Source organism: Leucoraja erinacea, chromosome 30, assembly GCF_028641065.1.
Source record: "Leucoraja erinacea ecotype New England chromosome 30, Leri_hhj_1, whole genome shotgun sequence".
Taxonomy (NCBI): domain Eukaryota; kingdom Metazoa; phylum Chordata; class Chondrichthyes; order Rajiformes; family Rajidae; genus Leucoraja; species Leucoraja erinaceus.
Genome location: NC_073406.1, coordinates 15,022,380 through 15,083,327, shown reverse-complemented (window position 1 = coordinate 15,083,327; position 60,948 = coordinate 15,022,380). Strand labels below are relative to the sequence as shown.

At 40.6% G+C, this 60,948-nt stretch overlaps 1 long non-coding RNA gene across 2 annotated transcripts; it reads right to left on the bottom strand.

The window, feature by feature from the left end:
* Nucleotides 1-3,849: 3,849 nt before the first annotated feature.
* On the bottom strand, nucleotides 3,850-32,686 carry LOC129711678 (uncharacterized). 2 transcript variants are annotated; one of them, XR_008725898.1, is made up of 3 exons: nucleotides 29,319-32,686; nucleotides 8,652-8,762; nucleotides 3,850-7,111 (listed from the first exon to the last, which is right to left on the bottom strand). It is a non-coding gene; the product is annotated as an uncharacterized LOC129711678 (long non-coding RNA). The 2 variants fall into 2 exon arrangements; XR_008725897.1 differs by having other exon boundaries at nucleotides 3,851-7,111; nucleotides 8,612-8,762.
* Between the last annotated feature and the right edge of the window lie 28,262 nt (nucleotides 32,687-60,948).

Genomic DNA, 60,948 nt, shown 5'->3' with positions numbered 1-60,948 from the left:
ACTATTTGCTACACCCATGATTCATACATAAGAACAATTCAGCCCCTCTATCTGTCAGGTTTTCACTAGTTTTCACCCACTCACTCATGATATCTACATACCAGTTGCAGTCCTAAAGTCCTCATCGCAACATGCTCATCCACCTATTTTTGTATCATGCCAAACATGGATACCTTACACACTGTCCCCTTCTCCATATCATTAATTTAAATAGATCATTGGAGGACTCCACCAGTCCCTTCCAGCCAGAAAAAGACCAATTTCTTCCCATTCTCATGTTTTGTGTGATAACCAACCTTTAATCCATGCTAACACACTGAACTCAATACCACCAATTTTGATTTTGTGTACAAACCTTTTAAGCAGCACCTTGTCAAATGTATTTTTTTTAAACATCCAATGCACCATATCTACAGGTTCTCACCTGCCAATGTGCTCAGAGAACTCACGCAAATTCATCAAACATGATTTATTTTCCATTAAACCTTTTGACTTTGTTTGAATATGTATTCAGCTTTTCAAAATGATTTACAATTTTCCTTTTCTGATTATTGATTCTGGCATCTTGCCAACAATCGATGTGGAACTACCTGGTGTACAGTTTGTTACTCTGATCTTCCTTCCTTCTTGAACAAGAGAGTCGTACTTGCTGTATTACTTCAAACGTTAGTCTGAGGGTACTTTCCCAGAACTGACTAAGCTTTTAGTCCAAGGATTCACTATTTCTGCATCAACTTCCTGTAGATCCTTTGGGTGTAGGCCGACCTAACTGGGCTGCCTTTAATACCATTACTTTTCCCAAAGAGTCATAGAGTCATGGAAACAGGCCCCTTGGCCCAATTTGTCCGTGCTGACCAAGATGCCCCATCTGTACTAATCCCCCCTGCCTAGGTTTGGCCCATGTCCCTCTAAACCTTTCCTGTCCTGTCCAAATGTCCTCTTTTGTAAGGATTCCCATGACTAGGTCCTCTGTTACCTTTGGGAAGTGTTGCAGAGTCCACCAGCATGAACTCCGATGTCAGATATTGGTTAACCTATCTACTAGTTTCTTGTTTCCTGTTGTTAATCCTCCAGTCTCATCTTCTGTAGGTCCCCCAATGATCTTAGCTACCAGTTTAGAGAATACAGTGCGGAAACAGGTCCTTCGGCCTACCGAGTCAGCACCGACCAGCGATCTCCGCACATTAACACTATTATATCCAGCCAATGAACTGGCCTCAACTACCATCTGTGGCAGAGAATTCCACAGATTCACCACTCGCTGTGTAAAAAATGATTTTCTCATCTCGGTCCTAAAATACTTCCCTCTTATCCTTAAACTGTGACCCCTTGTTCTGGACTTCCACATCCCAGAGGCGTGTGAGTTTGTAGGTTAATTTTCCACTGTAAATTGCCCGCTAGCATGTCAGGAGTGGAGGTGAGAGCGGGGTAAGATAGAACCAGTGCAAACAGGAGATCAATGGTTGGAATGGACTCATTGGGCCTGTTTCCATGCTGCATCTTTCATTCAGAAAGTTGAGGAGAGGTTTAATTGGGATAAAATATAAAAGGCTCGAAATCCGATCAAGCAGTAACTATGGAGAGTCGATGTTCTAGACTGATAATCCTTTACCAGAATCGGATATTTATAGACCTACAAATTCAAATAGGGTGGGTAAAGTGGAGAGATGCCACACTAGAGTTTGGAGGGGTACAATTGTGAAGAATACTGAGCTCTATAAATGAACAGAAGCATGTTAACCGTATGTGTTCATTAGTTTATTTCAGTTTAGTTTAGAGAAACAGTATGGAAACAGGCCCTTCGGCCCACTGAGTCCGTGCCGACCAGCCATCTCCGCACACGGACACTAACCTACACATACTAGGGTCAATTTACAATGTTACCAAGCGAATTAGTTTACAAACCTGGATTTCTTTGGAGTGTGGGAGGAAAACAGGGAGAACGTACAAACTCCGTACAGACAACACCCTTAGCCTGGATTGAACCCAGGTCTCTGGCGCTGTAAGGCAGCAACTCAACCGCTGCTTCACCATGCCACCTGCCACCGTGGCCAGTGTCATCATTCCTGTTAAACGTTTAGATCAGAACTCTGGGTTGAATCAGAATAATAATAGAAACCCTGTTATGCAGATGATCCATAGCAGATTGTTCTTTTCTGAACCCTTTTCAGTTGATGAATTCACCGAGGCAGTGAACTGGACTCTGGAATCCCAGTGGTGGGATTCCCGACTGCCTTTGATACAGTAACTTGTGAAGTAGGTCTGGCATTAAGCACTACTTAGTCGTGCTTTGATAGTTCCACAATATTATTACAATCAGCAGGTAACAAATATGACGAAGAATTTATATGTTGAAGATAGACACAAAATGCTGGAGTCTGAGGAAGGGTCTCACCCATTCCTTCTATCCAGAGATGCTGCCTGTTACTCCAGCATTTTGTGTCTATCATCGGTGTAAACCAGCATCTGCAGTTCCATCCTATACATTTATATGTTGTCCCTCAAACTCACCACTTTCGGGATTTTTAAATGCTTTTGTTTTTTGTGCTCTGCATTCTGAGCATGTGAATGTTTCTGTGAAACTGGTTTGTTCTGTTTAGGCTGGTGCCGATGCAGTCCTGCTGTTTAAAAGTCCTCAGTCACCCCTGTCTCAACATCATAAATCACACAACTGATGTGGTGTCACCATTCAGGAACTAGTTCCGCCTGTATGTTTAAACATGAGCCGGCACTGCAACTAGGGCTCAGAACATTGCACTTCACATCAGAACTCTGGGTTAAATGAATATAGTGAGAAATTCCCTATTACTTGTACTTGTTTTGAAATAACTTTAAAAAATTGCGTCAACACAAAAGGTATACAGGGGCTGATTGTACAACCGAGGAGATTGTAGTGCTCTTCTGGTCTGGAACTACAAATGACTAATTAAAAATCTCCATTATCTTCAAAGGTACGGTTACCGATCTAAACTTAAACTTCCTGGGTCAGTGGTGGGAAAGGCAGCGAACTGTGTCACTTGCCAGGTGCCGATGGAGGAAGCTGGCACAGAGAGTGGACCATTCAGTCCTCAAACCTGTTCCTCAAGTCAGTGATATCCTGACTGGAAGGAGAGGAAGGGACGTGGCGAAGCTGGATCCAGTTGCATCTGTTCTCGACCTTTCCTTACTCACAGTTCTTGTGCCAGCCTCCTCTCTCACACAGCAGCACCTGCCAGGAATCTTGCTATTTTATCTTTCTTACAATCTATCTTGCGGTGCATGCTTTGGAAAGCTCAAAGTGGGTTCTACAATTACCCCACGACACCACTTACCTTCAACCCGAGACAAATGCTCTCCAGTTTTTGACATCTCTTTTGTAAGGAAACATCTCCCATTATCCACAATTTCTATTTGTATCGTTTCAGGACGGAACCCTTCTTCAGAATGACCTGAAGCATCATCAATGTTTTTCACCGGAGATGCTGCCTGATCCGTCGAAATACTCCAGCACTTTGTGTCCAACTTCGGTAAAAACCAGCACCTGCAGTTCCTTCCTACAAATTTGGACTTGGAGAGAGTCATAGAGTCTTACAGCATGGAAACCGGCCCATTGGCCGAACTTGCCTGCACCGGCCAACGTCCCATCCACACTAGTCCTACCTGCCTATGTTTGGCCCACATCCCTCTAAACCCGTCCCATCCATGTACCTGTCTAAATGTTTCTTAAATATTGCCATAGTACCTGCCTCAACTACCTCCCCTGGCAGCCCGTTCCAAACACCCACCACCCTTTGTGTGAAAAAGTGACCACTCGGATTCCTATTAAATCTTTCCCCCCTCCTCGGGTTGTTTTAGGGCAAAGGAACATCAGTCAAGTGGGATGTTTTTATAAATGTGCTGACAAAAGCTCAGGACATGCACGTCCCTATTAGAGTGAAGGGCAAGGCAGGCTAAAGTAACAAAGCTTGGCTGGCGAGAGAAATTGAGGCATTGGTCAAGATTAAAAAGGATGGGACGGGTATACGCAGATTATACAAAAGTGGGTGGTTTTGCAGATAGTTGTAGATGGTTGTGAAAAATTGCAGCAGGATCTTGATCGATCGGCCAGGTGGGCTGAGGAACGGTTGATGGAATTTAATACAGAGAATGGGGAGGTGTTGCATTTGGGGAACATGGGCAGAACCTACACAGTGAATGGTAGGGCTCTGGGGAGTGTTATAGATCAGAGGGATCTAGACGTTAAGATGTATGGTTGTTTGAAGGTGGAGTCATAGGTAGGTCGGGTGGTCAAACAGGCTTTTGGCACATTGGCTTCATCAGTCAGAGTAGTAAGTATAGAAGTTGGGAGGTCATGTTGCAGTTGTATAAGATGTTGGTGAAGCCGCATTTAGAGTATTGTGTTCAGTTCTGGGCATAGAAAATATGTTGTCAAGCTGGAAAAGTTACAGAGAAGATTTACGTGGATGTTGCCAGGACCAGAGGGTCTGAGCTATAGGGAGAGGTTGAGTAGGCTGGGACTCTGGAGGATGAGGGGTGATCTTATTGAGGTATATAAAATAATGAGAGGAATAGATCGGGTAGATGCACAGAGTCTCTTGCCCAGAGTAGGCAAATCAAGGACCAGAAAACATAGGTTTAAGGAGAAGGGGAAAAGATTTAATAGGAATCTGAGGGGTAACTTTTACACACAAAGGATGGTGGGTGTATGGAACAAGCTGCCAGAGGAAGTAGTTGAGGCGGGGACTATCCCAAAATTTAAGAAACAGTTGGACAGGTACATGGATAGGACAGGTTTGGATGGATATGGACCAAACGCAGGCAGGTCGGACTAGTGTAGCGGGGACATGTTGGCTGATGTGGGCAAGTTGGGCCGAAGGGCCTGTTTCCACACTGTATCACTCTATGACTTACGTTAAACATACGTCCTCTGGTTCTATATTCCCCTACACTGGGCCAGAGACTCTGTGTGTCTACCAATCTATTCCTCTCACTTTTATTTTGGGTTTTATCAATTCTGTATCTTCACGAATAACGTTACTCATCCTGAGCTCAGAGGGATGGGCATCTGAGGCGGAACAAGAGACAAAGGCTGGGGAGGAAGTGGTACAGTTTTGGGTGGAAGTAGGCGACGTGAGATGAGGAGAATGACAATGAAACGCGTGTGATGCTTGTCTGTAAATGCAAAGAGTTTACTGCTGTAGAAAGATGATGCAGTGTCGGGGAGAGACATCCTTGAGCAGTCAAAGGTAGAATCGAGTTGGAACAGGAAGAGGCCCTTCAGCTCACAATGTCGGAGCCAAACACGAAGTCAGGTTAAAATAATTTCTGCTTGCACGTGATGCAGATCCCTCTATTCCCTGCATATCCATGTGCCCAATTATCAAACCCTTCATCAAACTCCAGGACCTGAGCCTCTATATGTCCTTTTGCAACTGCATGCTACACTTCCTGATCAGCAGACCTCAATTAATGTGAAAAGGTAACAACATCTCCTTCTCACGGACCATCTATACAGGTGCAACTCAAGCCTTCCATCGACTTGTTTTCCAATTGCATTTTGCACTAATATATTGTTCTTGCAGTCACCTACATGTCACCGAGTCCTATAATTTATGTGCACAGGCAATTCAGTTCTCAAGCAACAGCTGTGTTCCTGAGAAACCTCGTGTTATAGAAAGTTATGTTGTAATAGCAATTTATAATAGAGAAAGGGGTTGGGAACGAATTGACCTGGGAGTTAAGGAGGGAACGGTCTCTGCGGAAAGCAGACAGGGGTGGGGATGAGAAGATGTGGCCAGTGGTGGAATCCCGTTGGAGGTGGCAAAAATGTCTTATAAAGGGAATACATAAGTTGTATGCGACGGCTGATAGGGTGGAAGGTGAGGACAAGGTGGGACTCTGTACCTGTTACGAGTAGGGGGATGGGGAGTAAGAGCGGAGCTGTGGGATATAGAGGAGACCCTGGTGAGCCTCATCTATAATAGAAGAGGGAAACCCCCGTTCCCTAAAGAATGAGGACATCTCCGATGCCCTGGTCTGGAACATCTCATCCAGGGCGCAGATGCGGTGTAGACGGAGGAATTGGGAGCAGGGGATAGATTCCTTACATGAAGCAGGGTGGGAATAAGTGTAGTCCAGATCGACTCGACATGCGAGTCAGTGGGTTTGTAGTTGATGTCAGTCAGCAGTCTGTTCCCTGCGATGGAGAGATCTAGAAACGGTAGGGAGATGTCGGGAATGGTCCAGGTGAATTTGAGTGCCGGATGGAAGTGGTGAAATGGATGAAGTCAGTGAGTTCTGCATGGGTGCAGGAGGTAGCACCAATGCTGTTGTTGGTGTAGCAGAGGTAGAGTTCGGGTATAGGGTTCAGGGATTTGTTCCAATTTCTAAAGACAGCCATCAATAACCGTCACACCACCACGAGTCAACATTTTGTTTTGCAGGTCACGACAAAAATGAACAAATAGAAATGGTTTTGTACCAAAGATAAGAAGTGCAGGCATTTTGTTTTGAGAAACAGAATACTTTGTTTCAACGCACTCTTTTCACATGTAGTGACTGGTTCGTGGCACAGTTTACAGTGTTCTGGGCCCCGCTGACTAACTCATTTGCCTTTAAGTCGGTTTCCCTTTGTAAGTTGCTGTCAACAGATGAAGGACAAAAGCACATGTAATTTTTCCACAAAAGAAATATACCAATTATTCCCATTTCAAATGCAAGAATATATTTAATTGATTTTAAATGACTTACAAAAAATTGTTTTCATTGGTTACAAAAATCTATCAATAAAATGAAAGATTTTGACGTCTGAAGGGTTCATGTTAATGCTTCTTCTGATATCTTGACATTCAGATGAGGAAGGTGTCAGGTTCAGTTTCCACCTTTAGCATCATTGTCACTCAGTCCCCACCAATCAATGTCCTGAAGGTCACCCTTGACTGGAAACTCAGTAGGAACAGACATACCAATACAAGAGCAAATCAGTAGCTGGATATCCTGTAGCGGGTGGTTAACCTGAATGACCAAAGTCCTTCCATCCTCTACAAGGTAAGTTCGGAGAGTCTTGGGTCACTCTGCACTTGCTTGAATAAGTACAGCTCCATCCAGACTCAAGTAGCTCAACAACAACAACCTAGAAAAAGCATCGCACTTGGTTATCCAACCCCACCATTACAAAGAAGATAGACACAACATGCTGGAGTAACTCAGCGGATCAGGCAGCATCTCTGGAGAAAAAGGATGGGTGGCATTTCGGTTCAGAACCCTTTCTCAGACAATGTTTTTCAGAGCTGAAACGTCACCCATCCTTTTTCTCCAGAGATGTTGCCTGACCCACTGAGTTACTCCAGCACTTTGTCTATCTTCGGTATAAAGCAGCATCTGCAGTTTCTATCTACCCACCATTATCAATATTCACTCTATCCACCACCAGTGTACTAGGGCTCCAATATACATCATTTACGAAATGAACTCCAGTTAATTGCCGTGGCTTTTCCTGACAGTACCTTCCAAACTGTGACCTCAAGAAGATCAAGGGTAGCAGGTACATGGGAACAATAAATGTCCTCTCCCAAGTCAAACACCCTAATGACTTGGAAGCATTTTGTACGTTCTTCACTAGTCCCAAATCCTTCAACTCACTTCCTGATTCGCATTATGGGAATATCTTCACCGGATGGAAGCGAGTATGATTGCAACATTTAAACAACATGGCAGGAAAGCTTCAGAGGGATTTGGGCCAAATGCAGGCAAATGGATCTAGCACAGGTAGGCACCTTGATTGGCATGGAAGAGTTGGGCTGAAGGGCCTATTTCTGTGTCGAGTGATTCTATAACTCTGGACTGCAATTATTAAGGTGCCTTCTCTGTGCCTTGAATATTGGTTTTGCCAATGGCACTCACAGTATATACTGTACATGATTACTTTAATGCATGCATCAGGCAAAGGGAAGTCAACAGGCAGGTGAAAGAGCAGCAAAAGAATAGTGGAGGAATGTCATGACCTAATTCCATACAATGAAGTGAACTTGCTTCTTAAGGTAGGAAGAGAAAATTAATGGAGAAGCAATAAAAAAAAAATTAAGGTCACTGAATAACTTTAATCTTTCACCCCACCTAAAACTAAAAAATGATTAATACAACCATTAATGCCTAATTGCTGCACCCACGTTTATTTTTCGTGTTGTTAAAGTATATTAACATCATCGCATGTGAAATGTGGCTGAATTAACAGAGGGATTAGACATTCCCAGCTATTGTTGCAGGTCAGCCTCAACACATTAATCCAATATTTGCTGGAACATGATCAATACTCAAAACCAGGGAAGCCAAAACAAAGTTTCTCTCTTTAAAGTGGCTGAAAGTTGGAGCCTTACTAATGGTAATTTAAGTTTATCGGTGAGTTTCTGGAATCTTACAATAAAAGATTTTAAAACAACATCTGATTTTAAAATTAAGATCGACCTGGTTGAGCAGCTTAGAATTGGAAGAAAAATGAAACCAGCTCACATTTGCCAAAACAACATTATCCCGGCTCATTTTACACACACATTAATACTTAGATTCTCCTTCAAATTAACAATCCAATGCAGAGTTTATAACCAAATGCTAAAGCCCGTCCCACTTTCATGACCTAATTGGCGACCTCTGCCAAGTTTGCTCTCGACTCATACTCGCAGCATGGTCGCCACAAGGTCGTAGGAGGTCTTTGTAACTCTTCCTCAAGCTCGTGAGTGGTCTCTGCGTACTCATGGTCTCAAGTAGGTCGCAGCGTTTTTTCCAGCCTGATAAAAAGTGACCAAAGATAAAGTTAAGTTAAAAATAGGTCGCATGGAAAAAATTGATACTTTTTACTCGTAGGTAGGTCGTGATGGTAGTCGTAGGTCGGTAACTGGCCTGTGAAATAAAAGCAACATGATATCATTTTATCATTTTCCACGTAGCTAGTCGTAGTTGGTCTTAGGTGTGGAAGACCGAGGTCGAGGGGGGTCGTAGGAGGTCTTTTACTTTGGTGAGTCAACACGACCTTTACATTTTTTTCCAACTCGTCTAGGGTCTTCTAAAATCATGGATTAGGTCGTCCAAGTGGGACAGGCCCTTAAGTGTGTTCTTGTGTGGATTACAAGAATACAGGAGGCAAATGGTAGGAATGGGTGATGTTTTGGGTTGAGACCCTTCTTTAAGGGTTTGAAGAATCTGATTTTTGCTGCCCGACTCATTGAGTTACTCCAGCATTTTGGTAGAAACCAGAACCCGTTTTGTTTTTTTATTGCAAATGGTAGGAACTTCATTTCTGCCAAAGAAAATAAACTCTGGTCAGAATAGTCCAATTTCACTTCCAACCAAGCCCAAACCAGAGGGTGTTGTGCTAACCACCAAGGCACCACCAATTTACATGATATGAGATCATCTTTAAACTAATCTACCTTAATCTTATTCGGAGGAAGGAACTGCAGTTTACCTCAATCTTATATTTATTTTCACGAGTTATTATTTAGTGTGTAGGAAGGAACTGTAGATGCCGATTTAAACAAGATAGACACAAAAATAGACACAAAAATAGACACAAGAATAGGACCTTTTCTCCAGAGATGCTGCCCAAGTTACTCCAGCTTTTTGTGTCCATCTTAATTATTTAGTGGCCATTTTAAAACTCCCAAATGGCCTCCATTGACTGATGTGATGGATAGGAAGTATGAGTACATCAGGGTGAAGAAGGCTCTCAACCTATTCCTTTCCTCCAGAGATGCTGCCTGACCCGCTAGGTTACTCCAATGTTTTGTGTCTATCTTTAGGGTAAAATCGCAGAACCATGTCCAACAATAAATGGGTATTCAAAGTTCCTGGCACCAATCTACAACTCCCTCTACATCAGCGTTTACCTCAAGATAAACTAATTGTTTTCAGGAAGATGCTGCTAATGTGTAACACTTGAAGTGACCACTATAGGCTTCAAGGTCAAATACATTTTCTGAATGTTCTTCGCATTATTGATTAAGATTATACAGATTGCAGACAGAAGGTATTGTAGATGCTGCTTTATATATTTTTTTTAAACGCGAAGTGCTGGAGTAACTCAGCGGGTCAGGCAGCATCACTGGAAAACATGGATAGGTGGCGTTTTGGGTCGAGGCCCTTTCTTCAGACTCAGGGACCGGAGTTGGGCCTGGAATATAGGCGAGTTGGCATTCCCGACCTGCTGGCGGTCAGGGGAAGAGGTGAGAATGGGCGAAGTCGATGATCGTGGCTCGGGTGGAGGCGAGGGGCGGTGGTGGCAGTGCCAGCTAGGGAGGTGGTGCAATCCAGGGGTGGCACGAGGAGCCGGCGCAGCAAGCGGGGTTGGGGAAGCGGTGAGAGTCGGGGGGGTGGCACAAGCAGCTGGCACTACCACCCATATATTCTGCATATACTTTATTTCTAATGTTAACAGCATTTAAATAATTGTTTCTGTAATAGAACTAAAATGGGCTAAAACATTTTAACATTAACATAGTAATTCTAAAGAATTATTTATAGTCTGGCTGTGTAATGTTGTGCAATAAATGGGATTTGACAGATTGCATGCCTCAAAATACTCGTCTGAATTCAGAACTTTCATAAAGGTCATAAGGAATAGGAGTAGAATTAGGCCATTCGGCCCATCGTCTGCTCTGCCATTCAATCATTGCTGATCTATCTCTTTCTCCTAACCCCATTGTCCTGCTGTCTCCCCATAACCTCCGACACTCGTACTAATCAAGAATCTACGTATCCATCTCTGTCTTAAACATATCCACCAACGGCCTTCACAGCCTTCCGTGGCAAATAATTCACCACCCCCTGACTAAAGAAAGTCCTCCTCATCTCCTTCCTAAAAGAACATCCTTTAATTCTGAGGCTATAGCCTCTAGTTCTAGACTCTCCCACTAGTGAAAACATCCTCTCCACATCCACTCTATCCAAGCCTTTCACTATTCTGAATGTTTCAATGAGGTCCCCCTCATTTTGTTAAACTCCAGCGAGTACAGGCCTAGTGCCGACAAACGCTCATCATAGGTTAACATACTCATTCCTGGGATATTTCTTGTAAACCTCCTCTGGACCTTCTCCAGAGCTAGCACATCCTTCCTCAGATATGATGCCCAAAATTGCTCACAATATTCCAAATGCAGCTTTAACAGCGCCTTAGAGCCTCAATATTACATCCCTGTTTTTGCATACAAGCCGTCTTGAAATAAATGCTAGCATTGAGTTTGCTTTCTTTACTACCGATTTGACTTAACCTTTTGGGATTCCTGCACCAGCATTCCCAAATCCCTTTGCACCTCCGATTTCTGGATTCTCACCCTATTTAGAAAATAGTCTACGCCTTTATTCCTACAACCAAAATGCACGACTCCACAATTTGCAACACTATATTCCACCTGCCACTTCTCTGCCCATTTTCCCAACCTGTCCAAGTCATTCAGTGGAGTCCCTGCTTTCTCTGCACTACCTGCCCCGCCATCTATTTTCGCAACATCTGCAAAATTTGCCACAAAGCCTTCAATCCACTCGTCAGTTTATTAAGCAAAATATATTCTTAAACACACCATTAGGAAAGACAAATGCAAAGTATGTTTTTAAATTCATTCTTTATTTTTGTATATTAGATGGAATAATTTTACATAATTTTGCATTTCTTACATTCATTGCTGATAGAATATGAAAGCACAAAATGATACAAAGTTATCCAAAACAGGCATTAAATTGTTCCAAAATAATTGCTTACAGATATTGTACTGTAATCCGTTAAGAAATTAAAACAATTAATTAAACCTCAAAATGTAAAGATCTTTATTGTTTAGGCCTTTTATAAATTGTTAAATTCATGCACGTCAAAGTTAACTCTCCACGAAATTGGTTTCAAACAACCATCTTGTATATTTCTGAAATAAATACTTAAAAAGCAGAGCATTGTGTATGCAGCCCATCCCTCATCAAACCAGCTTTCCCCTCTAGCTACAGTTCACATTGTCTCATGAAAGCAGCCAACATTACCAAGAACTGCTCTCCAGTTGGGCAGAAGATCCAACAACTTGAAAGTATATACCACTAGATTCAAGAAGAAATTCTTCCCCATTGGTTTCAGACACTTGAACAGACCTCTCATATGTTAAAGATGAATTCTCAATCTCACAACCTACCTCAATGTGGCCTTTGCACTTTTTTTCATCTGCACTTCTCTGTGGCCTTGAGATTATTCTGCCCATTTGGTTTATTTTCTCTGTTATATTACCTGCTGTACTTGGGTATGGTTCAAATATGTACATTTATGATCTGCCTGGGTAACATGTAAAACAATGTTCCACTGCATCTTAGTACACATGACAGTAAGAAACCGAAAGCAATAACTGTTTTAGAGCAAACTGCTCTAACAAAGATGCAGGCCATTAGAATAATATAATTGGATAAGTCCCATGTTCATTAAATTGTCCACCTATTGCTTTAGAAAGGAACCCTTCATTGAAAACTGACACCATGTAGTGACTTCTAAAATTCCAAATCATCTCTACCCCAAACCATCCCACATCCCCACACTGCCATGGCCTCTGCCCTCCTCCATTCTCCAAAGCATTTTAATGTTACAATTTAGAGTATTATGTGCAGCTCCAGTGGCCCCATTACAGGAAGGATGCAGAGGCTATAGAGACGGTGCAGAAGAGGTTTATTAGAACACTGCCTGAATTACAGGATATTACTTACAGTAGACAGAAAAATTGGATAAACTTGGATTATTTTCTCTGGTAGATCAGAGATTGAGGGGAGACCCGCTACATGTATATACAATTGTGGGTGGCAGAGATAGAGTAGGCAGTCAAAACATTTTTCCCTAGGGTGGAAAAGTTGAAAGATATAAAAGAATGAAAACTTCCATCAGACTTATAACATTTTGTTCTCTCAACATAGAAGTAGTTTAACCTAGTGAGCATTTCCAGTCATTTCTGCTTTTGTTTCAGATTTCCAGCATTGAAAGCCATATCAGATTCAGATTCACCACCCTCTGACTAAATGTCGGACGGTGAATCTGTGGAATTCATTTCCACAGATAGCTGTGGAGGCCCTCAATGGTTGATGTTTAAGGCGGAGATTGACAGATATTTAGCAAGATTATTAAAGGTGTCAGGGGTTATGGGGAGAAGGCAGGAGATTGGGGTGGAGAGGGAAAGATAGATCAGCCATGGTTGAATGGCATAATCTTGATGGGCAGAATGGCCTAATTCTACTCCAAGTATATATGAACTTAGAAAATAACTTGTGAAGAAGATATAAAGAAATTGGAGATATAAAGAGCTGGAGAGGTGGATAAACAGGTTAAGTGAACAGCAAGAATGGAATGTAATATCGAAAAAGATAAAAGTATATGTTTTATCAGAAAAACAGAAAAGCTGATTCTATTTAAAACATGGGAAATGTTGATACTCAGAGGAACTAAATATCCTTTTACATAAACACTATGTTTACAAGCATGCACAACATGCAATTATGAAAGCAAATGGCAATTAATTTTATTTCTAAAGGGGATTAGTGATGAACTGAAGATTTTTTTATACTGATTATGGAGGGCCTGAGTACTACATATATTTCACAAGGCCCCAAATGCTACATGGTTGTTTGGGCTTCCTGAACAATATACTTCAATAATGGAGGCTTTGATTGTATTGAATTTGCTGCCTTGAAGTACAACACATGCCCAATTGCTAGGCACTTTGATGATAGAGTTTGATAGATTTTTGATTACTTGGGGGAAGGGAATTGGAGATTGGTAAAAGAATGTAGAATAGAGATCAAATATAGCCATAATCTTACCTAGGCAGGAGAATGGGGTTAGAAGGGAGAGATAGATCATCCATGATTGAATGGCAGTGTAGACTTAATGGGTCGAATGTTCTAATTCTGTTCCTATCATATATGACCAAAAGATCAAACATAGCTTTAAAAGGCCCATGGAATCATCCAGCACCTTATGCACATGCTCCAAGGAAAGTGTGAGCTTGCAAATCAAAATAAAGCTTGAAACTACTTGCAAATCTCCAATCGAGGAAATTCTCAGTTTCCACAATTCTGTTTTAGGATTGTGGAATCTCTAGATTAGAAAGTCGGAATGAAGCTCACCTGAAAAATAATTCAGTGTCAATCTTTGACACTGGCAGATGCCTTCTTGAAGGGCCACCGAGACGCAGAGGCTGGAGCCTCAGTGGGCCGGCAATGGAACTTTGTGGGTGAATGAAGCCATCAGTGCCTGGATCTGCGGAGCCTGCGGCTTTGACGTGGGTCGGCACCATGGAGGCGTCCGGAGAGGAACGGCAGCGTTTGTGGAGAGATCGGTGCAACGTGGTGGAAGGATGGACAGGTGGAAGTGAGGCAGCCACTGCCGGAGGAATGAACAAAGGAGGAGACAGCGCGGGGGAGGGGGTGGCGGAAATTTGTAACTTATGTGTGACTATTTGCATAACTTGGGTCGGCAAGCAAAGAATTTCACTGTGACTCATCACATGTGACAATAAAGTATTCAATTCAATACAATAAATGGGACCCTCCAGTCATCTCAAAGCCAATCCAACCAATCCCACATGCTAACCAGAATTGAATGCAAAAAAAATTAATATATTACGCAGTCAATTATTTGTATTTGTAAAGGTGTAGGAATGCAACTAAACGATTTGAATTTTAAGGTGCACCAACCAATAATTTATAAAACATTATTAAAATGAAATGCATAAAACCAGACCAACAAAATAAATCCACACATAACTGAATGTTCCATTTCTGAATGTATCCAATCGTCATGTGGTAAAGGAATGTCTGAGTCATGCACCAACTAACTTTATTTTAATTCCACTCTGCCCAACGACAATAAACGAGATTATATAAACTGTATCGATAAGGAAATAACCACACTTAAAATCATTAAAATTATTACACCCCAGCAGTATGAACATTAACTTGTCCAATTTCAGGTAGTCCTTGCATTTTTCTTCTTTCCCCTCCCCGTCCCAGCTCTCCCACAGCACACTGTCTCCACCTCTACCTTTCTTCTTCCCGCCCCCTTCACCCCCACATCAGTCTGAAGAAGGGTCTCGACCCGAAACGTCACCTACTCCTTCACTCCATAAATGCTGCCTCACCCGCTGAGTTCCTCCAGCATTTTTATCTACCTTACACTTAAAATCTATGCTGGCTTGAAACTCATGAAAATATCAAGAAATTCACATTGATATCAGATAACATCGTTTTAGCTTGCACAAACATCTCAGATTTGTTCATGTTTAAATATCCTTTTTCAAATCTGCTTGAAAAGAAAAATGAGTGGAGCAAAAAAAAAATAAGCAAAGAAGATACAGATAAAGTGGAGTAGATTAAACTCTGATCAGTAAACATGACATACCTGTGGCATGGTCTGAAATTGCAGAAATTAATTTCAATAACGAGAGCAGAATTTCTGCCTTTAATGTACATTCTAGTTTGCTGCAGATGAGCACATATTAATTAATTGTGTTCATTCATTTACAAGGAAGATTGGCATGAATTCTGAGATGGGAGACTGGGTCTTTCTCTGCTGAATATTGCTGTAAGACATTAACAGGCCAGACGTATTAAAGTTGCACTTTGAACTGATACACTTGAATGGACTTTAGAGACACGCCCAAGCAGCAGTGCACAGCTCCCAGCTTAACCTTGGACTGGCCTCATCTACAAAAACGGCATTGATAGCTAGGTCTCCTGCAACTCATTTCATAGAACGAAGAACTTGTGGCATGAGTTCAACGGCATTACCAGACAGTATTAGACTGAAATAGCAATATCTAACCTTGCCTGGTAAGACGTCAATCAACATGCTATCAGCTTGGGCAATCAGTAACCACTGTCCACTGATTTATTTTGAAATCGTGCTTTCTAGAGCCATGTTTATTTCCTAGGAGCCTATTCTTAAGAAACTAAGGCCAGAAATTCAGAAAACAACTGCAAATTATTTTTCTCAGAGAAAAAAAACATTCTATTTGGAAAAAAGTTAGGTAAAAGTTGCAAATGCTCAGGACCATAAGGAATAATTCAAAAGTTCACCATCACTTCCTTCTAAGCATCCATTTTAAACAAGCAAGACAAGAAACAGGAAGAAACTCCATTCAAACTAATATTCATTGGTTCTTCACAATTAACAAGCCGAATATAGTAATAAACTGTATTTTTCCAGATAGTTAATCTTTTGGCTGCATAGCCAGATTAAACGAATAGGCAAAATAAGAGCTTATTTTGAAACTAATTTTCATTTTACATGCAAGCAATGTTACCCAGACCTCTCAGCCTCATTGAACTAACCTATCACAACTTGTTTTAAAATTATGCAGTATTAAAAAAAAAAAAATTAGGAAAGAAAAGACTCGAATCAATAAAATATCATGAAACGTTATGTACCTTTATAAATGTGGTAAATTTTTTTAATGCGGGAACTTTCCTTGAGGAAATTCCTTTGGTAAAGATAATTTTTCTTTTAAGTGCTAGCTTTCTTTGGTTTTAATAACAATGATAAACCATGCACAATCTTGGTTAGCATGCTTATTTTAAAAATCAGACCAAACATGTGTCCCAACCCGAAATGTCACCTAAACCTTTTCTCCAGAGATACTGCCTGACCTGCTGAGTTACTCCAGAATTTTAGCTTAAATGGTGTCATTTAGATGAATCTCCTAGTTTAGTATTGCCAATTAGTATACATTTGTGAACAAATTAATTGCATGAGAATTGGTAACAAACTAGATCGGCAATACAGAAAATTGATTCCAGGAGAGGATTCCATATACAAAGAACCACATCACTTGCTGAGAAGTCATAGGTAAAATTCAAAGGCACTTTATCTGATAAACCGAGGTTGAGAGGCTAAGATCAGTTTTTGCGTACTCAGTTTCGGAGTTAGATATCAGCATTTCACTTTATGCCAGACCAGTATTCTTATCCCCCATGGACTGCCTGCTTTGTTTGCATGCTCAGTTAATATTAAACAAAGGATTAGGCACTTCTCACGCAATAGGTACACCCAGTAACCAAACACAGATAAGAACAGGCATTCTGGGAAAAGATGAAGCAGTCCAGCCTGTGACATTTGATATCAGCTCAATAATACTGGTTTCCTTTGTGATGTTAACCACAATAAATCCCATCTGAAACAAAATAGCACGAAAGGCATATAACTGGACAATGCAGAGATAATATGGAGCTTTACATTAATGCCACAAGTGGCAATCCCATTTATTTCTTTGAATCATCCGGGCCTTTTAAAATTGGTTTACTTAGCACTCTTTATCAACATTGGCCTCCTAATCCAAATGAGGCTGGCTGGGGTAGAGTCTCATCTTCGTAAAACTATCAAATTAACCCATTTACAAATTAACCTACTAGACGGAATACGAAGAGTTATTGTTTTCCTGCACTACAAAAATAACTTTTATGGTTTCCCTTATGGTAATATGCATTAAAAATACAACAATTATATATTTTTTTGCAGAAAATGTTTTACTTCACATTTCGAAGAATTGCCTTTTCCCTCCCATTTACAACAAGGATTCACCATAGCCAGATTATCATGGATTCTGTGGACATAAAAGCCAGAGCAAAGACCCTTTGCCTTCAGCATGGTGCCCAAGTGGGTGTGGTTTCAGTGAACCTAAAATAATTTCATTCTGAAGATGGATAACATCTACCAATGTATTGAAATCAACTTCATCATTAATGCAAATTAATTCCTAGATTGGATTAAAATTATTTTTACAAGGCATCCACTAATTTACATTTAATGAAAGCGTATTCTAGGCAAAAGATTATCAACAACAATATCATATGAATTTAAGGGATAGTAATTATTTTTCTGATCAATTCACATCCATTTTTTTTTCAATTTTGCCCAACCTAAACAATGTTTTATGAAATGTAATGGGCGTTGGCAGCAAACACATTTTTACCAGTTTAAAAAGTAGATAAATGTAGTTTGATTCTTTCATTTCCTCAAACCATTCATAAGTACACGTTTCCAATGGAAATTTCTTTACTTTCATCCTTTCCCATTTTGAAATAGTGAATGGAGGTCCATCCACTCGCAACAATGAACTTTTAATCATTTTAATCATCATTTTGATTTTTAAACCACAAATAAAAATGTACTCCCATTCTTAAATTATTCAGCTCAAGTTGGTAGGCCCCAATCACAAAGTGATCAAACAATGTTGCAGCGCGATCCAATTTCACTAAATGTCCCGACTACTAAGTTTTCATGTCTATTATTAGCTTAGGTTTTTGTCAGAAAAGATTGATAATATTATTTTTTGTGTGGGAAATCGAAGAGGTGGATGGGAAGATGTTTGGCAAATGAAGCTCTAGTAGTCTAGGCAGCCCCAGCCTGAGGGCAACAGGCCTAAAGTATTTAATAAAGAGTAAGGCTAGGAATGTAAATGTCCAGCAAACACCATCTGCTGCATTAATCAGTTAATCAGGAAGTAGTATGGATCATAGGGGCTGACTGTAATCTGAAATTATATATATTTTTTCTGATACTGAAATCCTCCGTAAAACTCAAGCAGAAAACATTGTGTATGACATTAAATTAACAGTGCACATGACTTGGAACATCATGTTGCAGGTGCACAAAACATTGGTTGGACCACATACAGAGTATTGTGTACAGTTCCGCTTGCCACACTGCAAGGAGGATGTGGTAGCAAATAGAGATTCACCAGGACATTGTCTGGAATGGAGGCTTGTAATCACAAGGGGAGATTGGGTTTATTGTGACTGGAATGTAGGGCAATGAGGGGTGACCTTATAGAGCAGGGGTTCCCAACCTTTTTCGTCCCATTTACCCCAGGCAACTTTAATAGCACATGTTATTTCACTTATTGATGAACAACTAATGATGAACAGACACCGGCATACCAGAACCAAACAGTCAATTAATGAGAAAAAGTATGTACTTATCCAGAATCAACAAATTTACCCCCTGGGTGTAAATTTACCCCAGGTTGGGAACCCTTTTATAGAGGTTCATAACATTATGAAGGGCATAGATAGGATAGATAGTAAGAGTAAGTAATAGTAATAGGATAGATAGTAAGTGCCCCAGGACTAGAACTATAGGGCACAGAGTTAAGATGAGAGGAGAAATACATAAAGGATATCCGAGGGGAAGGTTGTTCTTTTCCCACATTTATCTACTGATTTATTTACTTATTAATTCATCTGTCTGTTCATCTGTCTTTACACAGAGGGTGGTGAATATCAGCAATGAGCTGCCAGAGGGGGTGGTGGAGGCATAAACAATGATATTTAAAATGCATTTAGGCGCTTTGATAGGAAAGGCCAAAAGGGATGCAGGTCAGATTCAGCCAAATGGGATTAGTATAGATAGACATCACGTTCGGCATGGACAAGGGCCAAATGAGCCAGTTTGTGTGCTATACAAGTCTGTTTCTCTGACCTCATGTAATGCCAGCTCTTTGAAAATATCTCATCAGCCCGACTCCCTTTGTGCCTTGCAGTTGGATTGGTTTCAAAAACTCACATTTACAGAATGGGAATATATATATTTTTTGTAGTTTAAAACTAAATTGAGGTGTTTGAAGGCTTTTCATTGCTAATTATCAGAGCTGGAGATTACCACTCCTAAATAAAGAAACACTTTTACTTCTTAAGGAAAACAATTCTGGATATGTTCACCTCCACTTCTGCTAACTGACCAGAAATCTGTTCATTTTAACCTTCCACTTTGAACTCTATCAGATCTAACTTGTCTTTCTGTTTCTATCAAAGCACATTCTTAACAATAGCTTTGTATCCCATCTTAGATTTCCCTAGACTTCTTGACCCTCAGTTTAGCACTGGTTCCTGCAGGTAAGTGTAAAGTGCCTCAGGTTATTAGTTTGTGTGAGACAGGCATTTGCAGACAGGTTAATCTTTTACCCCGATGCAGATTGATTCGTAGAGTCATGGAGTTATACAGCACGGAAACAGGCCCTTCGGCCCAACTCATCGATGGGGACCAAGTTCCTAACTGATCTAGTCAAACTTGCCTGCACTTAGCTCATATCCTCCCAGTGTCTTTTAAATGTTGTTACTGTTGCTGCCTCTACCACTTATTCTGGCAATTCATTCCATAAAAGGACCACCATTCTGTGAGAAAATGTTGCCCTCGGGGCCCTTTTACGTCCTTCCCCTCTCATCTTAAACCCATGTCCTCTAGACTCACTTACCCCAAGGAAAAGACTATGGCTATTTAACATATCTTCTGCTCATCATTATATACCCACTCATCCATAGAGATTCCATCCACAAAGATTAGCACAATTTAGCAAAGGATGAGGTCTCCTCTGGTAACATTATTGTTCTTCACAATTCAATAAGGAGGGAAATTATACTTACTGACCCTTGAGCCTCTACCAACATAGAGCCTTGCTTCACCTTGGAAAGTCACTTTCAAGTTTCATAATGAATAAAGTTCACAGTTAAAACAAAAGTTTAAATGTTCCAATGATGAATTGCATTTCCATTCTTTCTCAGGCAGATTAAAAAATATATCAATGATATTGATTTCCACATAATCTATTAATAAGTTCACTGGTAATTATTTCAGATATAAATCACCTTCAGCTGTCTGATAGCTCCCTTGTCCAACTAGAACCACCAATCCCTTAGAATTGCTCAGCTAAGAATTACCCAGCTCCCTCAAATATCAATCATAATTTGGATCTGAAAATATATTAAAAAAATTGCCACTTTCTATATTCTTACCTTTCCACCTCTGGTTATCATTCAACAAGTTAGAAATATTTTAGCATGATGAATGACCAATACATACAAATATCTTTTTTGTCATTACATAGTCTCTTCCAGTTCACAGATTTGTGCGGTTTAGAATTTAAATGAAGCAGTCTATTGCTTGCAGCTGCCTTTAACCCAGGCCTTAACTGGACATAGAGTGCTGGAGTAAATCAGCTGGTCAGGCAGAGCTTATCTGGAGAACATGGATAGGTGGGGTTTCGGGTCAGGACCTTTCTTCAGACTAATTATAGTAATCCAATCAGTCTGTAGAAGGCCTCCAACACAAAAAGCTGCCCATCCATGTTGTCCAGAGATAGTGCTTGACCAGCTGAATTACTCAAATACTTGGTGGGTTTTTATGTAAACCAGCAAATGCAGCTCTTTGTATCTGCACTTGGCTGGGCTTTGATGTGCACTGAACTCAGAGGAAGCCATCGCATACATTTTTCATGTAGTTCGTAAATCAATTAGGAATTTAACTAACAGTCCACTCATTTCCAATCCTGATAAGGTGTTACAAAAAGTAATATTTTATACTTGGTCCAACAGTCAAAATATTTTGCTTCTTAAATCACGATTTTGATTAACAAGAAAAAGCTGGACACAAGGAATTGCAGATGGTGGTTGACAAAAAAAGGGCACGAATGCTGGATTAACTCAGTGGGTCAGGCAACATGACAGGACAACAAGAATGGGCAATATTTTGGGTCGAGACCCATCTTCAGAAAGAACTATATGATGGCACACCAGCAGTGTCAATTGCAAAATGTATCCATTCATCTCTGCAAGACCTGCAAGGCAGTTCTTGGGTCGAGGTAGCACATGGAACAAAGATGGTGCACAAATAGTCATATACAAGGGGAACATGGTTGAAGTATCTGTCAGTTAGTTCTCAACAATATTTTGCAAACCGTTAAGAAGCAACATTTGCAAAGGTCGGAGTTGAAGGACATAGCAATCCCTTTGACCCGGAAAATGGTTCATCATTGTAAAGGATGAAAAGATGGGGGAGCAACCTCAATGGGCGAACACAATATCATCACAAAATAACCTCTTAAGTACTCGAGAACTACTTACCCTTCTACATCAAATAAAATAATTGGTCTGGATCGTATAATCATTCATAATAGTCATCATTTCATGAGCTCAATCAATTAAAAGTAATATTGGTATGGAAGGAAACCTCAAACCCCTGTGATCAGTCTACCCTCACAATGCCCCAAGCCGACCAAGTGTGGAGAATGCTGGCAATATTCATTTCTACAAATTAAAGTCAACAGAAGTTACTAGAAAACCATTATCACTTCTGTATTCAAACTTCCTTCAATAGAATTTCATTGCAATGAAATTCAAGTACAGGAAATGCTTTTGAAAGCTAAAACTGATAAAAGCAAATGTAACTTACTTTATAAGTTTGTAAATGTATTTTTAAACATTCCTATTTAATTCTGACAAGTTCCTGAGCACCCCTCTGTCCGCACCCCACTTCATTATTATAGAGAGTGTAACTTTCAGCTCCGGTATATTGAATGTTTAAATAAATCTCTATACATTTGGATAGGTACATGGATAGGAGCGATACAGTTGTAGCATGGGCAGATGGGGCTATAGATGGGGCATCTTGGTCAGCGAGGGCAAGTTGAGCCAAAGGGCTTGTTTCCATGCTGTATGACTGTGACTCGAGGTCAGTAAATTTACCCTACATCCAGGGAAACTGCTACCAGCAGTGCATGAATTATATCCAGTGGCTGTTGACTGTGGCACACTCTTTAAACATCGTTACCAGACAGTGTTAGAACCTAGCAATGCAATCCAGCACTGTCTAGTAAGATGCCCACAGAGGACCAGCATTTGATCAAAACCAGAAGACAGCTTTTAATTTCCTGAAATCATACATAAACATTGACATTTTCAATTTGTTAATAATCACATTAAATATTTTTTGAAAGTTTAAAATAAAGACCGGGATAGTGAGCGACCACAACATTCTACAAATGTTGCACTTTGTTGGATTCAATATATACTTCCACATTTTTAAAGAGTTCTTGCACTAAATTGTACTTGGAATAGTTGTACAATTAATGTTCAGTGTGAATTAATGGAGATAGCTTTGAACTCTTAAAAACATAGAATTAAAAAATCTAACCCAGGAGAGGAGATGTTCCCCCATTATACTGTGGCAGTCGGAAATGGGTTACTCCCCGAATTCTACCTTCCAATATATTTTTGTCCCTTTATTGAAGACAGGAAATACTGACATTGGAGATGACCAAAATAAATTCTCCTGGTTAATTCCCGACTCGAGATGGTTGGGATCTGCATAGATGTTGAATCTGTAGTCTTGAGTTTATAGGAATGAGGGGTGTCTTACCAAAACATACAAGGCATTAACAAATAATGACAGGATTGTTTCCAGCAGTGGGAGAACCTTGAACAAGAGGACATAGTCACAAGAAAAGAGACTGGTGATTTAAAACAGAGGTGCATAGGAACATCTTCTCCAGGTTTGGGAATCCCTAATCCTGGATGGCTGGAGAGTAGATTATTGGAGGTATTTAAAGAGGACGTAGATACATTCTTGAAAGATCAGGAAATTGTGGATTATATGGACCTGGCACTCGAGAGGAGGCCAGACATAGATCAACCACAACCAGATTGAGTGGTGGGGCCGACTTGAGGAGCCGGCTAGCTCAGTCCTGCTCCAGTATCATTGTGTTCTTGTGTTTCCAAGTCAAATGGATGTAGGTTCTGGTCTCACTCCAGAAACATGAGCTCTGAACTTCAGAGGGCAATTCTGAGGCACTGCTGAGAGTTATCAGTGCTCACTTTCAGATTGAATCTTCTGGATGGATTTAAGAGAGAGTTAGATAGAGCTCTAGGGGCTAGTGGAATCAAGGGATATGCGGAGAAGGCAGGTACGGGTTATTGATTGGGGACGATCAGCCATGATCACAATGAATGGCGGTGCTGGCTCGAAGGGCCGAATGGCCTCCTCCTGCACCTATTGTCTATGTAAAGGCTCAGCTTCGTCATTTGGGTGGAATAAATCAACTCTTGCCACCATTTCAGAGAGGTGGTGAGGATTTATCCCTGGAATCTCAGCCAATATTCCTCTCCCCGTTACCTCCCTATTGGAAGACAACTATCTCCAGATTGGAGATCTCATCTCCAACATTACAACATTTTGAAAAGCATTCCACAGGTTCCAAGGCAATCAACTACTTGGTTAAAATTGTAACTTGCAGCACTATTTCGAGGAAAACATTCTTTCACAGGAATTCACAATGACATCAATTAATTTACCTCAGTTTGCTCTTGAAAAACTCACCTTGAAAACTAAACACTATTTCTTGATTTACACCTTAACCTGACTTTTTGTGGACAAAAACTTTCTCTCCCCCCTTAAAACATTACAAAAGTAATTACATATTCTGAGAAAAAGATAATCATCATTCTGGTGAATGGACATATTGGTCACAAATGGAAAAAAATGTGAACCATTTCTCGTTTCAACTGGAAAATGACAAAATGAAACCATCCTCCACTATTTTATCAATAGATTTGGCCAAGCATGGAATGCCGGCTTTGCGGCCCTGTATTAAATTTACTAAGACATGCCCTACCTGAGAATGCAAGTAATTCCATCATTTTCTCCTCCTTGTTGTGAAAGCAAGCAATGCTACCAGTGTACTAGCTGGAGCTCGGAGGAACAATTTCCAGGAGTACTATTAAAAATCAATGCAATATTACAGAGGTGATTCAAAGACATGAAACAAATCCATACACTGCCCATTGAACAAAACAACACCAGAAAATTAATAGAATCAATGGGCATTTATTACATCTGTCAAAAGCAGCTTCTCAGTTTTACCTGCGGTTTTAAGTCTTCATGCCAGTCCCTTTTATTCTTCTGTTTGTATCAAATTCTTCTCCGATGAAATCAGAAAGCCATCATCATCATTACCAGGCAGTATTAGAATACGGGTTACATCCAATGCTGCCCAGTAAGATGACAATACCTCCCCAGCAGTCTTTCAAAGTTAGTTTTCCAGCAGCCAGTGTCAGAGTAATTACTGGTTACTAGTGTGAAAAAGTAGATCCCATGTGTAAAAGTGTGACCAGTGTGAAAGAGTGTAGGCTCTGTGCAACCATTTCTACCAAAGTCCATTTGTTATTTTTCTTCTATTTACTTTCTTACCAGCAATTTCAATCTGCAATATATGCAAACAATGGCCTTTGTTAAATTACACAGTATATTCTCTTCATCAGCACAGAGTAAATGGACTTCCACATAATTTTAAAATCAAGATTGTTAAAACAAATTTGTTCTTCAAATGAATGTTTCTGCTTCCTTTCTTAACTCTCTCTACATTCACTGCGTGTGGAATCAAAGTATCAATGTTGCTTGCAACCTCTATTTCATGAAGCCTCGCATGCTGACTGAAAAGCTTTCATTCAGTGTACATTCTAGGAATGCCAGGTTGGCCATCCTGCCCTGAAGCATATGCAGTTCCCTTATTCTCTGTACCTGGAAAAGTTAAGCTAACAAACGGGTCCTTTGTGAAAAGTTCATGCATTTTGTCACAAAATGGTTTTACGTCAATCGATGCGAATTGGATCGGTAGAAAAGTTCACTTAAAGATTATGCTTCGAGTAGGTCCCAATATTTTCACTATGATCATAAGGATCAATGTTTCAAAAACACATTGCACACCTTTCACTGACATACTGCACCTACCGCAGTTCCACCATCTAACATCACCCACAACAACAATGAAATTCAATTCTGTTATAAATTATATTGATATTTTTTAAAAATCCAGTCTGTTTTCATCATATTGTTTTACACATCTAAACCAACTTATACTGTACAAAGAATGAACACCAAACAAATATGAATAGTTATTTTCAAGTCTTCCAATTTAAAAAATATATAAAAGTGGTATTATTCAGAATTTCATGACTGACCCACCAATAGTAGCTTGTAGTTATACCTAAAACTAGCATAAACAATTTAAATACTGTTAGTCAATGCACTTTCAGGAATAAAGATTACTACAACAACTTCCTATTGTTATTTAACAAGGGACGCCAGTTATAAAGGCTTACAAAATTATGCCTGCAGTGTGGAAATTATGCATCTCGTTTTAAAACCAGAGTTTTGACTTGCTATGATCAGCACATGATCTAAATGGGCAGAGATTTACATGGTGGCTCTAGGGATGACATCACCAGGTTTCTGTTCAAAACGAAAGCACTCACAAAAGGTGAACACAAAACCTGGAATGAAATATAATGCTAAAAGCTTCCACCTACAGAGAACTTGCAGAGCCATTCTTGCACACTACTTTTTAAAAAGTTAAAACAAACGGCAAAATAACTAAAAAGAAAGAAAAAAAAAAAAAACTTTGTTTGCTGCCAATGTACTTTTATGGTTCCAGAGGCAAGAACTATTCCCACCATTTTGTACTGCAGCTGTGTAATCAGCAGCAAAATGGCCTCCAGTTTCTTCAGTACTATAAAACTAATGAAGAGCTTTCAATCTACACCTCTATTATCAGACAAAAAAGGTAGCTTTGCTGGTTAGAACTTGTCAAGCGCATTACTGGAAGAGGCTGCATATAAAATAAAGTTAAAGGCTTTTGTGGACGATAAAATGCAAACAAGAATGCAATTACATTCAGTTCCGAGTTGCTAGTTATCATATTTTTTTTTAGCCTTGGGGAGATTTATTCGATTTACCAATCGTGACTGAACCAGTGTGTATTTGCTGCAGATTCTACTTTTATTGGTTAATAGTTTGTAATTATTGTTCAAGAGTTGAATGAAAGCACTTGGTCAGAAATTGTCAAGAAATAGTATTTCATGTCATTCTTGGGAAAGGCTTTTTTTGTGCAGTCACGAGGACTAGATTTATTATTTTATAAGCCTTTTCTCATAATCAGCAAAGTAGTAATATCCAACTAAATAAAATGCACATGGATATTACATTTTAGGGCTAGTTTCGTAAAAGACGTTTGAAAGGTCCAATCTAGCACAATCTCCAAGACTAAAAAAAGTACTAAACAAAATCTTTGGAAATATCCAATTAAATGAAAATCTGTTACCAAGTGGCCACACAAGTAAATTTTGGAATGTTCTACAACAATGCCTAATATTCTGACATCTACAACAGCAGGGTCTTACGTTAACGCACCAAGATATTTGTTAATGAGTTATATATTTATCTCAGAAAGATAGTGTTCACTATTAATGAAAAATGCACATGGGGACTAACTAAAGCTACCTGTCCAATTGTCAAAACACAGTGTAGGCTTTAAGATATCATCTCGCTAACCTTAAAGACAGTGGTACAGACACATCATCTTGAAACAACACAACCAAAAATGTAAAGCAAGCTCCTGAAAATTAATTAAAAACCGATTTCATCGATAGTATTTATTGTAAAAATAAAACTTGCCTCCACAGTTTGTAACACGTGCCCTGCGAGCATATTTAGGAGAGGTAATGATACTAAGGGTGTTTTTAAAAAGTAGTTCAACTATTATGCTGAGCTATAAAGAGTTACAAAAACATATCTTTTTTTCCATAATGCAACAACAAAAAGAAATCTATAAACTAGAATGAGTAAAATGTATCAATTTGCGATACAACTGGCAAAAGCTAATTTTTGCCACTATCATGGGAACTGTAATAAAACTACACATCAAATGGTTAGTTATACTCCATCACGATGCTCAGAACAAGTAAACTAGATTAGGTTAATAATTCCTGATCCATTATTTGAGCCGTTATGGCTAAAAACAATATATTTCTCAAAATGTTTTCAAGTAAATTTAAATTGCAAACACAACTCTAATCTAAATCCATCAAAGTAAGTTGCTCCTGAGTAGTCCATGTAAATCTATTCTCTTTACAATTTCTGCATCCATTTTCTTCACAGCCTTGTACAAAGACAATTAATTAACTATGGAAACAATAGCAATTTATTCACTACTCAATGAAGAAAGAGAGCTAGGGTAGTTCCTTGCATGATCATTTCGAAGATATGGGGGTGAATGAAGTAATGTTGTCTATAATTCTAAAAGCCTGGATGCAAAAAACAAACCAGCAATCTTAAAATAAAACATTCAAGCAAAGTAACTACTCAGAGGTTCAGTAGAAATGAAAGGAATGGTTTGGAACACAATGGCTGCAGTTGCCATTATAAAACTCAAAGAAAAGAATGAATGAAAGTAAATTCTCCATCCAGTTGGCAACTCCTCATTCACCACTAAAGAAAAGTCATTTCTGCAGCAATTTGACTTTCTTACAAATAAATAAATTAATCTGTAGGTTAGTTGTTCTCATTTATACTGTCTATTTTGGAAAGGTCACTCAATGACATTGCCATTACTATTGAACCACTAACTGGAATTAGCTATTTTTCTATTAAGGCCACAAATGTTATTCCCACATTAAAGATAGACTGTTTCCAGGATGGTTATTGTCCATTCCAGACAAACAATAATCTGGATTCATGAAGTAGAAGAACTAGAGGGTAAAAGCCCACTGTTGCAAGACATTCTATTAGCCTTTGTCTGCATAATATGTTAACTGAAAATAAAGTTACAAAGCAAAATAATGTTCCACCTCAAACAACTTCATTTCAGTTAAGGCTGAAGAAGGGTTTCGGCCCGAAACGTTGCCTATTTCCTTCGCTCCATAGATGCTGCTGCACCCGCTGAGTTTCTCCAGCTTTTTTGTGTACCTTCATTTCAGACTTTGCCTGGGTTTTAAACAAAGCCCATGTAAAGTTTTGGAGTTGGAAGCCATGTTTAGTTTAACTAACTTGTAACTGCGGGGAGCTACATATTTCATGCCGGAACTTTCTGTACTTGGCTTTTGATTGTAATCCTAGTTCTATAAAAGGCAAGGAGTTCCTCCCATCAGTATTAACCCCTTAACTACACAAAAACACAAACATGATTCATCAAGTTAGGCAGAATAATTTTTGAACCCAAATATATTTCATAAAATGATTGAAGAACAAAATCAACAATGTTTGCAGCATTCAAGTTCTCAAGCTTTGCTTAAAATTTAAATGTTAAAATGTTATTATAGCTATGGTAGGAACAGTAATAACAAATGTTCCAGCTTTATCCGTGACAATGTAGAAATAAGCTTTTTAGTTGACTCTATGCCTGGAGACTATTCCCACATTTCTTTTACAAAAGAACAAGACTAAAACTGTTCATCTTTTGATGAAAACAAAACATCCCAAAGGGGATTTGTTTATAAACACGACTCACCTCTCCCACAAAATAATTTCTTTACAAAATGAATTATTTGAATGAACTCCATGAAAGAAAACGGTTTTGAATGTTTACCAAATGCAAATAGTTAGCGTGAAAGAAGCATAGTCTTGTGTGCAGGCACCAAAGGAACATTTTCAGAATGGGAAGAAAAGTTGAAAAGGTGCTATGAAAGGAAACGCAGAGAGTTTGCACAGGAATAAGAAACACCTGTAATCTTACCGTGGTGAAAGGCAATACAAAGGGTGCAAAGAGAAAATCTCAGTTTCCCCGACTCGTGAATAATGTGGCTTCTCTGGTCATTTTGAACCCTTGAAATATAAAACCAACCTAATGGTTGCCAGGCTACAGCCTTCATTTAGTTAATCATCAGCATTATTACCAATGTGCAGGCCTTGGAAAGAAAGGAAACAATGAATAAGACATGTAGAAAACAAGAAGCATATACCAACTCCTCCTCTGTTTAATACCTGCAATTAGCCACCGGTATTACCTTTGCGTTCCCCACCCCTTTCAGCCAACGCCTGGATAAGGTTCACATGAATTCAAGAATGTCTAGGTTGTACTAAATCTAGATTTTTAAGCAATCCGACCACAGTGTGTAAAGGTCCCCAGCTCCACTGTGGAATGCAATTTTGAAGTGAAGTGGCTGACCTGTTAGTTAACTGTGACTGAACCTTAATCAATGGTTAGCAATTGTGTAATGGACAAGGCAGTTGAAACACTGCACCTTATCTCATGCCAGATCTCCAGAGTGGTTACCTGGGGACCTGGGGGATGTAAAGGCTCTTATTTCCCCCAGTTGAAAAAAAGTTGAAGTACTATTGTGAGTATGTAGCTAGGAAGTTACATATGCACTTCACAGCTTATCATTTAAAGAATAAAAATATTTCAAGGAAGAATCTACATGTCTACTAGTATCTAATGAAGCCATTCAAATTATGCTTCATGCAAATAACAAAATTCAATGATGATGATGAACATTTGATTAATGAACAAAATTCATTAATGAAGTCCCCAGTCAGAGCATCCACAAAAATTATGTCAAATTACAGAATTTTTTTTTGCGGAATCAATAATCTACCATTGAGCAGTATGGGCCCCATCTGAAGGATTTTTAATTAAACAATAGTATCGCCAATCAAGGCTTTTCCAACAAATGTATTTCAATTCTTCTACTGAAATGTAACTCTAGTGTAATTTGATCTCATTATTAAACCTCGGTACTGCAGATTTATAGTGATGAATAGGTTGGGAGATGTTTTACCTATTAAACAAATCGAGCAATTAGTGGAGGAAAATGCACTGAAATAAAAGATTGCCCCATAACTGACACGAGGCTCATTCATAATGGCTGCTCTTCTTTCATTTCATGCATCCTTAAAGACACTGTTTAACTAATAACAATTTTTACCAAGAAGGAAACCCAGCAATCGCTAATCCAGTGCTGTAAATTGGAAGTTCTATTTTACTGATTGATAGATTGTTAACATGGACACAAAATGTCTGGTTCCCAACTCCAATCTAATTCATTGGCTTTTTACACATTAGAATTTTCAACTACAATTTAACTAAAAAAGTAATAATAATAAATTGGTTTTATTCTCAGCAGATGTACAGACTCAACACCCTAGTTTTATTTTGGAAAGGAGGACATTGTAACCAAATTACAGCTTCCTAAACTAAAGATATATTATCTTATACTGATTGTAAGTTTGGTGTCTAGTATAACATTGGCATTAGATCTGCACTGATTCATCCTCTGACAAAGGATCTACTTCCAAGAACATCCCTGCAACCGATTTAACTAAATGCAATTAAGTTCCTGAACTTTTATTTTAACTTCAGAATTCACTCTGCAACAAAACCTGCTCAGAATGTTAGTTAACTCCAAAGGTTAAAGGACTATCCTCTAGTGTTGGTTAAGTGAATAATTCCTCACAAGCTAATAATTCCGTTTTCAGGGCTAGATTTTTACTTTGTTGGCATTTAAGTTATTAAATTACATACATTTTTTCATGTTTTCAATAATTTAACATTCTCAGTCATTCATAGCAATATCACCTTTACCTTAAAAAGAACAGATATGAAATTAAAAATCACGTCAGTAGCTTAAATTAAAAATGCAAATTTGTTCCACAATGTGAGATGCCAAGACACATGGAATATTATAAATTGTAGCACTTGGCTAAACTAATAGCTCAAATTGCTAACTTAGTAACATTTGATTGTGGAAACAGGAAATTATTATCGTCAAAGGTAAATTGTGTCTGAATGAGTATCACCTTTTTTTTTTTAACATAAAACAGATTTTTTTTTTGTTCATCTAATAAATTAAAGGATTCGGCCTGTTGATAAAAACACATAGAACTAATATGTTGAAAAACATCTTCTGCTTGCAGTATGCGCTGCTCTGTTCATTATCTGTTCATGCTCTTCCGGGAAATATGGTAGAATGAGACTAAGGATTTTTCGTATCAGGAAAACTAAAATTTTGTTTCCTCAATCAGGAAGTTGAATAAATAAATTACATCTTTGCGCACTACAATTTTGTATCTAATCCAAAATATCACACAGTACTCCAGAATTAAACAGTATGGTGGTAATTTATTTACCAGAGTTTAGAACCATGCCTCATATTAAAGTAAATATTAAAAGTTTTGTATCAGGGCCTGACAAGGGCTTGAAGACGCACAACCTTGCTGGAACATTAGTAAAGATTAAAACACTACTTCTTAAACAATATATATGCTACTCTTAGTTTTTTGTTTCAAACTTAACTAAAAGTTCTAACCTAATAATACACACCTTCAGCATCGGAGCCTTTCTAAACGTTATTTGTTGCTTTTCACCTTAAAAAGAATGTTCCAAAACTCAGCTTGAGCTAACTTTTAACAATGTAATTTTACAAAGAAGGCCATTTTTAAGCTGTTGACTTCAAAGGATTAATAAATGTGGCTTCAACTTTCAGCTCTCCATCCTCAGCTTTCTCTGCGCTGTCTTGACCTGCCCCAACTGGTTAAACTGGTTGAAAGTGGCATGTTTCAATTCATGTGCCGGCCCTTGCAATCTAACAGAAACTGACACCATTTATATTATTTCTTCACAGTTAACAAACAACACTTAATGCTACTAATAAAATACTCCTCTCTCAGTATTCTAAAATTCTGCTTCCGCCCACCTTCCTGTTTTAACCAATATACCTGTACCTCAAGGTCAGCAAGATGGTGAAACAGAATGGCTTAAGTCTGTGCCTGCAAACACTTTAATCTTTCACTCCACAACTGCTTCAAAAAAAAGGCAAACTTTCACAAGCCACGACTTTCACGAAGTAACACCGACGATTTTCTTTGTTGTCTGTTGGCTCCGCTTGTTGACCAGGAGTATCTTCTTTGACGAATTCTATGGAACGTAATAAACTAGTGATAAGAAACTAAGGTTCCCCTTCATTGAAAAACGTTCAAAAAATAAACTTAAATAAAAGCTACCGCTGGCTCTTTAACTTTGCTTGCAGAAACTCGGAGACAATCAATGCGACTGGCCTCGAGTGAGGCGAAGAAGCAAAGAGACAGAGAACGTCGAGAGAGTTTCTACTTACATGCAGCTCTCACCCCTCCCCTGTGCAGGTGCGTTCTTTACTTCAGACCAATCTGCTTTGCCTTTGGTCGTTGACAGGTGTGCCTTTCAGCGCAATGATAGGTCAAAAGCGAATCTCATTTGCGTGATGCCTGCACGGGATATCGTGAGAATGAGTCTCAAGTGTAGAAATGCCAGGCACACTTTACCGACTTACCAGAAAAGCACGAAAAGCGGGAAATCTACAGATCACACTTTGTAACACATTTGATGCAACCATTTTATGGCAAGTGTACACAGATTGAACACAAATGTTACCCAAAAGTATTTCTAAACGCTAAGTAAAGCAAAAAGGTATTTTTAAATGCAGTTCTCGAATTTTTAGCTTGAACTCTAATATTAATCCTAGATTGAAGGTGGCTATGTAATAAGTGATTATCCTATTTGATTTGCATGAAAATATAAATATAGGTACATATATGAAGACAATAATGCTTATAAATGAGGTATGGTATTGTACAATTGGAGATAATTGGTCAGAGAAAAATGTAAAATTTACTAAATACTTTCAATTTGGATTCTACATTTTGTCAGACAGCATTTCTTTTTTTTCCCCCTCTTTATACAAAACCTGATAGCTAAGTTACAAAATCGGCGTGAGTATTGTATGAACTTCATCAATTCATGCCTTCAGTAAGCTTCCATAATGATGAATTCAGGCAGCTCACAGACACAGGAAATGTGATCTTATATATCAGAGAATTAACTAGTAATGTATGTCATAAATGCCATGTCTGAAGCCACAGCACTTGTTCGCTGAGCAGACACTGCTCCCCGGAATTTAAAAAGTTGTCACGGTGTTTCCAGGCATTAATCTACCTGTGCTTTTCCTGACACTTATACAAAGCATTTTCCTGACCAACCGTGCTTTGTGGCTGCAGAAACCATGGCGGGACTTCAACATGAAAGGCAGGTTGTACGAAACAGATAGAACGCTACAACTAAATTTCAGTCATATTAACGAGCGTGCTGGTGAAACAAAGGTGTGTCCCTGGAAATAAACTAGCTCTTATCTCAACGGTGTAGGGTTCAGTCAACTGAACACAAAAGAAGCTGGGAGGCTAAGCACACAACAGCAAAGAAAACTCAATATTTGGCACACCAGCGCAATTTCTTAAGTAGGCCTATTTCACCCATTTCATTCTGGTTTACTGTTCATTTTGTTATTATTTCAACACAAGGATCTGCACGACCAATGATGTAAAATCTCTGAAGAAGGGTTCTGACCCGAAACGTCACCTATCCTTTTTCTCCAGAGATGCTGCCTGACCAGCTGGGTTAGCCCTGCGCTTCAACAAGTCGCGAATAGTTTCACTTCGGCATGAGTGAAATTTTATAATAAATAACATGCACAATCTTTTCTTCTACATTTATTATTTTTTACACAATAGCAAAACTCAATTAACAGAATATTATCTTGCAACGCTCCAACGATGCAAAGCAAAGTCCCTTGCAGCAAACATATTTTTCACAGTTGACAGCAGGTGCTTAACTAGGCTTGTTTATGTTACATTTCTGCATGGATCCGAAAATGACGGGAAAACAAAATTAAACATAAGTTCTAAATTTTCCCCCCTCTTTCTAACATGTCCCTGCTGACATGTTATTTCAATGAGCCTGCCATAACAGAATGGCCATTGCCCATTTGTGAGCTTGTGAGCACGCCCAGGCTGGGCATCAGAGCCAACCATCTACACACTGCTTCTGCCCTCCATCTACACGTAAGCATCTTCAGAATGGGAATCAAGTTGCAATCAGGAGTTGAAACCACCGCCGATTCACTCCTGCACTTTGTGTCTATCTTCGGTATAAACCAGCGTCTGCAGTTCCTTTCTGCACTAAATTTCATCTTCCTTGTTTTACCACAACAATTTTTCTTTACGCTACAACTAAATTCCCCAGCCTGGCTTGTTAAATATTTTTTTTGTTGTATTTCCTGGTTTTATTTTAAATAAGCTAATAATAGTGTATGGACTAATAGTGTATAAGCCAACTTACCTGATAGGAAATTTAAAACATAGAGAAATACAACAGGCCCTTTATGTCAATATAAACTAATCTCCTCTGCCTGCACCTCATCTATATCCTTCCATTCCTTGAATATCCGTGTGCCTATCTAAATGCGTTTAAAACACCACTATCTTCTCCACCCCAGGCAATGTGTTCCAGACACCTACCACACTCTGCATAAAACACTTGCCCCACACATCGTTAAACGCTGCCCCTTTTGCCTTAAAGGTACGCCCTCTAATCTTCAACATTCGCATCCACGCAATGGTCCCACTGAACAGCTGCTGATATAACCAGGCCACTGCACGGGGGAGCAGGTGACAAGGACAGGTCAGATGACACGATGGGGTGGATGAGGAAAAAAAAAGAAAATGATCCCCGATAAACATCGCCTAACCTCCAGAAATGTATTTTATATTGTTGCAACTTATAGAACAAACTGTGGAAGATCATCACAAGATGCTGGAGTAACTCAGAGGGACAGGCAATATCTCTGGAGGGAGGGAATGGGTGACGTAGCAGGTTAGATACAATAGTGATGCTGCCTGTCCCGCTGAGTTACTCCAGTATTTTGTGACAATCTTTGGTGTAAACCAGTATCTGCAGTTCCTTCCTACGCAGAGGATTGTGGTCAGCCCTCATTAGAAAGACAAATCTCCATCCTTCTCTACGCACAAGATGGTGGTGAAGTTACCAACGGAATCAAGGGAAATGGGGAAAGTGGCGGAAAGGGGCCCTGAGGTGAAAGATCTGCATGGCTCCATTGAATGGCAGAGCAACCATAAGGCGGTAAATCCTGAAAGTAGCGACACGTTGATTATAGGACCTATCCATGATCTCCAGAGTTGCTGCCTGACTCGCTGAGTCCTCTTGTGCAGGTCACCTCTTCCCCAGAAGAAGTCCGGAAGGTCTAAAAATCTGAATGTCTGCCCCCTGCACCAACTCTTCAGCCACGCATTAATCTATCATATCCCCCTAATCATACCCTCACTAGCAGGTGGCATTGGGAGTAATTCAAAGAGTACCACCTTTGAGATAATGTGCTTTGCCTAACTTCCTCTACTCGCCCTGCAGGACCTCATCTCTTTTCCTACCCATGTCATTTGTCCCAATGTTCACAATGACTTCCAGCTGCTCTCCCTCCTCCTTGAGAATGCTTGACAGCCCCTCCAAAAACATACTTTGGTTTGTGGGCTAATTGGCATGGAATAAATGTAAATTTTCCCTTGTGTGAAGGATAATATTAGTGTGGGCATGGACTTGCTGGGTCAAAGGGTCTATTTCCTCGAAACTAAACTAAACTAAAAACTAATAACTCAATCAAGTTAGTAAGACATGACCTGCCATGGACAAAGCCAACTGACTGTCCCTACTTACCCATTCTCTTTCAAATCCAAGTAATATTTCCTACTCTCCAATCCTCTGGGAAATCACATGTGACGAAAGAAGATTTTAAGTTCTTTAGCAAGACGCCTATCATCTCCACTCCTGCCTCTCTCCACAACCTGGGATAGATCCTATTTGACCCTGGGGTTTATCCAACTTAATGCTCTACAAAAGTGCCAACGCCACCTCCTTCCTGATCTCAAACTGTACGGACATGATCAATTTCTTGCTATATCAGTGTATCGATAACATTAGGGGGAGTGCAGAGAAGGTTCACCAGACTGATTCCTGGGATGTCAGGACTGCCTTATGAAGAAAGACTGGATAGCCTTGGTTTATACTCTCTAGGATTTAGGAGATTGAGAGGGGATCTATATAGAAACGTACAAAATTCTTAAGGCGTTGGACAGGCTAGATGCAGGAAGATTGCTCCCGATGTTGGGGAAGTCCAGAACAAGGGGTCACAGCTTAAGGATAAGGGAGAAATCCTTTAAAACCGAGATGAGAAGAACTTTTTTCACACAGAGAGTGGTGAATCTCTGGAACTCTCTGCCACAGAGGGTAGTCGAGGCCAGTTCATTGGCTATATTTAAGAGGGAGTTAGATGTGGCCCTTGTGGCTAAGGGGATCAGAGGGTATGGAGAGAGAGGTACGGGATACTGAGTTGGATGATCAGCCATGATCATATTGAATGGCGGTGCTGGCCCGAAGGGCCGAATGGCCTACTCCTGCACCTAATTTCTATGTTTCTATGTCTATGTTTCTATTACCTGTTCAACTTTATGCTTGTTCCTTCTCATCCTGCCCAAAGCAGGTTTTGTTTTTAAGCCGTTTTGAAGCTAAATCTCTCTTTCTGACTTCTCTCGCTAAAATAAGTTTCGTACCACGCCCCGGCAACTTCTGAAACTGCTGCTGGGTGGATTTAACCAAATAAATATTGAGGTAACAAAAAAATCTTATAAAACTTGGTAGGTTGAACAAATGTGACTCCTTTTAACCTCTTCAATGAAAGTCATTGATAAGTTTTCCAAAACTGTCCACATAGATTAGATGATAATAGTACAACATGATGCAAAATGATCTTAGTATTCCACTAACACAGACGACTAATAATTCCAACACGTGTGATTCCACAGTTTCCATGGGATTAGAACATAGAACAGAACAACACAGCAATAGGCCCTTCGCACACAATGTCTGTGCCAAACATGACGCCAAGATAAATAATCTCATCTGCCTGTACATGATCCATATCCCTTCATTGCTATTCTAACAGCCTCCTAAATGTCATTATCACATCTGCCTCCATGACCACCCTCAACAGCACATTCCAAGCACCCACCATCCTCTGTGTAAGAAACTTACCCAGCGCATCCCCCTTAAACTATGCCTGTCTCACCTTAAGGTTATGCAATCTAGTCTTTGATTTTTCCACCTTGGGGGTAAAAGGTTCTGACCCTACCACATCTACAGTGTGTCATTCACAATTATGCACTTTTATCAGGTATTCCCTCAACCTCCGACACTCCTGAGAAAATAATCCAAATCTGTCCAAACTCTTCTTATAGTTAACAGCATCTAATCCAGGCATCATTCTGAAAAAACCTCATCTCAACTCTCCCCAAAGCCTCCATATCCTCCCTGTAATGGGGCATCCAAAGCTGAATGAATTCTACAAATTCAGCCAAACCAAAGCTGCATCTTGACTTCATGTCTCTTATTGTCAATGCCTTGACCAATGATGGAACCATACCAGATGCCTTCTTTACTAATCTACTGTATCTACCTGTGTTGCCATTTTTTGGAAGCTATGGTCTTGGATCTCAAGATCCCTATGTACATCAATGCTGTTAAGGGTTTGGCCATTAGTTGTATACTGTCCCCTTACATTCGACCTCCCAAAGTGCACATTTCAGACTTGCTTGGGTTAAATTCCATCAGTCATTTCACCACACATGTCTGTAGCTAATCTATATCCCGCTGTACTCGTTGACTACCTTCCTCACAATCTGCAATTTTGATTTCATCTGCCAACCTACTGACCCTTCCTGTCCGGGGCCCCCTCCACTGTTAGGGTAAGGTCCAACGCAAACTGGAGGAACAGCAACTCATATTTCGCTTGGGCAGCTTACAACCCAGTGGTATGAATATTGATTTCTCTCACTTCAAGTAACCCCTCCTTTCCCTCTCTCTCTGTCCCACCCCCATCCTAGTTCTCCAACTAGTTTTGCTGTTCTCTTGATTAGATGTTACTGATTGTATGCCTCGTTGTCACCGCCCCTCCGCTAACAATGAACCGTTCAACATTTTCCTTGGCCATCATCCCCTTTGATCAGTGTTTTTACACTTTGCTCTTCCATATCTCTATGTCTCTCTCTCCCCTGACACTCAGTCTTAAGAAGGGTCTTGACCCAAAACACCATCCATTACTTCTCTTCAGAGACGCTGCCTGTCCCGCTGCTTTACTCCAGCATTTTGTGTTTATCTTTGGTGTAAACCAGCGTCTGCAGTTCCTTCCTACACGTTAAATCTATGCTTCCAAGATCTAGATGACCTAACACGAGGAAGCTAAATCTTTCAAGCATCTACTTGGTCAAGGACACAGAGAGTCCAACAGTTTTCAATAAGTTCACCTCTCTTTCTTCTAAATTTGAATGCATCCCAACTACAAGCATGAATTAGGTGGAGGAATATGTCCTTCAGCAAAAGTCAACCTGGTGATGCAGTTGTTGGAGCTGCTGCCTCATAACGACAGAGACCACTGTTTGATGCTGACCTTGGATCTGCCATTGTAAAGTTTGCATGTTCTCCCTGTGACCACGTGGGTTTCCTCTGAGTGCTTTAATTCCCTCTCACAGCCCAAAGTTGTACAGGTTTGTAGATGAAGTGGCCTCTGTAAATTGCCTTGAGTGCGCAGGGAGTGGATGTGAAAATGTGATAGCATAGAACTAGGGTGAAGGTGCGCATGATGATTGGTGTGGACTTGGTTGGCTGAAGGGCCTGTTTTCATGCTGTATCTTTAAATCAAAAATGTCTGCTCTGTCATTTAACAAAGTGATGAGTGATCTTCATATCAATGTAACCCAAACTGTATTTATATCTCCCCAAGGTGACCTTACACCTTATTGTTTATCCAGGCCTATCTACCTCTGGCTTAAAAATGTACAAAGACTCTGCTTCCACTGCTTTTTGAGGAAGCAAAGTCAAAAAACACCTGCGCCTCTGAGAGAAAAATATATTTATCTGATCTTTATCTTAAAGGGTCAAACATTTATTTTTAAACAGGGACTCGAGTTCTCGATTTTTTCAGCATGAGGAAACTTGTCCCCTCAGTATCCTATACATGTCAATCAAGTCATCTGTCTCCCTTCTAAACTCCACTGGGTTAAGTGTGTAGGAAGGAACTGCAGATGCTGGTTTAAACCAAAGATGGACATAAAATGCTGGAGTAACTCGGCAGGACAGGCAGCATCTCTGGAGCAAAGGAAAGGGTGACACTTCGGTTCGAGGCCCTTCCTCAGACTGAGTTAGTCCAGCATTTTGCGTCTGTCCACTGGGTTTGAGCCCGGCTGTCCAATGATCAATCACAAGACATTCCTGCTGATGGTCCCGTAAACCTTGTCGTAATGGCGGCCACTGCCTTCACGCCTTTTTCTTAACTTAGGAGGTCAATGGTGCACAACTGCTCCAGATGTGGTCTCACCGATGCCCCAGGTAAATGCCGTAAACCCTCATTACTTTTCTATTCAATTCCCCTGAGCAGTAAACCATAACATTCTGTTAGCTTTCCTAATTACCTGCTGCACCTGTGCTGGCACATTCAGATCCCACTGCACCTCTGAGCCTTGCAAGCTCTCACTTTTTTTGTTATTTTCCTACCAAAGCACTCTCTGTGTTTCATGGAACAAGATGATGATCCCTCTGCACCACGATCTTCTGTAGTAATTCTCCAGTTAAACGATGCTCCACTCTCCAACAAACTGAATCAATGCATTAACTCACATGCAGTAAGTTCACAAGTGATAGGAGCAGGTTCATCAGTCATTGTGGAATAAGCTCATAAGTGATAGGAACAGAATTGGGCCATTCGGCCCGTCAAGTCTACAAGGTACCTAATCTTTTCCCCCAACTCAGTTAACCCATCTATATCCATTTGTGAAAGTCAAAAGATAAAAATCTGAAGGTGCCAAAAATCTAAAATAAGAATAGGCATTGTGAGAAGAATCATCAGACCAGAAAGAATATGTGAGGAGAGAAACAGAGAAACGGAGTATCAGAAACTCAGAGTCATGGATTAAGGGGGGAATTTACACTTGGAGTCAAGTGATGTAGTTGAGGTATGAAATGAGTACTTTTCATCTGTATTCACCAAGGAGAAGGACAGTGAGAGCTACGTGGGGTACAGCAATATGCTGGGGAAGATTGAGATCAAGGAGGGGGTTATAAGGTCATAAGGTCATGTGTTAGGAGCAGTATTAGGCCATTCAGCCCATCAAGTCTACTCCATCATTCAATCATGGCTGATCTATCTCTCCCTCCTAACTCCATTCTCCTGCCTTCTCCCTATAACCCCCGTCACCCATACTAATCAAGAATCTATCCATCTCTGCCTTAAAAATATCAATTTACTTAGCCTGCACAGACTTCTGTGACAAAGTATTCCACAGATTCGCCACCCTCTGACTAAATAAATTCCTCCTCATCTCTTTCCTAAAGGAACGTCCTTTAATTCCGAGGCTATAACAGGTCTTAGACTCCCACTAATGGAAATATCCTCTCCACATCCACTCTATCCAAGCCTTTCACTATTTGGTACATTTCAATGAGTTCCCACTCTCTTATAAACTCCAGCGTGTACAGGCCCAGTGCCCGGGGTGTTGGGCTCGTTGAAGAACATTAAAGTGGATGAATCCCTAGGAACTGATGTGATTTATCTCACGTAAATAGGCAAGGGTGGAAATTGCTTGGCAAAGATCTTTATATCCTCTCTAGCTTCAGGCAAGGTCATAGAGGACTGGTGAGAAGCCAATGTTATTCTTTTGTTTACGAAATGAAATAGAGATAAGTCAGGATATTATATGCGACTAGCCTCACATCAGTGTTAGGAAAGCTTTTGGAGAGGACTCTTCAGGAAAAGACTTATCTTCATTTGGAAGAGAAAGTGCTAATCAGGGACAATCAGCATGGCTTTGTTCACAGCAAGTCATGTTTTCGAAAATTGATTGAGATTTCTGAAGAAATGCTAATGTCAATTTATAATGGGTAGGGCAGTGGATGTGATCTAGATCAATGTGGTCTACATAATGTTCCACAGGGGTCTGTGCCGGGAACTCTGTTTGAGATATATACAATTGATTTGGACAAAATTGGAGATGGGTTGGCTTGACTGCAATCATGTATGGCCTTCTCATACTGAATAGCATGCAAACAAAAGTCTTTCACTGTACCTCGGTCCATGTGACATTAATGAACGAAACAAAAACTAAACTGAACTAGTAAATTTGTGGTCGGCACCAATATTGTGGAGTTGCAAACAGTGAAGAGGGATATAACGAGATCCAGACGAGTTACAGATAAATGCGGAGAAATGGCAGATGCAGTCTACAGAAGACTGGTGGCCAAGTCAATGGATATTTTTAAAGCAAAGAGAGATAGATATATTCTTGATTAGTACGAGTGTCAGGTGTTATGGGGAGAAGGCAGGAGAATGGGGTTAGGAGGGAGAGATAGACCAGCTATGATTGAATGGCAGAGTGGACCTGATGAGCCGAATGGACTAATTCTGCTCCTATTACTTATGATTTTATGACATGATCTTTACAAGGTTATGCAGTCAATGGCAAGAAGATTAAAAGCATTGATGCACAGAGGGATCTTGGGGTCTAAGCCTAAACCTCTCTGAAAGTAGATACAGATGTAAAGAAGGTGTTTGCTTGCCTTCATCAGTTGAGGCATTGAGTACAAGAGTCAGACTTTATTAAAGTCTGCAGCTTTATTCAACTTTGGTTTGGCCCCAAAACTACTTTTGTAGATAAAAAGTTGTTAGTACATATAATAATTAAAAATTAAGCTACATTTTCAAGAGAGAGTTAGACTTAGCTCTTAGGGCTAGGGGAATCAATGGATATGGGGGGAAAAGCTGAAATGGGGTACTGATTTTGGGTGATCAGCCATTGAATGGCGGTGCTAGCTCGAAGGGCCGAATGGCCAACTCCTGCACTATTTTTTATGTTTCTATGTTTCTGCATTCATCAGCAATTTTCTCCATCAATATACCCATACCCAATTTTGGGGACATTTTAACTTGTAATATGATAGCTGAACTCCGAGTCTAAAATAATAAATTCACTTAGTTATCCATTAGCTGAGCATGATAAATAAATATATGTGTAATGTTGTAAAACAAAGGCACCGACTCAGCAACATTTGGAGTAGTATGTGCAGTTCTGGTTGCCCCATTCCAGAAAGAATGTTGAGACTTTGAAAAGAGTGCAGACAAAGTTTACCAGAATGCTGCTTGGATTAGAGGGCATTAACCATAAGGAGAGGTTGGGCAAACTTGGATTGTTTTCTTCCGACTGCCAGAGGCTGAAGGGGAGACCTGAAAGATATTTATAACATTATGAGAGGCATAGATAGAGACTAAATGAAGTAAGACTTCCTGTGACTAATTAGGTCACCTTTGCAGTATGTTCAGGATTGAGAAGTCTTACATAAAAGATAAAATTCCATAACCTTAGATCCCATAAAAGGTTTGGCATTGACTCTCCCTGCTAGTCTAAGCATAGAGTCATTGAGTCATATGGTAAAGAAACAATCACTTCGATCCAACTTATCCATGCTGTCCAAGAAGTTCTGAGATGACCAATATCTGAGCTATTCCCATTTGTCTGCATGTGGCCCATTACCCCTATAGAGGGATTTCTATCCATGAACCTATGAAAACATCTTTTAAATATAACTATACCCACATCCACAGTTTCCGCTGGCAGCTTGTTCCCTAAACATACCAGCCTCTGTGTGGAAAATAAGTTGCTCCTCAGGATCCTTTTAAATCTTTGCCCTCTCACCTTAAATCTGCGTGCTCTAGTTTTAGACTCCCCTAACCTGGGTAAAAGACTGTAACCATTCACCCACTTCCACGCTGCATGTGATCTTATATATCTCCATGGGGGTCACCCCTTAGCTTCATACGCTCCAGGTAAAAAGGCCCCAGCCTCTTTTTATGACTTAATAAGTTTCCCAGTTCCTGCAGCATCTAGTAAATCTTTACTGCACCCTTTCCAGCTTATTGACATTTTTCTGGGGGTGGAAGATTGCAACCTTCACGTGGACTGCCCTGTTTCGACAAATGCAATCAACCCCGCGTGCACAATCAAATAATCTATTTGAACAAGTTGCACTACAACTTTAGGCTGTGCACGCCATATGCAAGAAAAAGAAGAAGACATTCTTAGAGTTGGGAAACCCGATAGTCCAAGTGTGGTATCATCAACAACTTGTACAGTTGCAACATGACTTCCCTATTTCTGTACTCAATCTCCTGACCGATGAAGGCAAGCTTGTCAAACACCTTCCTCACCACCCTGTTTACCTATGTCACCAAGAAGTATTTTATCTCTCTCCCCCTTCCTTGCATCAGCTGTTTGATTTGATTTACGGTGTGTAGGTGATGAATTACAATTTCAGAATTTACAAGGTTACTTTGGTTCAATGTACAGAGAACTTCAATGAAATGTCTGGTGAGAATTCAGTTCAAGTACCTTATTGTTTAACCAAGCTAATCCCATATTAACGTGAAACATTACATTTAACAGCCAACTCCAGCATATTTAGTTGTCCTCAAAGCTTCTTAGGATAGAAGGAAGATATTTTATGATAGCATATTAACAGGCCATGACAGTCTATTTTAGATTCATTCTTATGAAGACGTATCTACTGGAAAGATACTGATGGTGAAAAATAATACCCAAAATCAAAGAAGATGTATTTTTGAATGATGCCTGTGTGTAAGATTCATTGCGATATTGCAGAAACCATATATTTAAGGTAAGAGTGGAAAGATATAAAGGAACCTGAGGGGGCAACATTTTTCACACAGACAATATGAATATCTCACATAGCAATAGCATTGTGTTGAGATTTGCTTTGGCTTTAGTTAAAGGGGTTTGCTTTACCTGGTCAACTTGTTGGCGGCACAGTGATAGAGTTGCTGCCTTACCGCGCCAGAGACTCTGGTTCGAACCCGACTATGGGCATTGTCAGTACGGAGTTTGTGACTGGGTGCGTTTCTCCAGGTGCTCCAGTTTCCTCCTATACACCAAAGACGTATAGGTTTAAAGGGTAATTGGCTTCGGTAAAATTATAAATTGTAGTGTGCAGGACAGTGTTAGTATACGGGGTGATCCTTTGGCGGGTCAGAGTGGACTTGATGGGCCAAAGGGCCTGTTTCCGCGCTGGATCTTTAAAGTCTAAACTCTAATGTCTAGTAGCAGGAGGGATCCGTTTTCTTGGTGCTCACCATCATTGTAATCCTTTCCACCACAACACCCTCGCTGATGGTGCCACAATATTGATAGAGCTCCCAAATGCAGTTCCAGCCCTGCCTGGCCGGGTGCCAGCCTAGTTACGTCTCGCTGGACGTCGGCTCAGCTGTGTGACCAAGCAACTATCTGATCTTGTGTGGAAAGGAACAGCAGATGCTGGTTTACATCGAAGATAGACACAGTTCAGAAGTTCTAGGAACAGAATTAGGCCATTCGATGCATCAAGTTTACTCCGCCATTCAATCATGGCTGATCTATTTTTTCCTCTCTACCCCATTCTCCTGCCTTCGCCCCATAACCCCCGACACCCTTACTAATCAAGAATCCAGGCACACAAAGTGCTGGAGTAACTCAGCAAGCCAGGCAGCATCTTTGTGGAGAAAGGATTGGTGATGTTTCGGGTTGAGATCCTTCTTCAGGCTCTTGTTCTTGTGCCTTTCTTTCCAGTCCCTGGACTCCATTGACCACCGGTCCAAGCAACCTTCAAAATCTATGGCCCACCTGAATGTTTTAAATTAAAACTGATCCTTCACGGTTGTCAGTTTAAAATAAATCATTTTTAAACAATCATCCTTTGAAAACATAAAACCCAGAATAAAATATAATGACAAAGCAATCATCACGTTTCAATATGTGTATCGTTGAATATGTTCAGTTACAGCAATGTAGATCATCGAAATTTTAGAAAATTCAACCAGGAGCTTGTAAAAAAAACCCAAATGTTAAGAACAAAGCAACACGCCCATGTATGTAACGTTCAGCTTAGCTCCAAAGCAGTGCCGGTTTCAACATCTGTCATTCCAGAGTCTGTAGTCAGTCACCCCAGGCAGTCGCCTAATTATATGATTTGAGGTACAGAAACTCAAGCGATGCTGACATTCACAAATACGTTAACAGAAAAATGTGAAATAGGTGTGTTTGTAATATGACTCCTGTGCGAGATAAGTGGTGCCCACTGTCGGTCTTAGGTCATGAAAAAAATATATAATGCAAATACAGTGAGTTCCTTGCATAACTAGTTTGACAAGGTTGAACTTCTGTAACAGCGTGCAAAAATCACCCGGATATAAAACCATGTGATGTTTTAAGGGACAGTGCTAAAGCTAAACAATGTGTGAAGATAGAAGCTAACATATTTCAAACTGTTGCCTGCAATATTCATGATCTAATTGTAGATCAATTTTAGAATGTGTAGTTTGGATTCTCCCAGTGGTCACCTTCACTTTATCCCAAATTCTACAATTGCAGGGATCCCGAAGGTGAAGGTTGGGGGCGGGGTGTTAACATGCGCACACCGCTGCCTGTCCTTAAGCTGACTGTTGAAATGTTTCAATGCTGCTGGCATCATTATCAGGCCAGACTCCGTTGGGAAATGCTGACGGAACCTGCACCAAACTATCTCAAGTTAATGTCACGTGTCAGGAAGTTCAGGATTCCGACATTGAAAAAACAACTTGCTGGACACGGTCAAATCTAATTAATTAATTAAGTTTGTTTTAATGTTTTTGATAGTTTCAAATAATTTACTATTTTTAATTTTTAATAATTAAAATTGATTAATTGATATCAAATCATTTTTGTACGTTTCTCAACATCGGGGACTCCGGGCCACATTTGCAATCCCTGGCAGTTGACAAAAGTATCAGTGTGGCTCATCCAAATGCTACAGCTTTACAGACACCTCATTGATGGGTAGAAATGAGGAACTGTAGGTACTAGTTTACACAAAAGGACACAAAGTGCTGGAGTAATTCAGCAGGTCAGGCAGCATCTGTGGAGGACATGGATAGGTGGCGCGTTTCAGATCAGCAGTCTGAAGAAGGGTTCCGATCTGAAAAATCATCTGTCCATGTTCTCCAGAGATGCTGCCTGGCCCGCTGAATTACTCCAGCACTTTGTGTCCTATCTCGGTAATAGGGCTGGTTCTGATCTCATATGTAGCCTTGCCACTTTGAATCAGGACAGTGCAGGCAGCAGTTTGACCCTGGTAGCTCAAGAAAAGATAAGACTATTGTCGGTGGCACCTGGCCACCTAATGTTCTCAGCATCCTCTGAACCATTAGAATCCAATCTGACATCTACTTCTTGGATGACAGTACTCTTTATTCAAGCAAGCTGTGCCAACAAAATCTCCAGCTGAATGTTGCTAATAGTGTAACCATGTCACACACAGACAAACAAGACTAGCAACAGCTTTAGCCTGGTGACACTAATGACATCGTTCACCAGAAGCCTTCACCGATCGTGCATGTAATGATCAGTAGTAATTCAGATCAATTATTTACCATTGAGAAAACTTCATCCTTGCAAATATTTCCACTAAAAGGACACAAGGTGCTGGTGTTACCCAGCGGGTCAAGCAGCACCTCCAGAGAATGAAGGGTCCTGACCCAAATCATCTGGGGCCCAAGCAACTGCCCATTGCTGCACTTCTAACCTGAAGAGTCAAAGGAGAGGTTGTTGAGTTGATGAGATTGGTAATGGTCTGAAAGATTGTGGCCTGGTGTTCATCTTTTTGGTCAATGGCCAAGTAGGTATGATGAGGTGTCGGAGAGCTAGCACCTGGCCACACAATGGAGTTTTACAAGCTCCTGTCTAATACTATCAAAGTTGGTCTTGTCCCAATTTAAAATTTTATCTTGTGGACCAGGCCTGTTTTTTCTATAACCATTTATAAAGATAATAGAATATGGTCACTGGTCCCAAAAGGTTCACCCACTGACATTTCAGTCACTTGCCCTGCTCAGTTCTCTAAAGGTAGGTCAAGCTTTGCCCTCTCCCTTGTAGGGCCCTCTACATATTGCCTGAGGAAACTTTTCTGAACACCTTTGACATATTGGCGCAAGTCTGGAACATTAAAATGCCAGCACTACCCCTCCTTTAGCAAGGCTTCCATGATGGCTATAACGCCCCAGTCACACCAACCTATCCAGGCCCAGTGTTCTTCTGTCTTACCTGTCAGGCCTTACCTGTTGACTGTTCATCTCCCTCCACAGACGCTGCCTGACCTGCTGAGTTCCTCCGGTTGCTCTTCTATTTTTGCTACAGGTTGCACTGTCTGTGGTCTCTTGTGTCTCCACTTGTTCAGCGATGTTGCTGCTAACCATGAGCAAGATGTCATTAACATTGTTTATGCTCACCCACGACGACAAGGAAAACATCAGATTAACATTTCACCAGATAGACGGTGCTGGACAGTCTCGCACTTTCTCAATCCTGCATGGGTACGTTATCTAAGAATTTACATTAACTTTCTAGAGGGGAACTTTACTCAGAGGCAAGAAGATCAAGGATCAAGCCAGGGTGTCTTAGACAATGGGTGCTTCTTTCAGTTTTATTTCATGATGTTGCTGATGGCTCAATTAATTCTGGCCTTGCAGTTTGAAATCACCAGTCTAGGTCCATCAGCTCTCATTCAGCCTTTTGACATTCAGAAATGAATAAATAAATGGTCTATATTCACATGTGGACAAAATGAAAGAACATTCTCTGTTATGCCATCATATCGTGCAGCACAGTGATCCAGCGGTAGGTGCTGCCTTACATCGCCGGAGACCCAAGTTCCACCCTGACTACGGGTACTGTCTGTATGGAGTTTGTACGTTCTCCTTGTGACCACGTGGGTTTACTCTGGGTGCTCTGGTTTCCTCCCACACTCCAAAGATGTACATGTTTAAAGCTTAATTGGCTTCTGTAAATTGCAAATTGTCCCGAGTGTGTAGGGTAGGGCTAGAGTACGGGGTGATTGCTGGTCGGCGCGGACTTGGTGGGCTGAAGGACCTCTTTTCATGTTGTATCTCTAAAGTACAAGTAAATAAAAGTAAAGTATCTGACTTGCTGATAAACCTTTCTTAAAAGCAATTCATTTCACATGGGCTGTAGTGAGGATATTATATTGAAACTTTTTTCTCTGGACAGCTCTGATAAAATCAGTCGAGATATATTCATCATCTGAGCCATTACCCTTCTCATTATAGCAAAGGGAAGGAAACAGGGGAATAAAAATAAACAGAAAGTACAAACCTCAGTTGTTTCTGTTATAATATTGTACTATGATTTTTCTTAAATAAGATCAGTTTAAAAAAAAGATGCTACCCTCCCCCCCCCCAGCAGAGTATTTATGATCGATTTTAGTCCCATTTCTACTCTATTCTTCAAGATACTGCGTCATATCAAATGCATGTTTATGGTTGACAAGGAATGGGTGACGTTTCAGGTCGGGATCCTTCTTCAGACTCCCACTCAAAACTCACCCATTCATTCTCTCCCGAGATGCTGCCTGTCCCGCTGAGTTACTCCAGTATTTTGTGTCTATCTTTGGTTTAAACCAGCATCTGCAGTTCCTTCCTGCATATTTTTGGTTTATGTTTTAAATATTATCGCAGGATTACTTGCAAAAATAATTGCCCAGAAATGCGAATGCACCCAGTTTGAAGGCTAGGCTTGGGAGGTTGTTGGCTGCCTGCCAATGGTTGGGGGTGTGATGGGCTCATCATCAGTCATCAAAGCTGAGCACATGATTACTGAGAAAAAAATTAGGTTCACTTGAAAGAGAAAGGGCTGGAGATCAGGCTAGGAGTAATGGAAGGGGAAGTACGTGGGGTGTAGCAATGGCGGGATGGCCTCATTCAGGATTACTGGCAGTGCTGTTTCAATGCAATGGGAGGGAGGAGAATGTAACCCAAAGATGTGGGTAACTACCTCAGTTACAAGTGTGGTGCTCTATTCAATGTCATGGATAGAAGATCATCTTGTCGCAGGTTAGACACAAAGCGCTGGAGTAATACAGTGGGCTAGGCAGCGTCTCTGGAGAAAAAGAATAGGTCACCTGTCCCACTGAGTTACTCCAGCACTTTGTGTCTATCTTTGGTATAAACCAGCACCTGCAGTTCTTTGTTTCTAGTTTTGTCTCCTCCACTGTGAATTCTCCTCAAGGTGTGCCTACTTTGAAGAAGTATTCTTCCTCTGTGTCTCCAGAGATGCTGCCTGCCTGACCCGCACTTTGTGCCTATTGAACCAGCAAAAGCAGTTCCCAGTTTGTAATTTTGTCCTAGGTGTTCCTCCTGCCCTTGTCCCACTTAGGGAACCTGAACGGAAACCTCTGGAGACTTTGCGCCCCACCCAAGGTTACCGTGCGGTTCCCGGAGGTTGCAGGTGGTTGCTGGAGGTTGCAGGTAGTGGAAGCGGGTAGGGAGACTGAGAAAAACCTCTGGGAACCTCCGGGAACCGCACGGAAACCTTGGGTGGGGCACAAAGTCTCCAGAGGTTTCCGTTCAGGTTTCCTAAGTGGGACAGGGGCATTACAATGGGTGCAGCCGAGGTGTCGAAGGATATGTGTCGAATGCTGGAAGATAGATTCATGGGTGCGTTGTCCGAAGGACCTGCTTCTATGCAGTGTGACTGTATAACAACATGGTTCAAGTTCCCCTTTAGTGCTGGGGGGATAGTGTTATTTAGCAGCAGCCCAATGCAGAAATTGAGTTGATGTAGCAAGGGTGACTGATGACAGCCAGTGGCGAACCAACATTTTCTCAATCACGTTGAGTGATTCAGACATGTTTTTTAAAAATTGTGTTTATTCCAAAACAAAATCCATGTTCATGTAGGTGAAAGCACAAGGGACCGCAGATGCTGGAAGATGGAGCACCAAAACAATCTGCTGGAGGAACGCATCGGGTCCAACAACATCAGTGGGGAAAGAAACTGGTGCCGTTTTGGGTCGAGACCCTGCATCAGGTCTGAGAGCAAAGAGGGAAAATATCCAGTGTAAAGAAGAGTAGGGGAGGGGTGACACAAGGGCCGGGAATGATGAGGAGGGAGACGGATGATGGGCAGATGGAACCAGGTGGGGGTGGGGGAGGAGCAGAGTTGGGAGACAGAAGCAGGGGTTGATAGAGAGAAGCAAACAAGAACAAAAAGCCAGATGGAACTAGGTGGGCACAGGGGAGGGTGAAGGTGTGACAGAGGCTGGGGGGGGGCGATAAAAAATTGGTGCAATTACATTTCCAGGTAAACACAATTTTAATGATAATTTTTGAACCAGATGGAAAGGAATCAAATCCTAACATGCTGTAGAGAATCTGAATAGGCAGCTAGACATGTATGGTTCAGAGAAAAAATATTTTTTAGTTTCTAATCTAAGATTTTTTTAAATGGGTTCATCTCAGATAATTCAACTTGAATAAGAGAATAAGCTGTAAGAAATAAGAGATGGTAGAATATAAAATAAAGTGCCTTAAAACGTATAATAATACAGCACAGGAATAGAGGCCCTTCGGCCCACACTGCCATTCATGATGTCTATGTAAACAAATCCCTTTTGCTTCCGCATACTCTATATCAGTGGTTCCCAACCTTTTTTTGGCCATGCCCCACCTAATCACCCCTAAAATCCTGATGCCCCCCCCCCCCCCATGTGGTGATATATAATTCTTATCATTTAAAGAGCGATGGCGCGGTGATTTTGTAATAACTACATAATAAAGACCTTTTTTACCCAAAAAAAAATATTTACTCAAAATAACATCTGAAACATAAACTACATATGTTTACCTGATGGAAAATCCTCCTCAGTCGCGCTCAATTGCCCCCTTAAAAATCAAATTGCCCCCCTGTGGGAACCACTGCTCTATATCGTGTCATTCCCTGCATATCCACGTGCCTATCTGTTAACCTATGATGGGCGTTTGTCAGCATTGGGCCTGTACTCATCGGAGTTTAGAAGAATGTGGGGGGACCTCATTGAAACTTGCAGAATAGTGAACGGCTAGTGTATAGAGTGGACGTGGGAGTATGTTTCCACTAGTGGGATAGTCTAGGACTAGAGGCTATAGTCTCAGAATTAAAGGACGTTCTTTTAGGAATGAGATGAGGAGAAATGCCTTTAGTCAGAGTGTGGTGAATCTGTGGAAATCTTTGTCACAGAAGGCTGTAGAGGCCATGTCAGTGGATATTTTTTAGGCAGATATAGATAGATTTTGATTAGTACAGGTGTCAGAGGTTATGGGGAGATGGCCGGAGCATGGGGTTAGGAGGGAGAGATAGATCAGCCATAGGTAGACACAAAATGCTGGAGTAACTCAGCGGGACAGGCAGCGTCTCTGGAGAGAAGGAATGGGTGATGTTTCGGGTCGAGACCCTTCTTCAGCATGGTGCTCACCTATTATTGAATGGCGGAGTAGACTTGATGGGCCGAATGTCTAATTCTACCCCTATCACTTCTGACCTTATGACATCTAAAGACTTATTAAACACCACTATTACATCTGCTTCCACAGACCCCTGTCAGATCATTCCAAGCTCCCACCACTCTGTAAAATATTCACCCAGGACATCTCCTTCAATCTTTCTTCCTCTGTCCTTAAGAGCCTGTCCCACTGTACGAGCTAATTCTCCCGAGTTTCCCCTGATTCGAACTCGGAGAATTACGGTAATAGCCGCTCGTAGGTACTCGGGGCTCTTGTGGACATTTTTCAACATGTTGAAAAATCTTCACAAGTCCTCACGAGCTTACAGCGTTTCCCGAGTGCCTGCCGTTAGCGTTACAAGCCGCTAAGAGACGTCCTGAGCTCCGACGTACCTGCTACGTACATTCTACATGCTTACCACGGGTTTGATTTTTTTTTAAACTCGGGAGAGCTCTTGAATTAGCTCGTACAGTGGGACAAGCCCTTTATAGTTATGCCCTCTCATATTTAATTTTTCCACAGTGACTGAATATCTATGTGGCTCAGAATTTTATAAATGTTATATATCAGGTCTCCTCTCAGCATCTGGCACTGTTATTTCTTTACTTTAGACTTTAATGAGAGAGAGCGGAAGCAGACCCTTCGATCCTCTGTGCCAACCACCAATCACACCTTACACTAACACTATCCTACACACCAGAGACATTGTTACAATTTTTACCAAAGCCAATTAATCTACTAACGTGTACGTTTTTGGAGTGTGGGAGGAAACTCGAGCACATGGAGAAAACCCACGCAGTCACAGGGAGTATGTACAAACCCCGTACAGACATCACACATAGTCAGGATCAAACTCAAGTCTGTGGTGCTCTCTGGCAGCAGCTACACCACTGGGCCTTGACAAAGATGCCCAATATAGTTATTGAAATAATCTAACTTTGGTTATTATTGGAACAGGGACTGGGTCCCTGAAAGGTAACAGCATGGAAGGAGCCATCGGATCTGCTCCATCTTAAGCAAGAATCCAACTAGGAATCCAACTCGTGCTCCATTTACTTTGCTTTTCAAGTTCTGTATTGAATGTAACAATTTAATTTCTCACCACTTCACCACCTTGCAATACCTTTGCTGCCCACAACACCCACATTTAGCAGTGTTCCAGGCCCAAACCATTTGTTGCAATAAAAAACAAATCTTGATGAGTCACTTTAAATTCTTTTGTCAAACACCATCATTCCACACCCTCCGGTTCTTGCCACTTCCAAGAATAATTCCTGTTTATCTTCAAATATGATGGTGTAATTTGGAATTTCATTGTTCCCAAAGTCTATTACTTACAATTACATCTGGCCTTTAACCTATTCACTGCCAAGTATTTTTTTTACTATTGACCATGACAAGTATATTCGGGGGTAGCATTAAACAGGTTAAAATATTATAGAAGAGAGAAACAAAATTCTGGAGTATTTCAGCAGGACAGGCAGCATCTCTGGAGAGAAGGAATGGGTGTAGTTTCGGGTCGAGACTCTTCTTCAGACCTAAAGAAGGGGCTCGACCTAAAATGCCGCCCATTCCTTCACTCCAAGGACACTGCCTGTTCTGTGCGTTACTCCAGCATTTACTGTCTATCTTTGGTGTAAACCATCGTATGCAGTTTAGTTTCATAAATAGTTTAGAGGTACAGTGCGGAAACAGGCCCTTCAGCCCACCAAGTCTGCACCAACCAGCGATCCCCGCATATTAACATTATCCTACACATTAACATTATACCAAGCCAATTAACCTACAAACCTGATGTCTTTGGAGTGTTGGAAGAAACCAAAGGTCTCGGAGAAAACCCACAAGGTCACGGGTAGAATGTACAAACACCGTACATTCAGCACCCGTAATCGGGATCGAACCTGGGTCTCCGGCGTTGCAAGCACTGTAAGGCAGCAACTCTACCACCATCGTGTCGCTCACAAATTCCTTCCTACACTTTAAAATACTGTATTATATTTGTTAAAAGGTACGAATCACATTCAGATGCATGGTTTCTGTACTTCCCAAAAAATAATGAAATCAATTATGGGGCAAATGCATTAATCAATGTATTGGCAACGAGCTAACTCAACATTTTGCTACCTCATTGACGTCTGATATGTATGCTAAGGCAAGTATGCGTTTATGTCCAAAGTCAGTGTGCATTGTAACATAAGCAAGAACTGATCAAAATTGCATGATCAACGATCTAGGTAAACTCAGTACAGCATTTTATTGGTTAATGTATTGTACCAATACTTTCTGGTAGGAAGTGAAACCTTTGCCAAATAATATAATGACCAAAGAACAGGACTTCACTGTGTTTTCATCCAGAGATAAAAAATTTGCAACCTACTATTGTGAAAGTAAAACGTTACAAATATCATGTAACCCTCAACGACTCTGCATCATTTCTAATGTGCACCACTAACTAATTAGCATAATTGTTTAAAAAAAACATCTATTTTAATATTTTTACCAACAAATCAAATGACATTCTACTAGATTTATTTGCCATCTTTGGAAAATTTAATTTTTATGAATTTTCCTGTATGTAACACATTCTGTTTCATGAAGGAATATTTAACACATGCACCTCCCGAGTCGACTCCCGATTAGGCTTTTGGTCTCCGCAGCAATTCCCAGTCTTAGCAACACACATGCACTCGGTGTGATTTCACCTTTAATAATTGGTCTCACAAGGACCCAGAAATGTCTCAAAGCTGCTTGATGCTTCCAGGTGTCATGATCAAACAGAAATAACAACCTTTTCCATTGTGTTTTTAATTACAATGTTGCTAATTTACAATCCCAAAGTAACTTTCAATCAAACCCTTCATATTTAGTGAATTAAAAGATGAAACAATGTGACAATTATTTGGATTTAGTACAGAGGTTTCTCGACATAGGTACATTTCCTAACTCCTACTCTCCATCAAATCTTTGTTCATTTTCACAAAAGTGGGTTTTCTTCCAACAGTCCTTTACTTCATTGAGAGCCAAACCTGACCCCCAAGATGAATAATAATCCCCTGCAGTTAATTTAACCTGCAGAGTAGCAACAAAGGTGACCTTGCGTATGGACATTAAAACTCCTATTACCTGCCCTACTCGGATAGATGGGTGAACTTTTTGGGAAGCAACAATCCCAGAATGGAGATGTCCCTCACTGCAGGAGTTCTTCACGCCAGTGTCCTTGAATCAAAAACAAGAGGACATATGCTTAATGTGAGAGGGACAAGATTTAGTACAACCCTAAGGGGTAACTTTTTCACCCAGAGGGTGGTGGGTAGATGGAATGAGCTGCCAGAAGAGATAGTTGAGGCAGGTGTTAGGACAGCATTTAAGACTTTCGATTTTAGACTTTGTTTTCGACTTTAGAGACATAGCATGAAACCAGACCCTTCGACCCACTGAGTCCACACCACATACACTAGCACTATCCTACACATTAGGAACAATTTACAAAAGCCAATTTTTACAAACCTGGATGTCTTTGGAGTGTGGGAGGCAACATGGACAAAACCCACGTGATCACAGGAAGAACATACAAACTCCATACAGACAGCACCCATAATCAGGATCAAACTGAGTCTCTGGCACTGTAAGGCAGTTAAGGGCCTGTTCCACTTTCATGACCTGATTCACGACCTTTTCTACTCATGGACATTTTTCATCAGGCTAGAAAAACGCCCCGACCTACTTGATGCCACGAGTACCTACGACTAGCAACAAGACCTACCTACGACCTACCCATGACATCCTACGACTTCGTGACGACCATGCTGCGAGTATGAGTCAAGGGCAAACTCGGCAGAGGTCGTAAATTAGGTCGTGAAAGTGGGACAGGCCCTTTACTCTACCTCTGCGCCAATGTTTGCAAGACATTGGACAGGTACTCGGATAGGAAAGGTTTAGAGGCATATGGGCCAAACATGGGCAAATGGGACTAGGTTAGGAGGGGCATCATAGATGGCATGGGCGAGTTGGGCCGAAAGGCCTGTATCAATGCAGTATGCCTCTAATCAGCCATCTTTAGATGCTTGATTAATGACTTCCTTATATAGATGATTACATAATGTTTAATTCCATTTGTAATTCCTCTTGAAATAAAGATGTCCATGCTTTAACACATCAAAACCAAGATAACATGCAAGAGATACTGAAGAGAATGCAGATGCCGGAATCTCAAGTAAAAAAAACAAACTGCTGGAGGAACTCAGTGGGTCAGGCAGCATCTGCGGAGGGAAATGGACTGATGGCATTTTGGATCAGGAACAGGACTTCATGCAAATCTGGGCTAGTAAATGACAAATAACCTTTATGATACCAATGATGGGCAACATCTATGTTCACAAAGGAGAAGGACATGGAGGATACTGAGATCAGCAAGAGATGTACAAATATTCTGGGGGCAGTTTGGGATCAAGAAGAAAGTGGTGATGGATCACATGAAGATCATTAAGGTAGATAAATATCCAGGGGCTGATGTGAGCTCACGTTATTGGGAGAGGTCAGAAAGGAGATTGCAGGAGCCTTGTCAAAGTCCGTTGTATCCTCCTTAGCCACAAGTTAGGTCACAGAAGACTGGAGAATAACAGGTGTTGTTCCTTTGTTTACGAAATAAATAGGAATAATCATGAATAATCGTGGCTATTCAATAGGATTCTTCAAAATATGCTTTGCATTTGGAAGAATGGGCTAATTAGGGACAATTAGCGGCAACAAAGGTGATTGATGAGGGTAGGGAAGTGGATGTTGTCTACATGCCTTTAGTAAGGCATTTGATAAGGTCCTTCATGGGAGGCTGATCCTGAAGATTATGATGCATGGGAGCCACGGGGATTTGGTAGTTTGGATTCAGAATCTGCTTACCCATATGTAATGGCAGATCTTTATATCGTTCAAGAGATTACTCCCTCTAGCTGCTAAATGGACTGCATGGTTAAGGGGAATGTCTGTATACGCATGCGAGCTCACTGTCAGAGACCTTCAGAGCTTCTTCACAGATAAGTCTTCAAAAACACAGTCTTTTGATTAATAAATTCTTTATTGTTGATGAAAAACAACAAGATACATCCAAACTTCTTACGACTCGTTACTATAATCTTCATCGAACTCCAGCTTAATGCTTTAAACGTTAGAAAACTCCTCGTGTCTCCATTACACTTCACATGGTCAAAGGGTAAACCTTCCCCATGCTGGTCCGAAACTAAAACTAACATCTAAGCTTCTGCGCAAGCAATTTAGCTTGAAATACGCCCAAAAATACGTCATTAATCCCACCCACAATACAACGAGCAGTCTAAAATTTAAAGACACATACCATCATCAATGACACACAAAACAAGCCTAATGGCCACTACACCATAGAAGACAGGGTTGTGGTGGAAGGTACTAGTTGGACATAAATGTAGGTGTGTTGGTTATACGTTTGTAAACAACACTACAATTGGTGGAGCGGTGGACGGCGAAGAAGGCTGTCAAATTATATAGTGGGAGGAGAAATAGCTGTTGGAGTTTAATCCAAACAAATGTGAGGTGTTGCACTTTGCCAGCTCAAATGTAAGAGAGAAGTAGACTGTTATAAGCTCTACCGTCAACAGCATTGATGAACATAGGGTCCAAGTCCATAGCTCCCTGAAAGGACCAAGACAAATAGATAGAGCAATAAAGAAAATGTATGGTATACTTGCCTTCATTGGTTAGCTTAACCCAATTTTGAGATAGATGCCATCAGGCCCTGAAGATTTATCCACCTTAAAGGGCTTGTCCCACTTTCACGACCTAATTCACGACCTCTGCCGAGTTTGCCCTTGACTCATACGCGCAGCATGGTCGTCACGAGGTCGCAGGAGGTCGTAGGAGGTCGTAGGTAGGTCGTAGCAGGCCGTGATGCTAGTCATAAGTACTCGTGGCATCAAGTAGGTCGGGGCGTTTTTTTCTAGCATGATGAAAAATGTCCACGAGTAAAAAAGGTTGTGAATTAGGTTGTGAAAGTGGGACAGGTCCTTAATGTTTTTCAAGAGATCCAATACCAACTTCTACTTCATCTCAAACTGTCCTACCATATTGGTGTATACTACACTAATCTCACTATTCTCCATGTTCTTCTCCTTAGTAAATACAGATGCTAAATATATGTTTGCGTTTGTGCCTCCATTCTCTGACTCCAAGCATAAATTCCCTCCTTCACCTTGATTGGTCATACGTTCTCCCTGGTAGCTCTCTTGTTTTTAATGTGTGAATCAAAAGCCGTGGGATTTTCTATAATCTGACTTGCCAAGGAAATTTCAAGGCCCCTTTTGGCCCTTCTAATTGTGGCACGAGTTCTTTCTCGCTTGTTTTAAACTCCGCAAACGCACCGTCTGATTTCATTTTCCTGAATAAACCTTACATACGTTTCCTTTTTCATTTTGACCAAATTTACAACCTCCAGTCATTCAAGCTCCCTTACCTTGCCATCCTTGTCTCTCCTCCTTACTAATACATGCTGGTCCTGCTCTGATCAGCTGATTTTTATTTGACTCCCACATGTCAGATATAAACGTACCCAAAACGTATCTAATTTACTTCCTCAAGTTTCTGCAAATTAATGTAATCTCTACCTTACCCGAATTTAGTATTTCCCCCGAGATCAAGACTTATCTTTATTTATTATAATTATCTCGTGCTGTCAATAATGTTCCATGTATTCAGATAATATAAAGGTTACAAGTTCTCTTCCTGATGGATATTGACATACCAGATTTTTTTAAACGGAAATCTATTTGTTTAATGTTTAACATTACTGACCGTGGCATTTTATCCCATTTTATTTTATGTATTTATTTTATCGAATTTAGATTTCCCAGCTACCTTGATTTGATTAATCCTCCAGTGTAATCATTCAGCATTCAAGATCCATTGACGATTGGATAGGAAATAGGCCAAATGTGGGCAGGTGTGGCCATTGTGTGGCCATTGTGGATGTGGCATTTTGGTTGGTATTGGCAAGTTGGGCCAAAGTGCCTATTTCCATGCTGTATGACCCTATTTCTTCAGTTTATGTACTCTATCAGAAGATAAGATATATCTTCTCAGATCTTGGCAGAACGTGATTCTTTGAATAATTAATGATGTGAATTTTCCAGTTGAATAGCGCTCAGGAGGGTCGAAGACAGTTTCTTCGTAAATTCTGCACCTGTATAGGTTTTACACATCTCGGGTTATGGGAACAGCAGAGCTTGTTTGCTAAATACACCATTGCAGGAAGCGATGACTTCATTTATGTATTTATTTTGGTGAGGTCTTTCATGTTAATATGGAGAAACAAAGGAGAGATTCAGGGGGAACGTAAGTGAGGTGCACAAACTTGAGGGGCTTAAACAGAGTAAATATAAAGTACCTATTCCCCTTAGCTGAAGGGCGAAAAGAAGGGAGGGGCATTGAATTTAAAGTTATCGGTAGAAGGATTAGTGTCTACAGTAAACGAGGAATGGATGATAGGAGTTTTGTTGCCCATTACGGTTTTGGAAGCAGAAACCTTCCCCATATTTATGGAAAAACCCTGGAGAGCTAGGTCCAGAGTTCCCACGCTGCAGGATGGGGTAGGGTTGGGCAGGGTTTTTTTAAACAATGGTCTCTTTCCATGTCGCAAATATTTTATGATAAGAGAGAAGAGCAGAGACTGGGCCCTCAATAATGAAGGTGAGAGTCAGAGTCAGATAGTGTGGAACCAGGCCCTTCGATTCAACATCCATGTCGACCTTAGATGCCCCATCTAAACAAGGCCCATTTATCTGCACTTGGTCCATATAGGGGCTGTCCCACTGCGGCGACCTAATCCGCGAGTTAAGAAGAGTGTCTTCGATCATCAAGCTCGATGTCACTCGCCTGGAAAACCTCGAGCTGGATCGATCGACCACACACACACACACACACACACGCACGCACGCGCACACACACACACACACGCACGCACGCACGCACGCACGCACACACACACACACACACGCACGCGCGCGCGCGCGCGCGCACGCACGCACGCACGCACACACACACACACACACACACACACACACACACACACACACACACACACACACACACACACACACACACACACACACACACACACACACACGCCATTACTTTAGATTGAAGATCTCCACTTGAGCTGTGTGCCTCAGAATGTATGATGACATCAGGCTTCACAGTGATTAGATGATGGTGGCTAACGAGAGGAGTAGAAGGAAGTGACAAAGATCAGGGTGTAATGTACTAATTCCTTGAATTCCACCTATCATCTAAACCTTTAGATAAGGTTTGTAGGTTAATTGGCTCGGTTTAATTGTAAATTGTCCCCAGAGCGTGTAGGAGGGTGTTAGTGTGCGGGGATCTCTGGTCGGTGTGGACTCGGTGGGCTGAAGGGCCTGTTTCCACGCAATATCTCGAATCAAAACTAAAATTAGAATATTGATAACTTATTTCGTGGCCAACATTAAAATTCTAAAAAAGATCTGTATGCATAAGTCTGAAGTTTTTACCATAGGATTTGATTTCTTTTTGGAAAATATGTGAATTTATAGTAAGGTTTTCTGGCACAATGTGAATTTATCAAACTGGGTAACACTGACTCGCAGCAGGAGCCAGGGCTGAGGTGCCCCCTCTGCATTTCTCAGCTGTGTGGGTTTTACACACCTTGAGTTATGGGGACAGCAGAAACTGTTGGCTAAACACAACACTGCAGTAAACATTGCTCGTGTTTCTACATGTTTCTTTGAAGTAATGGACACAGGTTTATCAGCAGGCTTTTGTTCTTTGTCACAATTATCAGAAATGTACAGAAGAAAAAAATTATGATATTTGATTTTCTGCATCCTATCCAATAAATAGAAATGTACTCATTCATTTAAATATACCTTTACTTGAACTGAAATTGCTAAATTGCTTTTGAGTAATTGATGGGTTTATTATGAAATAAACATTGTAATATTCTTCAAATATATTACCAAAGGCTTTGTCAATGTTATTGCAATTTGTTAATTATCATCGCATGTGCAACGATACAGTGAGAAACTTTGG